The sequence below is a fragment of the Somniosus microcephalus genome, chromosome 22, assembly GCF_052327205.1.
Source record: "Somniosus microcephalus isolate GS21.2 chromosome 22, FLI_Smic_1.0, whole genome shotgun sequence".
Classification (NCBI taxonomy): domain Eukaryota; kingdom Metazoa; phylum Chordata; class Chondrichthyes; order Squaliformes; family Somniosidae; genus Somniosus; species Somniosus microcephalus.
In genome coordinates this window covers 1670337-1742089 of record NC_141008.1, presented here as the reverse complement: position 1 = coordinate 1742089, position 71753 = coordinate 1670337, and the positions used below count along the sequence as shown (strand labels likewise).

The 71753-nt window shown below is 50.1% G+C and overlaps 1 protein-coding gene across 1 annotated transcript; it reads right to left on the bottom strand.

Moving 5' to 3' along the window:
• Positions 1 to 42669: 42669 nt before the first annotated feature.
• Positions 42670 to 55241, bottom strand: LOC147101976 (protein Aster-B-like). Its single transcript, XM_085965086.1, has 4 exons — positions 54876 to 55241; positions 53351 to 53371; positions 51085 to 51169; positions 42670 to 42975 (listed from the first exon to the last, which is right to left on the bottom strand). Exons 1-4 carry the CDS (start codon positions 55239 to 55241, stop codon positions 42968 to 42970), a joined length of 480 nt encoding a protein of 159 aa, XP_085821212.1. The 3' UTR covers positions 42670 to 42967.
• Between the last annotated feature and the right edge of the window lie 16512 nt (positions 55242 to 71753).

The following is a 71753-nucleotide window of genomic DNA, read 5'->3' as shown; positions in this document are numbered from 1 at the left end:
GCGTAAAATGGCCGACTGCCCTTTTCCTGGGTAATTCCCATAATGCAATGCACATTACATTACCGTACGACAATATGGCACCATTCCCAATCTCAAGATGTCCCAGTACTTTTTGAAGTGTAGTCACTGTTGTAATGTAGGAACCACGGCAGCCAATCTGCGCACAGCAAGCTCCCACAAACAGCTAATGACCAGATCATCTTTTTTTTATTCATTCCTGGGATGTGGGCGTCGCTGGCAAGGCCGGCTTTTATTGAGAAGGTGGTGAGCCACCATTTCAGAGGGCAGTTAAGAGTCAACCACATTGCTGTAGGTCTGGAGTCACATACAGGCCAAGACCGGATAAGAGAGTTGCGAGGGGGCCTCGGTTTAAACGTCTCATCTGAAACATGGCACCTCCAACAGTGCGGCACTCCCTCAGCACTGCACTGCGAGTGTCAACCTGGATTTTTGTGCTCAAGTCTCTGGAGTGGGACTTGAACCCACAACCTGCTGGCTCAAAGGCGAGAGAGAGTGCTGCCCACTGAGAAACAACTGAGTCATCTTAGTGATTAAATATTTACTAAAGGAAAATGCAAAACGTATGAGTAAAGAGCAGGGAAATGGGACTAAGCTCTTCCATAGAGCTGGTACACATGGAGATGGCACGATGGGCCAAATGGCTTCCTTCTACGCTGTAAATTTCCATGTGTCGAGGCGCTGCACCACATTGATCTAACCCTGCTCCAATTTTGTTTTAAATTGTATTTGGACTTTTTCTTAATTCTTTCCAGGGATGTGGGCGTCGCTGGCAAGGCCAGCATTTATTGCCCATCCCTAATTGCGCTTGAGAAGGTGGTGGTGAGCCGCCTTCTTGAACCGCTGCAGTCCTGTGTGGTGAATGTGCTCCCACAGTGCTGTTAGGGAGGGAGTTCCAGGATTTTGACCCAGCGACGATGAAGGAACGGCCGATATATTTCCAAGTCAGGATGGTGTGTGACTTGGAGGGGAGCTTGGAGGTGGTGGTGTTCCCATGCGCCTGCTGCCCTTGTCCTTTTAGGTGGTAGAGGTTGCGTGTTTGGGAGATGCTGTCGAAGAAACCTTGGCGAGTTGCTGCAGTGCATCTTGTAGATGGTACACACTTATCATCCACTTTGGTAGCAGAAATATAAAAGCAAATTATTATTTAAATGGGGAGAGATTACAAAATGCTGAGGTACAGAGGGATCTGGGGGTCCTCGTACATGAATCACAAAAAGTTAGCATGCAGGTACAGCAAGTAATTAGGAAGGCAAATGGAGTGTTGGCCTTTATTGCAAAAGGAATGGAATGTAAAAGTAGGGAAGTCCTGTTACAACTGTACAGGGTATTGGTGAGACCACACCTGGAGTACTGCGTACAGTTTTGGTCTCATTATTTAAGGAGGGATATACTTGCATTGGAGGCAGTTCAGAGAAGGTTCACGAGGTTGATTCCGGAGATGAAGGGCTTGTCTTATGAGGAAAGGTTGAGCAGGTTGGGCCGATACTCATTGGAGTTTAGAAGAATGAGACGGGATCTTATTGAAACATATAAGATTCTGAGGGGGCTCGACAGGGTAGATGCAGAGAAGATGTTTCCCCTCGTGGGGGAATCTAGAACTCTGGGCATAATTTCAGAATAAGGGAGCACCCTTTTAAATCGGAAATGAGGAGGAATTTCTTCTCAGAGGGTCGTGAATCTTTGGAATTCTCTTCCCCAGAGAGCTGTGGAGGTTGGGTCATTGAATATATTTAAGGTGGAGATAGACAGATGTTTGAACGCTAAGGGAGTCGAGCGTTATGGGGAGCGGGCAGGGAAGTGGAGTTGAGGCCAAGATCAGATCAGTTATGATCTTATTGAACAGCGGAGCAGGCGCGAGGGGCCAAATGGCCGACTCCAGCTCCTACATCTTATGTTCCTATGTTCTGATGAGCCCACCTATCCACTGTATTCTCTTGGTGCATTTCTAATAACCCTGAATCCCATTTGTTGATAAGAACCTGTCTAGTTCCTTCTTGAAACCCATTCAGGTTTCTTGTTCCATTATCCCGTGCTTTTAAAATCATCTAGCTGTTTGATTTAGGTGCCTGCGTGGCCCAGTGGTAGCACGTACTCTAAGCTGACACTTCAGTGCCATACTGAGGGAGTGCGGCACTGTCGGAGGTGCCGTCTTTCGGATGGGACGTTAAACCGAGGCTCCATCTGTCCTCTCAGGTGGACTTAAAAGATCCCATGGCCAGTATTTTGAAGAAGGGTAGGGGAGTTCCCCTGGGCCAACATTTATCCCCCAACCAACATCACTAAAAAAAACAGATTATCTGGTCATTATTTCATCGCTATTTGTGGGAGCTTGCTGTGCGCAAATTGGCTGCTGCATTTCCTGCATTGCAACAGCGATTACACTTTAAGGAAGTGCTTCATTGGTTGTAAAGTGCTTTTGGGTGTCCTGATGTTGTGAAAGGTCTATCAATGCAAGTTCTTGATGCACTACTGAGAAATTGGAGGGCGTAAATCAAAATTGCCTTGTGCTATTGTTTACCTGGTATCAACATTGGAAAGTTGGTCTTTGCTAAATTCAGCAGCAACCTTTCAGTCGGTCCTTTATCCTTCAACATTGTCCTTGTAATGACCAGACCCTAAACTATTCACCCATTTTTGACGGCAGCACATGGATTGGATCTCAAGGTGCAATATCCTCACTGTTCAACAAAAAATCAATTTGTTTGTGTTTCTAGGCGACACGTGTGAGCATGTTTGTCTATCAAGCTCCAATAGCTCACGTTTGCAAATAGAAGACAATGGGGTAATAAAACCAAGTAATTTAATGTCGGGAGCCGGGTAAGAAACAAAAAGGAGAATAAATCTCAGGATTATCATCCAGGTTCATTTCTCACCTTGAAGAACGAGCTGGCTTGACATCTGTTGTGAGGGCGGATTGAAGGTTGTCGTCAGCAGCTGTCCAGTGAAGGTGCAGTGTTACTTGTGTCCATTGCTTCTTTCTTAGTATTACTAATTGGCATCTCATTCTACTCTCTAAAGTGCCTCGGGGCATTAACCATGTGAATAGTGCGTTATAAACCCAGTTTATCTGGGGAGAATCCTGGCGCTAAACCGGGGAGGCAGTTCCCAAAATACTAATTCTCAATGTCAATTGAAAATGAAAGTTCTTTTAACTTCTGGGGAGCGAAGGGTTAACACTGTGCTGATTGGTTGTGAATTCTAACACCTGTGATTGAAAGGCGATCCAGTTGTTTCTTGGCAAGCCGTGTGGTAATGAGAGTTTGGGAGTTAAGTACTTCCAAAATAAAGCCCATTATAACCCAAGTTAATTACTGTGCCATTAATGTGCAGCCATTCTGTTTGTTAAAGTGTTATTTAGACCCACTTGTGCCTCAGTAGTCAGTGATTATTCAACAGGCTTCACATTCTGCACGTGTGTGTCTTGGTGCCACCCACAATTATCAACGCCTACTATTATTTTATTTTGTCTTGGTATATAAATGGCGTGAGTCACACAACACGAGTCGCCATCTCTGATTGGACGTATTCCTGGCGCTTTCATCACGTGACCTGCTGGATCCAACCGCCTTTTTCCCCCGTCTCCAATATTTTTATAAATGAATGAAAGTGGTCAAAGAAAATGGAAATAAAAAATCATTTTCTTTAATGCCCTGGTGACTTTTATCCCAGGTTTGCTCAAAGCTGCAATTGGGAATGATAGCATAGTGGTTATGTTACCAGACTAGCAATCCAGAGACAGACTTAGATTAAACAATCTGAGAGACATGCGTTTAAATCCCACCACATGGCAGCTGGGGAATTTAAATTCAGTCACGTAAAAAAATCTGGAATAAAAAGCTACCATCAGTAATGATGACCATGAAACTATTGGATTGCACTAAAATCCCACCTTGTTCACTAATGTCCTTTAGGGAAGGAAATCTGCTGGCCTATATGTGACTCCAGACCCTGCTGGCCTATATGTGCTCCCTGTGGGAGCACCTTCACCTCACGGACTGCAGCAGTTCAAGAAGGCGGCTCACCACCACCTTCGCAAGGGCAATTAGGGATGGGAAATAAATGCTGGCCTTGCCAGCGAAGCCCACATCCCATGAACGAATAAAAAAAAATCCAGGAGATTAAATTCCTGGAGACTCCGGGACATCCTGCAGAGTTGGAAACCCAACACACGACTCTGCCTCTCAGTACATGCCAAGTGTTGTCTTGTTTCCCCCACTCAATTCTTCACCCCCAGCCCCTCCCCACTAGTATTTGTTTTTGTACCAATTCATTACTTTGTTGGTTAATTGTGTTTGGAGGAGTTCCTTGACGTGGCCTGGGACTTTGAAAGTGCCACTGGTGTTTTAGTGACTGAATAAGCCCAATCCAGGTTTTACTGACTGGGGGATTTGGCAATTTAGTTACTGGAACTTTGGGGATCACATGACAGAATTCCACCAACTTATAATTCCATCCACTGCAACTTTCAGAAGGGAATTAGGTAAATGCTTGAAAAGGAAAAAATTGCTGGGCTACGGGGAAAGAGCGGGAGAGTGGGACTAATTGGATAGTGCATTCAAAGAGCTGGCAGAGGCACGATGGGCTGAATGGCCTCCTTCTGTGCTGTATGATCTTGACCAGTCCCTGAGAGGACATTACCAGCTACAGCGAGAGTTAGTGGTTAGTTTAGATTGTCATGTGTTGGGAGTTGGAGAGCAATTGGCCAGAGGTTTTTCCTGAATTGGCCATGTTTCTTTGTCTGTTTCCAGAGATAGCGTAACTGGTAGGTGGGACAGCAGCATGTGAGGCCCTACTGTCTACTGGATGGGGGGAGCTTAATGGGCCTGATAGTCTTCATCTACTTTTGTATGTCTTTTTGTATGTTTGTATGTGCAGACTGGGGAATCAATCTGGGTCCAGCCTAGTGTGTGGCTCAAAGAGTTCACCCAGTCAGTAACTGAGCCCAGGGACAATCAGAACTCATCTTTTCCCCTTTCTGTTCCCTTCAATGATCCGTGCACAAATCAGGAGACACACAGTAAGTTTGTTCATTTTCAATCCATGTTTATTTTCAGATGTTAAACTTCTCACATTTCAGTTATTGAAAGATGACTTGTACACGAAAAGACTCTCTGGTCCATCCAGCCTTGTCCATCGCAATAAATACACCCCCCACCATGTGATCTCCTGGGAGAGGCGAAAAACCAGACATAAAAACCCAGGCCAATTTGGGAAAAAAATCTGGGAAATTCCTCTCCGACCCCCTTAGGCGATCGAAACTAGTCCAGGAGATCATTATGGCCCAAATATTCTAAGACAATTACTTTCTCACTTCAACTCTGCTAACATCAATTGAACACAATCCCCGAGAGCCTGGTCTTCAACAATCTCCTGTCTAGTTCTGTAGCAGCAGTCACAAACCCAATATTCAGCGATGACGAGAAACTGGTTGGCAGGTTGTCTAGTGTTTCCATTTCTGTCGTTCCAGGTTGAACGAAAACTGTCCCCAATCTTTTCTTTAAAGTGTTAACTGTGACACCATTTAATTTGCTGGGAACATCCGTTCCTAAACATTGACAGGCCGAATTGGGGGTGGAACATGGATCTAATTACTGGGATGCATCGGCACAATTTGCCTGGGGAAAATCTCTTAAGGCGTGACCTTCCCTGTTAAGACATTTTGTTAAGACATCCTAACTTTGAAGGACAAACCCACTTGTTTTTCCCCTCCCTCCCCGACTCCCGTGCAGTGTTAACTTTTAGCACACCCCAGAACCCAGTTTGTTGACACCCAAAGAAAACCCAGAACGAGGAAAAGACATACCAACACTCCCCACTAGACCCAAGAGACAACCAGGTGGGTGGCAAATGCCGCGTCACTTGAAGAATGAAGAGGAGCTTACAAGGGAGCAGCTGACATGGGAACAGCTGACAAGGGAGCTGTGATCTTCATTCAGGCATTCTGCACACACAGCTGGCGACTAACCAAGTAGTACAGAGGACGAAGAGGGTGGAGGTACTTGTATGGGAACAGAGGCTTAAATGACCAGGACAGACACAATAAAGTGAGCATTACCCATGAGTGCCGCACTGCTGGTATACCCTAATCTGACGGGCATTCCATCTCAACTGCCAGGCCATCAATCAGAAGCTGGCAGGATCCAAATCCAGATCCTGACGGTTCAGCTTACTGTTTGGATCTGGCGCTGGCACCCATGAATAACACCCACTTTGATCTATTTGTCCTGGGAGCCGGAGAATCTGTTCGCTTGCAGGTACGGTCCGCCCTCCTCACCCTGAGTACCAGTTGGACAGTGTCCAGCAGTGTGTGGAGGATGTCAGAATGAAAAATTCCCTAAAAAAGGTAGGGTCCTCTATACTCTAAAAATGACATGGATTTCTCCCGTGGGCTCCTGAAATCAAAGTGTGTATTCAACACCCGGGTGTCCCTGAAGCACGGTTTGTGAGGTAACCAAAGGGTTAACCAGAACCACCACCTGCTGCAATTTCCTGGAGCATCCTGGAGATCAGGCAACCCTGAGCAACAGAATCCAGAAACAAAAGCACGAAAGAATGCCGGGCCTCCGCCCCGACAGCCTGAGGTCCTCCAGAAGATTGGTGATTATCCGGTGATGCGAGTAAGTCAATCGACCTGGTAAACGCCCCAAGTCCTGAAGATGTTCTGGACTACCTCAGTGTGGATCATCCACTAGTTAGGGTGGACTACAGAGCAGCTGAGTGTGCCGACTGTTGTGTTGTCCTCCCCGGGCCAAATGTGGCACCAGGAGTGTCACCCCGTCGTTCAAGCACCAATGGGAAGCAATGCGTCAACTTGACAGAGGGACCCAGGAAGGAGGGTCCCACCCTGTTTGTTGACTTGCCGGACCCTTGTCATATTGTCTGTCTGCAGACACACTGACTTACCCTGCACCGAGTCTGAAAGTGGAGATGTCCTATTATACCATTCACACCCCGAGCCTGTTGAAATGCCAAGTTAAATCACTGGCCGAGAAGACCATTCATCCTGAATGTGGCTCCCACCCATATGTCAAAGCATTCAGCTGATGGCTGTAGCACCAATGTATGGAGAACACTGTGCTCCCAGGACCAACAGCTCTAGTTCAGATGCTGCGACAAAGGAGACCTGTGGATACATTACTGGCAGAGTGATGGTCATCCAGAAGGCTCAACTGGAGAAATACCCCCAACAGTTGAGCCTTCTGGATGACGATCACTCGCTCTCAGTGTGGATGGTAGAAGACCTGCCAGTATGCCCACTAGTAGATGGTTCCTCTGATGGACAAACCAAACATCCAGAGTGATCCACTTCCACAGGGAAGTACTGGAAATAGCCCACCCACACAACTCTGAGGTGGGCTATCCAGGCATGATCACTGCTGGGGGAGGTGGAGCTGGACAGGGTCTCGAGTGTTACTTGTGAGCTACCTGCATTCCAGGTCCTAATCTGGAATGGCGGGCTAGCAAGATACAAAGGACATTGTGCTCCGGATAAGGCCTTGAATAGGCTGGTGGGGGTGAATGGATTGGTGGTGGTGAGTGGATGGTGGTGGTGAATGGATTGGTGATGGTGAGTGGACTGGTGTTGGCGAGTGGAAGGGGCCTATAGATGGGGTGGGCTAAGCTACAAAGTGAGCAGTGCCCTCCCACCCTTGTGTGTCAATTCGGGAATGCCTGAAGGTTCTGCTACAGCAGATCCTCCACTTGCTCGCCAAAGAAGACCTCAGCACCAATGGGCATCTGCAGAACCTGAAGGATCCCCAAGGTGTGAGGACAAAGTAAGTGGCGATGCAAGATCCACTGGATGATAGATCCTGCTCCTACATTGAGAGCACCCACACAGCCTGCTGCTGCAGCAGATACTCTCTGAAGGTGGTCCTCTCTGGCAGGGATTGCTCCCTCAACTCACCTACTGGTCAGTGAAGCCAGCCCCAGTGGATTTGATGGCAGGGAATTCGGGATATGCGCCAAACACTGCAGGAAGGTCCGCCAGACCCACATGTCCCACCATTTGGATTCTGGTGAGTGGAACAGGACTAGTTTCCTGGGCAGTTCCCTTCCTTCTGAGGCTTTCACGACTGAAGTTCACCAGCTCTACCAGCGAAACTTAAGTTGTGAGGCAGAGTGGCGGGGCTGTCAACCTTGGCCATAACTGGGGCGCGCCTATCAAGTCTGCCCAAACCGCCTTGGAAATTGGGAGGGGGAATCCAACAAAGGTCGATGCCTGAGGCCTTTGCAAGACCCCAGGTAAAGACTCAACCCCCACAAGTGATGGGACTTCCAGAACTCACAGTTTCAGACTCGAAGTCACCCTTGCTTTGAATACATGGACAAACCTCAACGCACGGAAGCCGTGGTCAACTCAGGCTCCCAGTTTGGTTTCTGGAGCGCACGCACCCTCCCTGGGAGTGCCTCTCGAGTGTCGTAGGGAGCGGCTGAAGGTGGGTCCACAGTGGTGGGTGGGAGCTATAGATCTATAAATAGAGATCTGCAGCTGCACTCACCAAAGTGGACGTCACCCACAGCATAGGTGACCCTGTGTAGGGTCGAGTCCACCGAGGGTGGTGCCCCCAAATGAGCTGGCGCCAACTGGAGACAATGTCCCGGGGCTGCGTTGGTGTCACCAGAGGGGACGGATGCCTCTGGGGAAGGACACACCAACAGTAGCTGGTGGCGCTTGGGGGAACCAGCCTGATTCTGGCACCAGTAGGCACGGACACCTCCGAACCAGCTGGTGCCAGAGGAGGACTCTCCCTCTATCCTGGGAGGCCTCAGTACAAATGGTACCGGGGTTTCACCCGATGTAGTTGACTGGGATGGATTGGCTTTAACCAGCTCATCCCATTCCACACCATCGAGGCAACAACCGGAGCGTCCACCCTTGAGACTTTCCTGTTCAGTCCCAACACTTGGACCACCGGTCGACATCGGTCGGAGATGACTGTATGGACTGGGCCCTATCCAGTGCCAGTGCAGTTAACCCCGAGCAATGCCAAACTGAGCCTGGAGTTGGAGCAGGGTTGGTGCTCGATGCCGATGCGGGGACCTGAGTGCTGGACGTGAAGGTCCAGCCCAGGGGAGAACTAGGGAGGAGGGAGAGGGGCGTGGGAAATTTTTAAAAATGGGAAAGAAACGTGCCAGAAGGGAAAGAGTTGGTTTAACACCATCTCCAATCATTGGCTGCGAGTTTAAATGGATCTGTTATTGGCCGTCAAATAAAGAAATTAAAAGATGTACAGTTGACACTAAAGAAATGGATGGGTTGAGGGGTATTTCAGTGTTGCTGTTTCCTCCTTTGTGGTATCTCTGCTGGCATTGATGTGATGTCAGGATGTGTGATCCAGGTGTCTTTGTGGTTTTGTTACTGACAACTTTAGTCTGTTGGTAGTTTGATGAAACCGTCCATTTCCTCTCACTCGTCCTGACACCAACCTGTACCTGTGGCAGAAGAAGAAATGACAAAAATCACTGGATTGCAACAAGGACAACGACAGGCATTTTATCGCTCCCCTCGTATAGTAAACCATATAACCTGTAAAAGGATTTATCAAATTCCCTTTAAAAAGTCAACACCTGGGCCAGCGTCGAGCTGTGTGGGCAGGTACCAAGCTCGGACAAGGCAGCTCCAGTGGCATTACTGCCCAGGAGTACATTCTTCGAGTCTTAACCCTGAGCTCTCAGTACTGGTGAACACTTTGAGAAACTGATTATTCAGTTGTTCACTCTCCCTGTCAGCCTCTCCTCTTATTTAGAGCCGTTCATTCAACACCAATCAGCGGTTTCAAGAGGGACGCTCTTGACTTTTTAAATGGTCGGGCTGAGCTGTCCCACAGACTATCCCCGTGTCCAGGACAAGTTGATCAGAACAACCAGCATGAACTGACCTGCTTTCAGTTTCCAGGATTTGAGCCTTTATATCTGCACGGATTTTGCTGTAACTGACTCTGACTTTCACGGGGAATGATACAAGCTGGAAGTACAGCTCCAAACACAGTTAGTCACAGTCAGTAAATAGTTGTCTACATTTACAGATCAGGGAGTGAGCATTAAACTCCAGGACTGGGAGGAGACGGTCAGTGAGGAGTGGGGCTCAGTAACCATCAGTAACCAGGCTCCGGGATTCAGACTACCTATGAGCAACGCTATGGAAGAACTACCAATAACAAACTGAACTATTGCACCTGACTGTGCATCAATATTACTGTATCTGATAAACTGTTCATATTGCTCATTATGACTTTCACTAATAATACAAGATAAACAGGTTAAGACATAGGAACATAGAAACATAGAAGATAGGAGCAGGAGTAGGCCATTCGGCCCCTCGAGCCTGCTCCGCCATTCAATGAGATCATGGCTGATCATCCAAATTCAGTACCCTGTCCCTGCTTTCTCCCCATATCCCTTGATCCCTTTAGCCTCAAGACATATATCCAACTCCTTGAATATATTTAATGAATTGGCCTCAACTGCCTTCTGTGGTAGAGAATTCCACAGGTTCACCACTCTCTGGGTGAAGAAATTCCTTCTCATCTCTGTCCTAAATGGCTTACCCCTTATCCTTAGATGGTGACCCCTGGTTCTGGACTCCCCAACCATCGGGAACATCCTTCCTGCATCTAGTCTGTCTAGTCCTGTTAGAATTTTATAAGTTTCAATGAGATCCCCTCATTCTTCTAAACTCCAGCGAATATAAGCCCAATCAACCCAATCTCTCCCCATACGTCCATTCCTGAGATCCCAGAAAGACAAACCTTTCAAAGTTCACGAATTCTGTCCAAGCCGCTGGTTGATGATGTTTCAATTGTTCGTGTTGTCTTCACAGAGCAAAGCTGTTCAGATGTTCGAGCCGACCGCATTCAGTCCTAGACAGATCAGACTCAGTGCAGTTCCCTTGCCTTTACAAACTGTTGTTATCTCAGCCTGGCTAATATTTATCTACTTTACAAAGCTATTGTGATGTCTCATCTCAGTGTGATGTGCAGTGTGAGGGTGGGGCTTACTCGGTTATGTCACGGTTTGACCTCACCTTGAAACCATATATGGGAAAAACCTTTGGGCTTTACTTAAGTTAAACTGACTTGTTTCGCTAGAAAGCAATAACAGGTTTCCATGTGGTTATGACCCATAGCACAGGGTGCGTGGGCGATGGGCAGTGATGGGATTGTTTGCCTTCTACCAATTATGTTAAGTAATTGCATACATTTAAAGCAACAGGAGCCGGCCATTCAGCCCCTCGAGCCTGCTCCAGTATTCAATTAGACCATGGCTGCTCTGCACCTCAAATCCATTTACCTGTCTTTGTTTGATATCTCTTGATCAACTTAGGAACAGGAGGAGGCCTTTCAGCCCCTCGAGTCTGTTCTGCCAAAGCATGGCTGACCTGTATGTTAACTCCATTTCCCCGCCTTGGTTCCACATCCCTTAAAACTCTTGCCTAACAAAAATCTATCAATCTCATTTTTGAAGTTTTCAATTGACCCCCAGCCTCAATAGATATGGGGGGAGAGAGTTCCACAATTCCGCTAGCCTTTGGGAGAAGAAGTGCTTCCTGACATCACATCCCTGACCAGGCTAACTCTAATTTTAATCTCATGCCCCTTTGTTCTGGATTTCCCCGCCAGAGGAAATCGTTTTTATCGATCTACCCTACCAACTCTTTGAACATCTTAAACACCTCAATTATATCACCGTTTAATATTCTATACTAGAGGGAATACAAGCCCAGTCTGTGCAACCTGTCCTCATAATTTAACCCTCTGGAAGTCCACACATACAAGATCCAGAGACACTCCCTTGTCCATGTTACTGACCTCCTCCGAAAGGTTATTAGATCAGTCAGACATGACCGGCCCTTCACAAATCCATGCTGACACTCATTGACTACCTATGAGCAATGGCATGGGAGGTCTACCAATGATAAGTGGTTGTCTACATTTACAGATCAGGGAGTGAGCACCAAAATCAAGGGCTGGGAGGAGCTTGTCAACAGTGAGGAGCTGAGAGTGGGGCTCAGTAACCAAGCTCTCGGCCCCAGACTGCCTGTGAGCAACGCCATGGAAGATCTACCAATCACAATGAACTATTCCACCCGACTGTGCACCAATATTACTGTATCTGTTAAACTGCTCATATTGCTCACTGCGACTTTCACTAATAATACATGATCAACAGGTTAAGACAAACCTTTCCAAGTTCACCAGCTTCTGTCCAATCAGCTGGTTGATGATGTTTTCATTGTTCATGTTCCCTTCACAAAGCAAAGAACATAAGAACATAAGACGTAGGAGCAGGGGTAGGCCATTCAGCCCCTCGAGCCTGCTCCGCCATTCAATAAGATCAAGGCTGATCTAATCTTGGCCTTAACTCCACTTCCCTGCCCACACCCCATAACCCTTGACTCCCTTACAATTCAAAAATCTGTCTATCTCCACCTTAAATATATTCAATGACCCAGCCTCCACAGCTCTCTGGGGAAGGGAATTCCAAAGATTCACGACCCTCTGCGAGAAGATATTCCTCCTCATTTCTGATTTAAAAGGTGATATACCTATCAATTCAGTTCATGAAAAGCGACGAGTTAAGTTAGTAACTATAGGTTTTTATTGGCTAAATAACAGAGCCCACCCTCGTGGGTGATCGGATCCAACAAGGAGGAATACCAGCCAGTCGACCACCTTTATACCTGGGCAAGCAGGCGGAGCCATGGGCGGAGTCAGCTGTGGTCAGCCCAGGTATAACAGCGTGGCAAGAGGTGACCTTGTGTAGTGATACAACAGTGTAAACAGTGATAACCATAGTGTAACGATATAAAAAGTGATAACCATTGTGTAACGATAGTGAACGATAAAAGTGGTTTACCACAAACGGGTGCCCCCTTATTCTGAAATTATGCCCCCTAGTTCTAGATTCCTCCATGAGGGGAAACATCCGCTCTGCATCTACCCTGTCAAGCCCCCTCAGAATCTTATATGTTTCAATAAGATCCCGTCTCATTCTTCTAAACTCCAATGAGTATAGGTACAACCTGCTCAACCTTTCTTCATAAGACACACCCTCCTTCATAGAAACATAGAAACATAGAAGATAGGAGCAGAAGTAGGCCATTCGGCCCCTTGAGCCTGCTCCGCCATTCAATGAAATCATGGCAGATCATCCAAATTCAGTACCCTGTCCCTGCCTTCTCCCCGTATCCCTTGATCCCTTTAGCCTTAAGAAATATATCCAACTCCTTCTTGAATATATTTAATGAATTGACCTCTACTGCCATCTGTGGTAGAGAATTCCACAGGTTTACCACTCTCTGGGTGAAGAAATTCCTCCTCATTTCTGTCCTAAATGGCTTACCCCTTATCCTTAGACTGTGACCCCTGGTTCTGGACTCCCCGACCATCGGGAAAATCCTCCCTGCATCTAGTCTGTCCAGTCCTGTCAGAATTTTATAAGTTTCAATGAGATCCCCTCTCATTCTTCTAAACGCCAGCGAGTATAAGCCCAATCGGCCCAATCTCTCCTCATACGTCATTCCTGCCATCCCAGGTATCAGCCTGGTGAATCTTCGCTGAATTCCTTCCATGGCAAGAACATCCTTCCTCAGATAAGGCGACCAAAACTGCACACAATACTCAAGGTGTGGTCTCACCAAGGCCCTGTACAACTGCAGCAAGACATCCTTGTTCCTGTACTCAAACCCTCTCGCTACGAATGCCAACATACCATTCGCCTTCTTAACCGCCTGCTGCACCTGCATGCTTACCTTCAGCGACAGGTGCACAAGGACACCCAGGTCTCGTTGCACTTCCCCTTCTCCCAATCTATTGCCATTCAGATAATAATCTGCCTTCCTGTTTTTGACACCAAAGTGGATAACCTCGCATTTATCCACGTTATATTGCATCTGCCATGCTTCTGCCCAATCACCCAACCTGTCCAAATCATCTTGGAGTTTCTTGGCATCCTCCTCACAGCACGCACGCCCACCCAGCTTTGTGTCATCTGCAAACTTGGAGATATTACATCTAGTTCCCTTGTCCAGATCATTAATATATATTGTGAATAGCTGGGGTCCTAGGACCGATCCCTGCGGTACCCCACTAGTCACTTCCTGCCACTCGGAAAAAGAATCGTGTAAAGTTAAGGCACATGGGATTGGGGGCAAGGTACTGACTTCGATAGAGAACTGGTTGGCATACAGGAAGCAAAGAGTTGGAATAAACGGGTCTTTTTCTGAGTGGCAGGCAGTGACTAGTGGGGTACCGCAGGGATCAGTCCTAAGACCCCAGCTATTCACAATATATAGTAATGATCTAGACGAGGGAACTAGATATAATATCTCCAAGTTTGCAGACAAAGCTGGGTGGGCGTGTGTACTGTGAGGAGGATGCCGAGAAACTACAGGATGATTTGGACAGATTGGGTGATTGGGCAGAAGCATGGCAGATGCAGTATAATATCGATAAATGCGAGGTTATCCACATTGGTGGCAAAAACAGGAAGGCAGATTATTATCTGAACAGCAATAGATTGGGAGAAGGGGAAGTGCAACGAGACCTTGGTGTCCTTGTGCAGCAGTCGCTGAAGATATGCATGCAGGTGTAGCAGGCTGTTAAGAAGGCAAATAGTATGCGAGAGGGTTCGAGTACAGGAACAGGGATGTCTTGCTGCAGTTGTACAGGGCCTTGGTGAGACCACACCTTGAGTATTGTGTGCAGTTTTGGTCGCCTTATCTGAGGAAGGATGTTCTTGCCATGGAGGGAGTGCAGCGCAGATTCACCACTGATACCTGGGATGGCAGGAATGACGTATGAGGAGAGATTGGGTTGATTGGGCTTATACTCGCTGGAGTTTAGAAGAATGAGAGGGGATCTCATTGAAACTTATAAAATTCTAACAGGACTAGACAGACTAGATGCAGGAAGGATGTTCCCGATGGCGGGGGAGTCTAGAACCAGGGGTCACAGTCTAAGGGGTAAGCCATTTAGGACAGAGATGAGGAGGAATTTCTTCACCCAGAGAGTGGTGAACCTCTGGAATTCTCTACCACAGAAGGCAGTTGAAGCCAATTCATTAAATATATTCAAGAAGGAGTTAAATATATTTCTTAAGGCTAAAGGGATCAAGGGATATGGGGAGAAAGCAGGGACCGGGTACTGAGTTTGGTTGATCAGCCATGATCTCATTGAATGGTGGAGCAGGCTCGAGGGGCCGAATGGCCTACTCCTGCTCCTATCTTCTATGTTTCCATGTTTCATTCAGCCCATCGAGCCTGCTCCGCCATTCACTGAGATCATGGCTGATCTGCGACCTAACACCATCTACCCACTTTGCCCCATATCCCTTTATACCTTTGGTTAACAGAAAGATAATCTCCGATTTAAAATTAACAATTGATCGAGCATCAATTGCCGTTTGCGGAAGAGAGTTCCAAACTTTTACCACCGTTTGTGTGTAGAGGTGTTTCCTAACTTCACTCTTGAAATTGTGAGATTAAGACAAGAGTACACTAGTAATTGGGAAACTTAGGACTGGTAGTACGAAGATCTTCACATAAGAGTGAACAACACATGAGATGAAGACCCAGATCGGGTTGTGGAGGCAAAATCAGTGAAATTATTTAAGTGACAATGGAATGCTGCGAGCGGGAGACATTAAAGTTTCTGCATGGATCCATAACTCATCCATAACTATCTTGTGATCTTGTAACCCCCAGTGAAAGAGAATCACTCTTTCAAAATCCCGTTTCAGGAACTTTCCCTCATCCAAATCCCCTCATCTGGTCTGCGTGGTGAGCCCTCACGTACAGCACAGCCCAGTTTAAAACAAAGTCACCGCTCACGATATTCACCCGCAATGGACCAGGTACATAAAGATTTAATGATTATTAGTTAATGTTAACTCACCAAAAAAAAAACAAATATACTCTAGTATATATTAGGGAACTCATGACAGCCACCTGTCTTGCGGTTGCTGAAGCCGACATAATAGACAAACTATGCTGCAGTTGTACAGGGCCTTGGTGAGACCACACCTTGAGTATTGTGTGCAGCTTTGGTCGCCTTATCTGAGGTGAAGGTGCTCCCACAGTGCCGTTAGGGAGGAAGTTCCAGGATTTTGACCCAGCGACGGTGAAGGAACGGCCGATGTATTTCTAAGACAGGATGGTGTGTGACCTGGAGGGGAACTTGGAGGTGATGGTGTTCCCATGCACCTTCTGCCCTTGTCCTTCTAGGTGGTAGAAGCCGCGGGTTAGGGACAATTACCATTCTCCTCCAATCACTGCAGCACACTTTACTCCAATTCCTTCTGCTCCAACTGCAACACTCTACATCTGCTACGCTCCTCACTCTTACTTCCTTCACCTGCTCACACCTCTGCCACCTTTCACACTCTATTCTACCCTGACATTCATGTCCTCAAAGCAAAACCTGAAGGAGAGCATGGATAGATGCTTCAAGAGCCTCCCAGCACACCTGCACTCTCTTCTTGCGCAGAGCAGTGATAGTGCTGAGGCTCAACAGCTTAAGAATAGCATTGGCTCCATGGGAGAGGCACCTGCTGTCCTCTCTCAGGAGGACAACACGCCTGCTCCCCACAAGCCTTTCAACCAGTGCCCTTGTTGGTGCCAGACAGCCACCTGGGACAGCTGAAGCCGAGTCCCAGCAGTCACCACCGGTCACAGCTCCTTGAGGTGGTCCACTATGGCCATCTCAAGGACTCTCACTGGAGGTTCAGCAACCTTCCACCTCCCAAGCTGTAGCCACTGGGGAGCCACCTCTAGTAGCACTAGAACAGGTAACTGATGCCTGTGTTTGTTGCTGGTGACCACCAAGGATACCTTTTGAGCACCCAAACCAATATGATGTCAGGCACGCTTCCAGCAAGGAACGTCGAGCTGCAGAATTGAACTTTGTGGCACCCACTTTGGATCCAGCGAAGTAATTTCTATCCCCATTTGTCCTCTCTTTGCCTGCAGCAGTTTTGATGAATGTTTCTTTTTCAGACGGGTTCTTAACTACTTTGTAGATGGTTGCCTAGGCCCTAAGCTCTGGAATTCCCTGCCTAAACCTCTCCGCCTCTCTACCTCTCTTTCCTCCTTTAAGACGCTCCTTAAAACCGACCTCTTTGACCAAGCTTTTGGTCACCTGCCCTAATTTCTCCTTATGTGGCTCGGTGTCAAATTCTTTGTCTTACAATACTCCTGTGCAGCGCCTTGGGACGTCTTACTACGTTAAAGGCACTATATAAATACACGTTGTTGTTGCTGAATCATTAAACAGACATTGTGAAGGAAAATTGGCCATAGATTGATAGTAAAATCATAGACACATTCTTCTTAAAGCTATTCTCCATTTCACTGTCAACAGCGGACAGAGGTAGTCATTTCCCATTATAGGGGAATAAGTAAAGCGGAAAGATAGAACACACATTTATATAGCACCTCAGAACGTCCCAAGCGATTTACAGCCAATAAAGTACAATTTGAAGTGTGGTCAATGTTGTAATGTCGGGAATTCGTGGCAGCCAACTTGTGCACAGCAAGATTCCAGAGACAGCAATGAGATAAATGGCCAGTGCTGTTGGTCCAGAGATAAATATTGGCCAGGACACTGGGGAAAACTCCCCTGCTCTTCTTCAAGCAGTGCCATGGGGATCTTTTACATCCACCTGAGGGGTCAGACGGAGCCTTGTTTTAATGTCTCAGCCAAAAAACAGCACCTCCGACAGTGCAGCGCTCCCTCAGCACTGCACTGGAGTGTCAGCTTAGATTGTTGTGCTCAAGTTTCTAGAGTGGGATTTAGAACCCACAACCTTCTGGCTCAGAGGCGAGAATGCTGCCCACTGAGCCATGGCTGACACTTAACTTAAAGCAGTGGAATAATACTGTATAGGCCTTGGATCCTTGCTTCCTGGGGAAATGGTTGAGATAGTATCGAGGTTATGATAAAAAAAATGAAGCATTTTTACCTAGTTTTTAGTATAGGCTTCTTTAATTCTGTCCAGTACATAAGAGGTTTAAAACCAGCTTCACTCTCAAAAATCAGGCCCTAGCTGATACCACTGTTACAGGTGTCAGCTGATTATGCTGTGTGAACTGTGAGTATTTAATGGAACATTGCAGAGGGACCTTACTCTGAATGACCAAACATTTTGAATTCAAATGCAGACATCTTTTGGGATTTGTTCAAATGTGTTTAATTTAACTGGAACTTACTTGGACCAGCCTCATAAATAAAGTGGCAACCAGCAAAGGTCAGAGGCTGGGTATTCTGCGGTGAGTGTCTCACCTCCTGACTCCCCAAAGCCTTTCCACCATCTACAAGGCACGAGTCAGGAGTGTGATGGAATACTCTCCACTTGCCTGGATGAGTGCAGCCCCAACAACACTCAAGAAGCTCGACACCATCCAGGACAAAGCAGCCCGCTTGATTGGCACCCCATCCACCACCATAAACATTCACTCCCTCCACCACTGGCGCACCGTGGCTGCAGTGTGTACCATCTACAAGATGCACTGCAGCAACTCGCCTGAACTTCTTCGGCAGCACCTCCCAAACCCGTGACCTCTACCACCTAGAAGGACAAGGGCAGCAGGTGCATGGGAACAAGTTCCCCTCCAAGTCACACAACATCCTGACTTGGAAGTATATTGGCTGTTCCTTCATTGTCGCTGGGTCCAAATCCTGGAACTCCCTCCCTAACAGCACTGTGGGAGCACCTTCACCACACGGACTGCAGCGGTTCAAGAAGGCGGCTCACCACCACCTTCTCAAGGGCAACTAGGGATGGGCAACAAATGCCGGCCTTGCCAGCGACGCCCACATCCTGGGAACAAATAAAAAAAATTGACAGCTCTTTGTGTATTTCACCAAGTTATTTAAATCAGTTTGCTACCGATCACTTCTTCTGAAGGCATTTACCAACCTGCCTTGTTCAAATTGCTGAGCCTGTTCGTAGTTTTTGATGACACAATGCAAGGCCAGACCGTCACTCATTCCAGAACACAACCTCCTCCGGCCCTAAAACCCTCCGAGATCTCTGCGCTCCTCCAATTCTGGTCACTTGCGCATTCCCCATTTTAATCGCTCCACCATTGGCGGCCGTGTCTTCAGCTGCCCGGGCCCTAAGCTCTGGAATTCCCTCCCTAAACCTCTCCTCCTTTAAGACGCGCCTTAAAACTGACCTCTTTGACCAAGCTTTTGGTCACCTGCCCTAATATCTACTTATGTGGCTTGCTGTCAAATTTTATTTGATAATCGTCTCTGGCTTACTAGAAGGCAGAAATTTGTCAGCTTTGAAAGGGCTTCTAGAAGACTGCTGTTAATGACCACTGATAGGTCAGTAGGTTGGAATCAGAGATTAAAGGCATATATGGTAGCCAACAGAAGGTGTATTGCTCTGGTCGCGATGTGCAATGACGTTGTAAATGCCGTGATAAAGATTTCCTCTGGCGGGCATTTCAGCAAAGTTTCAAATGCAAAAGAACTTGTTTGTGATTTCACTAATAGCATCAATCGGCGTATTTCTTCTTCTCGCATGCGCAAAGCGCGTGTGCCGAGATTTAGGCGTTCCATCGCGAGTGATGCTTTCTTTCTGACACAAGAACATAAGAAATAGGAGCAGGAGCAGGTGGATCGGTGGCCACGCTGTCACCTCGCCAGCAGGGGGAGTCCAGAACCAGGGGTCACAGTCTAAGGATAAGGGGTAAGCCATTTACGACAGAAATGAGGAGGAATTTCTTCACCCAGAGAGTGGTGAACCTGTGGAATTCTCTACCACAGAAGGCAGTGGAGGCCAATTCATTAAATATATTCAAGAAGGAGTTGGATATAATTCTTAAGGCTAAAGGGATCAAGAGATATGGGGAGAAGGCAGGGACCGGGTACTGAATTTGGATGATCAGCCATGATCGCGTTGAATGGCGGAGCAGGCTCGAGGGGCCGAATGGCCTACTCCTGCTTCTATCTTCTATGTTTCACTCCGAAACCGCGTCTCTCACGATGGATTCGCGAGAGTTGGCAATACTGACACCTGCTGTGGAAAACCTAGTTCCACATAACTCGATGAATCAATAAGAAAAATGGCGCAAGGCCTGAAGTCACATGGCTTTGCCTAATCACCCGCTTGGTTGCCAAGAAGGGGTGTTGTTTTGTTCCTCAGCTGATTACACTGAAAACCTCGCTCATTATTAAATCCCACATCACCATCTTGTGGCCTGGCATGGTCATAACACACAACTTTGCACTGAGCTGCGTAGACTGGCAATATCCTTCCTGACAGAAGTTTGAAAGCTGAGCTGTATTGTTTTTGTCATCCCATCAAGAAAGGATATTTTGAATCTGAATGATTCAAACTTTCCTCTCTTGCCTCCTTAATATGTTAAGAGGTGCCCACCGTCTTGTTTATCTCACAAGGTAATTTATCTGTGCTGTCAGCTCAGTATTCTTCAAACCAGATGGAGCAGTGGAAACCTGGCAGAAACACCAGTACAAGGGGAAAAGTGAAGGATAATGAAATGTTGTGTGGAATATGATGGGATTGTGGAATTTTCACGTCAGCATTAAGAATGGAGGATGTGAGGTTGCATTGAATATTCTAGAGCTTTGATTCATTAACATTTTGGACAGAGAGACTTGCAGTTCTTCCCCTCAGGAGATTAAACGGGTGGGTCGAGTCCATGGGCTGAGTTTTGCCGGCGCTCAGAGGGTGTGTTTGGAGGCGGGTCTGCTGTCAAAATCGAAATGATTGACAGCGGGTTGGGAACCCGCCTCCATGTAAGTTTCCAAAGTGTCAGGTCTGTGATTTCAGGGCAGCACAGTGGCATAGTGGTTAGCACTGTTGCCTCACAGCGCCAGGGACCCGGGTTCAAATCCGACCTCGGGTGACTGTGGAGTTTGCACATTCTCCCCGTGTTTGCGTGGGTTTCCTCCGGGTGCTCCGGTTTCCTCCCACAGTCCAAAGATGTGCGGGTTTGGTTGATTGGCCATGATAAAAATTGGCCCTTAGTGTTAGGGGGGATTAAATACGCGGGGTTAAGGGTTACAGGGATAGGGCTTGGGTGGGATGGCTGTCGGTGTAGGGACCGGGTGCTAGGGTTTGGATGATCAGCCATGATCTCGTTGAATGGTGGAGCAGGCTCGAAGGGCCGAATGGCCTACTCCTGCTCCTATCTTCTATGTCTATGTGTATGACCAGGCGGCAGGGGAGGCATTTAAGATATTTAACTGCTTGTTAACTACTATTTTGCCAGCCTATTTCTATTTAACCACATTTTTTACGGGGTTCACGTCGTTCGGAGATCACGTCAGGTAAGTGTTGTGTATGTAATATGTGTGCTACTTTGAACCTATGGACAGGACTGCACTACTTGTTGGGCGTAGTGATACGCAGTACCACTCCTGGCCATAGGGGTATAAATAGTACTGTGGGTACTGATCTCCCCTCAGTTCCCGCCTGTGGGCATGAAGTAAAGACCTACGTATAGTCCCTACCTCCAACCAGTAAAGACCTGTTTTATTGTTACTGATTAAGTCTGAGTATTAATTACTTGAACAACTCACAGATTTAACACTGGCGACGAGTCTGATTCGGACCCTGCGGCAGTCACTCCACGGCAGCTTCGTCCACAGCCAGGACGTTGCAGAGAGGTTTCCACCCTCTCCACCCCACTGGAAGACATCCTGACCTCGGAGCCTCCATCGGCGACCGTCAGCTTCTTCTCCAGCTTGGTGGTGGGTAAGCCGTTGTCTGAGCCGGGCAGCGACGCGACAGGCAGTCGACCGCGTTGGCCGCAAGAACGGGGCTGGGGGAGCTGGAGGAATAGGGCGCGAGAGCCGACAGCCGCTTCGCGATCCAGCGATCGCATCCGCTGATAAGGGCCGCACTCGGGCGATCGCGGCGAAGATAAGGGCCGCACTCGGGGGCTGAAGGGAGACGGCGTTGGGGGACGGGTGAAGACCGCCAAGCGCGGGAAAACCGCCATTTTGTGGGCGGAGGACGACGGCAAGAGCGGGAAGCCGCCATCTTGGATAGCAGTAAAAAAAAATAATCTGAGAAATTGCAAATCTACAATGCCTAAACACGGGAATATTAGCACCTTTGATAGTGACCTCGAAGATTGGGCCATATATGTTGAAAGAGTAAAAAATTATTGTAAGGCCAATAAAATTCGTGACCAAGATAAAGCTCTAACATTATTAAATTTAATGGGTGCGAAGACATACGGGCAATTGAAACACCTGTTATCACCAGATGAACCGGCGGATATGACGTTCGATGAGATTGTTACTGTCCTGAAAGATCATTTAAACCCCACGCCGCTGATGCTAGCGGAACTTTTAAATTAAATTTTACGACAGAAGGCAGCTACAGCATGAAAGCAATGCTGAATATTTGCTGGAATTGCGTAAATTAGCGAAATATTGCCAGTTTGGAACGGGACTGACAGAGGCACTTCGAGACAAATTTGTGTGTGGTTTATTTAAACAGGATACACAAAAGCGACTGCTCGAGGAGAATGAGCTGACGCTTGAGAAGGCGGTCACTATGGCAGCAGCACACGAAGCCGCAGCGAGAGGCACGACAGTAATGCAGTTACGGTCACCGGAGCTCAGTGCTCACAAATTGGGTGTGAGTTCTGGCAAATGTTATCGTTGTGGAAAGACAACGCATGATCAGAACCAGTGTTGGTTTAAAAACCAAGAATGTAGAACTTGTGGTAGGCTTGGACACATAGCTAGAGTATGCAGGTCAGGGAAGAAGACCAGCAACAAGAAGTCACCGCAAGGAAAATACGCAAAGGTACACAAGGTGACCGAACAGGAGTCCGATTCAGACGCTAGCTGTAATGAACTGGCTAGCTTAAGCTGTAATGAACCGGCTAGCTTAAGAGTACTCAACGCTGGTAAGGGTGCAGACCTCCAGACAATTTGGGTCACTCTTCAGATAGAAGGAGTCCAAGTAAAACTGGAATTGGACACTGGATCGGCATTGACGGTCATAAATAAGAAAGATTACGGAAAGTTATTCCAACATATTCCCCTACAGGATACGGGGATTATATTGAAAACATACACGGGGCAAAGAGTGTACCCCATCGGGAAAATAGAGGTTGCAGTGGTCCACAAGGGTGAAGACAGTCAAATAATGGACTTATATGTGATATCTGAAGGAGGTTCTCCACTACTAGGACGGGAGTGGATTAGGAAAATGAATATGGACTGGCATTTCCTACAAACAATAACGAGTGAGAACTCGGTGAAGATAGTCGGCCCAGACTCTGGAACGGATGATGGTAAGCCCAACTCAGGTGCAAAAGACAAAGTTTCAGCACAGAATTCCACTGAGCAACAACAACATAGTTTAACTGTGGATTCTGAGTCTGGCAAGTCTACTGATGTGCACATTTCTGAGGGACACCGGGCTCGAACTCAACTCCATTTCAAACTACAACAGCAATTAGAACAAATGCTTCACCGTTGTGAGCAAGAGTTGAATGCAACGAAAGAGTTCTTTGATATAGAGTTGGAGAATCTGGAAAGACAACAGAAGCAGCTGATGGAGAAAATGGAGCAGGAGCACACAAAACGTCTGATGTCAGAGGAGTTAACGGCCAGCCAACTCCTGCATATGCTGAAGGACAGGACTCTGAAATGGGAAAAACTTGAACACGAACTTCAATATTCAAACGAAAGGGGTTCGGAGCTCTCAAAGGTTATTGGAAGAGCTGAGGTGGCAACACAGACTGAGATGACTGCAACAGAGCAGCCCTTGGATGCCAAAAGTACGCTGACTCACGTCAACGTAGAACAACAGACCGCTGAAACAGCTGCTCCGGTTGAGGGATTGAATAGTCCGATCAATCAATCTCCAAAAGAAGTTGAAGTAGTAAAGTCTCAAATGAGGTCATTAGTAAACGACTTGCTGAAAGCCCAGAAAAAGCTGGATGAAGAGGTACGCATGAAGAAGTCTCTTCAGGAAAGATGTCTGGACTTGGAACAAAAGCTGGCTAACGCCCAGCTGCGTATGGAGGAAATAGAAGACCCTCTCGCTGGCCTAGATCAGGACGACACCGAATATTACTATGTCCTGTCCTGCCCAACTTGTAACTTCGACTCCCACCATACAGAAATCATGGAGGAGCACCGAAAGTTTACGGAACATCGGGAGAAGGTGGCTCTACTACGGAAAAAGGAGGGAGAGAAGGAGGAACTGCGCATGCAGCTGGCAGCTGACAGTGGAGCCCAGAGAGTCTCCAAGAAGCAGAAAAGGAAAAGTCGAAACAGAAGATGACCCATCTGAACCATTATTACCTCTACCAGATCACACACGTGGTCCCTCCGAATGGAGCCAATTCAGTTCGGAAGTTCAAACTGTTAAATCCATGGAAGGACTATTGAATGAGTCACTCCAGCAACGTGAACCGACTACACCACAGAGATTGAATCTGTGAACTGTTTTCCGCAGAGACTGAATCTGTGATCTGTTGTGACATGAAGTTATCTATGTCTCTATGTTATTCTGTTATGTAAACCTGAAGTTATATATGTATATATGTTATTACGTTATGTTAAATGGGGAGATGACTGTAAAGCTAGGAAGGGAGGAATGTTGTGTATGTAATATGTGTGCTACTTTGAACCTATGGACAGGACTGCACTACTTGTTGGGCGTAGTGATACGCAGTACCACTCCTGGCCATAGGGGTATAAATAGTACTGTGGGTACTGATCTCCCCTCAGTTCCCGCCTGTGGGCATGAAGTAAAGACCTACGTATAGTCCCTACCTCCAACCAGTAAAGACCTGTTTTATTGTTACTGATTAAGTCTGAGTATTAATTACTTGAACAACTCACAGATTTAACAGTAAGTAGGTCGGGTTCTCTGTGTCTCCCCTTTGCTGTGAATAGGTGAGGGCTGCAAAAGTGGCCTGAAAGCTATCATTTCACAGCTGGTCACTTTCCAGTGTCAGAAGCTTGAGGCGTCAGGGCTTGGAGGACACTTTTGAGCTGTATGCAGTTTGGAAGTGTTTGGAGTAAACTCTCTATCCACTGTCACCTCCTTGGATCAAGCTCTCTTACCATTGACAGATCACTTCTGTCATCTCAACTTCAGCTGCCATCTATTCCAGCAACATCGGTGCCCTTGACAAAATCTCACCTTGGTCCTCTGAATCCCTCCACGATCAGCCCCAGCACCAACTTCACCAGGCACACCAACATCACCAACAACAATACCAACCTTCTCCGCAATCATCTGATGCTGCACAGGACACAGGGCATCAGCACCCGACCACATTGCTGCCCGGGAGGCCAGCAATGGCCTTACCATGGCCAGATTTACTTCACTTGACGCTGTACACCCTGGCTGCCACATGATGCACCAGATTAACACCACCCCACACCATCACCATAAAGCATTCCTACAATGACCAAGCCGTTCCTTTCATACTCATCACCATTGCGGGGGATACCGTTATGTCTCACCATTCACTGCAACTCACTAAGACACTTCCAAAGGCGAGCACAGATCTGTCCAATAAGGCAAAGTGTTGAAAATAAAGATTTCAATGTTTGACAACACATTAACCGAAATTTACATGAACATTGCATAAAACACCCAAGTGCCTACCCTTCTGTGTTGTTAGTTGGTATGATTGGACTAGGATGAGGGTGAGTGTGAGGGATGGCTAGTGAGATGGGGGGGTGATAATGTAGGTAGAGAGGCATGGGTGGAGGTACAAGGTAAGTTGGTGTGAGTAAGGATGTGCAGGAGTAGGGTAGGGAAGGCAGAGTGATGGGGATGTGATGAGTGGCAAAGCAGGGTGAGGTTGAATGTGGCTTTGTACTAACGTATCGTGATCTACTGAGATCATTGAAAGGTTTGCACCACTGCAGCCTGGTCCTCCTGACCACATCCCTGCTTGTGTACTCCTATGCAATGTGCAACCAGGCTGCGTTGGTCTCCTGGGGCGGTCTATTCCGCCCATTGGGAGGGAAGAGAACCTCCCTGCGTGCTGTGACTCCCTCCATAAGCATATGGAGGGAGTCATGAGAGAGCCTAGGTGCAGCCGCGCACCTCTGTACAGTGATTGTCAGTGTTTGCAGCACCTGAATGCTGCAGAACACTGACAGCACAACTGTCAAAATCAAAGTGGCCGTGGTCCCTTTAAGGAAACCGGCTGATGATGAGTCATCAAATGACATCATCAGACACGCTTCCTTTTAATTGGCCGGGAACCCCCAAGGGCGGGTTTAACAAGTTCTGTTAACGGAAAATCCTTTTTACAGAACGGATGCAGCCAGGAGTGGGATCGGAACCCGCCAATCAGCACTCCCACCGCGACTCCACCTCCACTGGCAAAATCACGGCCAAAGATAGAGGAGAGTGTCAATGGGCTGTGGGAGGAGATTAAATGGGTGGGTAGAGTCCGTGATAGGGGAGAGTGTGCATGGGCTGTGGGAGGAGATTAAATGGGTGGGTAGAGTCTGTGATAGGGGAGAGTGTACATGGGCTGTGGGAGGAGATTAAATGGGTGGGTAGAGTCCGTGATAGGGGAGAGTGTGCATGGGCTGTGGGAGGAGATTAAATGGGTGGGTAGTGTAGTGTATGTGCTTTAAGTCAGAACTACTTTTTACAGCTCCTGTATACTGTAGTACCGGCAGTAACCACACCGGTATATAAGCTGTGTGCATGCCTCTGTACTCCAGTCTAGAGATGACCCTCCTCCAGTAAAGACCTGTTATTTGTTTATGTACAGCATCCGTGTAATTATTTATCCACTGAACCACGGATCTAACAGTGGCGACGAGTGTTGATGCGAATCTACCTGCAACATTAAACAAACAAAAAAAAAAAATAGTCGAGTCCAGGAACACGGGCGTCGACCACGAGCAACCGCCCAGCAGTCAGGCAGAGATCCAACTTCACTGGGGAGGCTGTGGAGAGCCGGGCTTGGTTCCCCAGCCACAACGAGCAGTAAGAGACCGACGACAGGTCCAGAGCAGACCCTTCCTGAGCAGCGGCGGCTGGAGCCGACCGACGGCAGAGAGAGAGAGCTGGGCAGCGTCGACGGGGTAAGAAAAAGGGTGAAGAGAGCAGGGCGCAGCTGGGGGTTGATCACCGAGCGGCGTCGAAGAAAAATACTGCAAAACCGGAGAGAGAGAGGGTAAGAAATAGCCGGGTTCTAGACTGAGCGGCGTCGACAAATATCAAGAGAAGAACGCGCAGAGCACAGCCAGGGATCACGGGCTGATCAGGGTCCGTGGGGCGAAGCAAGGGGAGACGCCATTGAGCCGCAGAGAAGCAGGGAGAGCGCGGGAGATGCCATTGAGCCGCGGAGAAGCAGGGAGAGCGCGGGAGGCACCATTGAGCCGTGGAGAAGAAGAGCGCGGGAGACGCCATTTTGCGAAGCCGCAGCGGAGAAGACGGGCGAGCGCGGGAAGGAAGGAAAGCGCGGGAGACGCCATTTTGTGCCAGCGGAGAAGAAGGGGAAGCGCGGGAGGCGCCATTGGTGATAGTTAACGCACAACCAAGGATGCCGAAGAGTGGCAGTATCTCTACGTTCGACAATGAAGTCGAAGATTGGGCGACATATGTGGAACGTATTGAGGTGTACTGCAGGGCGAATGAAGTGCCAGATGCTAATATAGCACTGGTTCTGTTAAATTCCATGGGTGCAAAAACTTATGGGTTACTGCGAAATCTAATAACCCCAGAGAAGCCGGTAAACAAGAATTTTGAAAGCATAGTAGAAATCCTGCAGGACCACTTAAACCCCACACCGCTGCTGATAGCAGAACGATTTAAGTTCCATAAAAGGAACCAACACAAAGACGAAAGCAATGCTGAGTAACTAACGGAACTGCGCAAGCCATCGAAATACTGCCAGTTTGGAGCGGGACTAGCAGACACGTTAAGGGACAAGTTTGTATGTGGGCTACAAAGTGAAGGAACCCAGAAATGGCTTCTATCAGAAAAGGACCTAACGCTGGACAAAGCTTTCAGTATGGCAGTATCACACGAAGCAGCCGCAAGGGGCGCTGCAGAGATACAACGGAGACCGCAAGAATATGGCACCAACGAAATGACCTATGGAACAGGTAATTGCTATTGCTGCGGCAGAACAACACATGACCAGAAAGATTGTTGGTTCAAGGACCAAGTGTGCAGACAGTGTGGGAAAGCAGGACACATAGCAAGAGTCTGCAGGTCTGGGAAGAAAACCAACAGTAAGAAATCTCCACAGGAGAAGTACAAAAAAGGTACACCAGGTGATGGACAGTGGTTCAGACGAACAGAAAAGTGACACAGACTCCGGAAGCAAGGAGCTGGGTTGTCTGAAACTACATAATGTAACCAAAATGGAGGATCACCAGACTATCTGGGTTACACTCAAGATAGATGGAGTCCAAGTGGAAATGGAATTGGACACAGGGTCAGCTCTAACAGTCATAAATCAAAGAGACTACAAGCGGCTATTTTCACACATACCCTTGAAAGCTACAGAGAATGTCTTGAAGACGTATACGGGGCAAAAAGTCTACCCCAAAGGAAAAATAAGGGTGAAAGTGACATATAAAGGTCAGGAAATACCTAAAATGGATATATATGTATTGCCAAATGGAGGACCACCACTGCTAGGACGTGAATGGATCTGGAAGATACATTTAGATTGGCATTCCATACAGGCACTGAAGGTGGAGGCCAAAAAGGATGACGACGTCACACCTGGACGACTGTCAAAAATGCTAACTGACGCAAAAGAAGTGTTCCAGGAGGGACTAGGAACACTAAAAGGAATAACAGCAACAATTAAAATAGAGGATAATGCAAGCCCAAAGTTTCTGAAGGCCAGACCAGTGCCTTATGTGATCAGACCAGCGGTTGAAGCAGAGCTGGAAGGGTTGGAATGTTCAGGAGTACTGTCCAAAGTGGACTGGAGCGAGTGGGCTACACCCATCATTCCTGTAATGAAGAGGTCGTTGAGTAATACGCCTGGGGAACCAAAGAAGGTCCGCATCTGTGGGGATTTTAAGGTGACAGTGAACCCAGTCCTTCACACGGTGCAATATCTGCTTCCACGAATTGAGGATATTTTCACCTCGTTATCTGGTGGTAAACGCTTCACAAAAATTGATCTAGCCCAGGCATACTTGCAAATGGAGGTAGAAGAAGCTTCGAAACATTACCTTACGATCAACACCCATAAAGGTCTCTATCAATACAACCGGCTGGTGTTTGGAGTAACCTCGGCTCCGGCTATCTGGCAAAGGGTGATGGATCAGGTCCTGCAAGGGATTCCAGGGACCCAGTGTTATTTGGACGACATCTTGGTCACGGGCGAAAATAACGGTGATCACCTCGCTAACTTGGAGAAGGTGCTCGCCAGATTAAAGGAATATGGGCTACGAGCTAATCGCCACAAGTGCGAGTTTTTCCAGAAACAGATCTCGTTTTGCGGCCACGTCATCGATGAAGAGGGGTTACATAAGTCCCCTGACAAGGTTGAGGCAGTAGTCAAGGCTCCAGCACCGGAAAATGTGTCACAACTGAGGTCGTTCCTCGGGCTGGTAAACTATTACCACAAGTTCTTACCAAATTTGTCTATGGTACTACACCCGCTGAACACCCTGCTGCAAACAGGGGTACCATGGAAGTGGGATGACGAACGTAGACCAGCTTTCCAGAAGTCTAAAGAATTGATCACATCAAAAGAGGTGTTGGCCCATTTCAACCCAACACTACCAATTCGTTTGGCATGTGATGCATCACCCTACGGCATTGGAGCAGTGCTGTCGCACAAATTCCCGGACGGTTTGGAGAGGCCAGTAGCCTTTGCGTCTCGGTCACTAACCTCAGCCGAGCGCAACTACGCCCAGATTGACAGGGAGGCCCTCAGCCTAGTATGGGGAGTAAAAAAATTCAACCACTATCTGCATGGACAGAAGTTCACTTTGCTGACTGACCACCAACCACTTGTCTCCATCTTTAATCCTAAGAAGGGCGTGCCAGTAATGACTGCACAGCGGTTACAAAGATGGTCCTTGTTTCTAGGGACGAATCAATATGAAATAGAATATAAAGGCACGAAACAGCATGGGAACGCTGATGGGCTATCTGCCACTGCCTACGGTGGAGGAAGCACCAGCAGTGGACCCTATCGAGATATTTTATTCATCGATAATTGAACGATTGCCAGTAACAAACGCGGATATAGAGAAGGAGACCCGCAATGATCCGACGCTGTCACGGGTATATGAATTGACGGTGAGGGGATGGCCAGCACATGGCGACTCACTGTTGCCAGCATTCTCATCCAGAAGAGAACAGCTGTCAGTATGCCAGGGGACAGTGATGTGTGGATCCAGAGTGGTGATTCCACCCAAGTTAAGGGAGAGAGTGCTAAAGGAGCTACATGAAGGTCATCTGGGGGGGAATGAAAATGAAAAGCCTTGCTAGGGCTTATATGTGGTGGCCGGGAATCGATCAACAAATCGAAGACCTAACTAAAAGCTGCTTAGGATGCCAGAAGGTCCAAAATGCACCACCACATGCCCCTCTACACCCATGGGAGTGGCCCTCCTCTCCATGGCAACGGGTGCACATTGATTTCGCTGGTCCATTCATGGACTCAATGTTCTTAATAGCAGTGGATGCTCATTCAAAGTGGCCTAAGGTGATAAAGATGTCTTCAACCACTACAGAGAAAACGATTGCAGTCCTACGGACCATATTTGCCAAAAACGGTTTGCCAGAGCAGATCTGCTCTGATAATGGACCACAGTTTGTGTCCGATGAATTCCAAAAATTCATGAAAAGGAATGGGGTAAGGCATTACACATCCGCCCCGTATCATCCAGCCACCAATGGATTGGCTGAGAGGTTCGTACAAACCTTTAAGAAGGCGATAAAGGCCATGTGCGACGATGAAATTCCACTACAGCATAAGGTGGACAATTTCTTATTAGCCTACCGAAACGCGACACATGCAGTTACCAACCAGACCCCGGCCATGATGTTCTTTAACCGAAGGTTGAGATCTCATCTGAACTTGCTCAGACCAAATGTGCGAAGAAATGTTGAGGACAAACAATTCCAGCACATCAACGAGAAGCCGACAAGGAGCTTCAATGTAGGGCAACCAGTCTTGGCCCGGGACTATCGAACAGAGACGTGGCAACCCGGAACGATATGTACAAGGCAGGGGCCATTAATGTACACAGTGGATGTCGGGGAGAACATTGTGAGACGCCACGTCAATGAGATCTTAGCATCACAGGAATGCGTCAACCCCATGTCTCGAGTACCTGGGGATGAACCCGACATACCGGTAGTATCTACTTCAGACCCAGTAGCAGTGGAACCCGATGAACTACCCCATGAAAGGGGGTCAGAATCGCCTCTGCACCAAGAACAAGAACCTCCGGAAAGGCGCTATCCGGAAAGGGTCAGGAAGCCGCCCCAAAGACTGAATCTATAAATGGACTTTTGTTATTGAATGTACAAGTAAAAATGTAATTGTTATTTGAATATTAAGGGGGTATTATTAATCTAAAAAGGGAGGAATTGTAGTGTATGTGCTTTAAGTCAGAACTACTTTTTACAGCTCCTGTATACTGTAGTACCGGCAGTAACCACACCGGTATATAAGCTGTGCGCATGCCTCTGTACTCCAGTCTAGAGATGACCCTCCTCCAATAAAGACCTGTTATTTGTTTATGTACAGCATCCGTGTAATTATTTATCCACTGAACCACGGATCTAACAGGTAGAGTCTGTGATAGAGGAGAGTGTACATGGGCTGTGGGGGGAGATTAAATGGGTGGGTAGAGTCCGTGACAGGGGAGAGTGTACATGGGGTGTGGGAGGAGATTAAATGGGTGGGTAGAGTCCATAATAGGGGAGAGTGTACATGGGCTGTGTGAGGAGATTCAATGGGTGGGTAGAGTCCATGATAGGGGAGAGTATACATGGGCTGTGGGAGGAGTTTAAATGGGTGGATGGAGTCCATGATAGGGGAGAGTGTACATGGACTGTGGGAGGTGATTAAATGGGTGGGTAGAGTCCACGATAGGGTAGAGTGTACATGGGCTGTGTGAGGAGATTAAATGAGTGGGTAGAGTCCATGATAGGGGAGGGGCATCGGCAGCGGGTGGAGGCGGAACAGAGCGGCAGAGCGACTACAAAAGGCCCCAGAGGCTCAGGTAGGCCTCAGTGCGGCATCGGCAGCAGGTGGAGGCGGAGCAGAGCGACTACAAGAGGCCCCAGAGGCTCAGGTAGGTCTCAGTGCGGCATCGGCAGCGGGTGGAGGTGGAGCAGAGTGGCAGAGCGACTACAAAAGGCCCCAGAGGCTCAGGTAGGCCTCAGTGCGGCATCGGCAGCGGGTGGAGGTGGAGCAGAGCGGCAGAGCGACTACAAAAGGCCCCAGAGGCTCAGGTAGGCCTCAGTGCGGCATCGGCAGCGGGTGGAGGCGGAGCAGAGCGGCAGAGCGACTACAAAAGGCCCCAGAGGCTCAGGCAGGCGTACCAATCTCCAATCTCAGGCAAGGAGAGGTGTAAAAAGTATTCGAGGTGTGACGTCACCACAAAACAGGTAGGTGATTGGTTGGAGTATTTCTCTCGTTTTAAAACTTTAAGTCTGTGGTTTATAGTTTTTAAGGTTGCTGTGGTGTAGCGGGGACAGTTTGTAAACCAGGGCCCTTAAATATATCATTTAACTGTGGTGAAATTGGTGGGATTCATTTCATTTTAATTAATTAGTCAAAGGGTAAGTCATGGCAGGACAGCCCAGCCCCGTAGTGTGCTCCTCCTGCTCTATGTGGGAAATCAGGGACGCTTCCTGCATCCCTGACGACCATGTGTGCAGGAAGTGTGTCCAACTGCAGCTACTGACAGACCGCATTGCGGCACTGGAGCTGCGGATGGATTCATTTTGGAGCATTTGCGATGCTGAGGACGTCGTGAATATCACATATAGCGAGTTGGTCACACCGCAGGTAAAGGGTGTACAGGCAGGAAGGGAATGGGTGACCAGCAGGCAGAGTAAGAGGCGCAGGCAGGTAGTGCAGGAATCCCCTGCGGCCATCCCCCTCTCCAACAGATATACCATTTTGAATACTGTTGGGGGGATGACTCATCAGGGGAAGGCAGCAGCAGCCAACTTCCTGGCACCATGGGTGGCTCTGCTGCACAGGCTGGGAGGAAAAAGAGTGGAAGAGCTATAGTGATAGGGGACTCAATTGTAAGGGGAATAGATAGGCGTTTTTGCGGCCGCAATCGAGACTCCAGGATGGGGTGTTGCCTCCCTGGTGCAAGGGTCAAGGACGTCTCGGAGCGGCTGCAGAACATTTTGGAGGGGGAGGGTGAACAGCCAGTTGTCGTGGTGCACATAGGCACCAACGATATCGGTAAAAAACGGGATGAGGTCCTAAAAGCAGAATATAGGGAGTTAGGAGGTAAATTAAAAAATAGGACCTCAAAGGTAGTAATCTCAGGATTGCTACCAGTGCCACGTGCTAGTCAGAGTAGAAATAGGACGATATTTCAAATGAATACGTGGCTAGAGGAATGGTGCAAGGAGGAGGGATTCAAATTCCTTGGACATTGGAACCGGTTCTGGGAGAGGTGGGACCAGAACAAACGGGACGGTTTGCACCTGGGCAGGGCCGAGACCGATGTCCTAGGGGGAGTGTTTGCTAGTGCTGTTCGGGGGGGTTTAAACTAAAATGGCAGGGGGTTGGAAACCTGAGCATGGAGACAGAGGAAAGGAAAACAGGGATAAAAGCAAAAGATAGGAAGGAGAAAAACAAAAGTGGCAGTCAGAGAAATCAACGGTTTAAATCAAACGTGGCCACAGTAAATAATAATTCTAATAGGTCTAAGAGCATTAAAAAAACAAGCCTGAAGGCTTTGTGTCTTAATGCGAGGAGCATTTGTAATAAGGTGGATGAATTGGCTGCGCAAATAGAAGTAAACAGATATGATTTGGTTGGGATTACGGAAACGTGGCTCAAGGATGGCCAAGACTGGGAACTCAACATCCAGGGGTATTCAATATTCAGGAAAGATAGGCAAAAAGGAAAGGGAGGTGGGGTAGCATTACTGGTTAAAGAAGGGATTAATACAATTGTAATGAAGGATATTAGCTCTGATGACGTGGAATCTGTATGGGTAGAATTGTGAAATACTAAGGGGAAAAAAACATTAGTGGGAGTGGTATATAGACCTCCAAACAGTAAGGCGGAGGTTGGGGATGGCAGTAAAAGGGAAATTAAAGAAGCGTGCAATAAGGGCACAGCAGTCATCATGGGTGACTTTAATCTACATATAGATTGGGCCAACCAAATTAGTAACAATACTGTGGAGGAGGAATTCCTGGAGTGTTTACGGGATGGTTTCCTGGACCAATATGTCGAGGAACCAACCAGAGATCAGGCCATCTTAGACTGGGTATTAGATAACGAGAAAGGATTAATTAGCAATCTTGTTGTACGAGGCCCCTTGGGTCGGAGCGATCATAATATGATCGAATTCTTCATTAAGATGGAGAATGAAGTAGTTGACTCAGAGACAAGGGTCCTCAATTTAAATAAAGGAAACTACGATGGTCTGAGGAGCGAGTTGGGTAGGATTGATTGGGGAATGGCACTCAAAGGGTTGATGGTGGATAGGCAATGGCAAACATTCAAAGACCGAATGGATGAGCTACAGAATTTGTTCATCCCAGTTTGGCATAAAAATAAAACAAAAAAGGTGACTCAACCTTGGCTAACAAGGGAAATTAGGGATAGCATAAGATCCAAGGAGAGGACATATAAATTGGCTGGAAAAAGCAATAATCCTGAGGATTGGGAGCAGTTTAGTCGTCAACAAAGGAGGACAAAGGGATTAATTAAGAAAGGGAAAATAGAATATGAGAGTAAGCTTGCAGGGAACATAAAAACTGACTGTAAAAGCTTTTATAGATATGTGAAGAGAAAAAGATTGGTGAAGTCAAGCGTAGGTCCCTTACAGTCAGAATCAGGGGAATTTATAATGGGAAACAAGGAAATGGCAGACCAACTAAATACATACTTTGGTTCTGTCTTCACAAAGGAGGACACAAATAACCTCCCAGAGATGTCGGGGAACATAGGGTCTGATGAAAGGGAGGAACTGAAAGAAATCAGTATTTGTAGGGAAATGGTGTTAGGAAAATTGATGGGACTGAAGGCTGATAAATCCCCAGGGCCTGATGGTCTACATCCCAGGGTACTTAAGGAAGTGGCCCTAGAGATAGTAGATGCATTGCTGGTCATCTTCCAGAACTCGATAGACTCTGGAACGGTACCCATGGATTGGAGGATAGCTAAAGTTATCCCACTATTCAAAAAAGGTGGTAGAGAAAAAGCGGGGAATTATAGACCGGTAAGCCTGACATCGGTAGTGGGGAAAATGCTGGAGTCTATTATAAAAGATGTAATAGCAGAGCACTTGGAAAGCAGTGACAGGATCGGACAAAGTCAACATGGATTTACAAAAGGTAAATCATGCTTGACTAATCTGCTGGAATTTTTTGAGGATGTAACTGGTAAAATAGATAAGGGAGAACCAGTGGATGTGGTGTATTTGGACTTTCAGAAGGCTTTCGATAAGGTCCCACATAAGAGATTAGTGTGCAAAATTAAGGCACATGGGATTGGGGGCAAGGTATTGACTTGGATAGAGAACTGGTTGGCGGACAGAAAGCAAAGAGTTGGAATAAACGGGTCGTTTTCCGAGTGGCAGGCAGTGACTAGTGGGGTACCACAAGGATCGGTCCTAGGACCCCAGCTGTTCACAATATATATTAATGATCTGGACGAGGTAATTGAATGTAATATCTCCAAATTTGCAGACGACACAAAGCTGGGTGGGAGGGTAAGCTGCGAGGAGGATGTCGTGAAACTCCAGTACGATTTGGACAGGTTGGGTGATTGGGCAGAAACATGGCAAATGCACTATAATGTGGATAAATGTGAGGTTATCCACTTTGGTGGCAAAAACAGGAAGGCAGATTATTATTTCAATGGCAATAGATTGGGAGAAGGGGAAGTGCAAAGAGGCATGGGCGTTATTGTGCAACAGTCGCTGAAGGTAAGCATGCAGGTGCAGCAGGCGGTTAAGAAGGCAAATGGTATGCTGGCCTTCGTAGCAAGAGGGTTCGAGTACAGGAACAAGGATGTCTTGCTACAGTTGTACAGGGCCTTGGTGAGACCGCACCTTGAGTATTGTGTGCAGTTTTGGTCACCTTACCTGAGGAAGGACGTTCATGCCATGGAGGGAGTGCAGCGAAGATTCACCAGGCTGATACCTGGGATGGCAGGAATGACGTATGAGGAGAGATTGTGTTGATTGGGCTTATACTCACTGGAGTTTAGAAGATTGAGAGGGGATCTCATCGAAACGCATAAAATTCTGTCAGGTCTGGACAGACTAGATGCAGGAAGGATGTTTCGGATGGCCGGGGAGTCCAGAACCAGGGATCATAATCTAAGGATAAGGGGTAAGCCATTTAGGACTGAAATGAGGAGGAACTTCTTCACCCAGAGAGTGGTGAACCTGTGGAATTCTCTGCCACAGAGGGCAGTGGAGGCCAGTTTATTAAATATATTCAAGAAAGAGTTGGATATATTACTTGAGGCTAAAGGGATCAAGGGATATGGGGAGAAGGCAGGGACATTGTACTGAATTTGGATGATCAGCCATGATCTCATTGAATGGCGGAGCAGGCTCGAAGGGCCGAATGGCCTACTCCTGCTCCTATCTTCTATGTTTCTATCTATCTATATATATAAAATCGGTACTTCTGTCTGTCTGTCTGTCATCGCATGTGCGTCTGTCGGGTATGCGCTCGAAAGTTACAGGGCGTACCTACGCGCGCGTTACCTCCAAAGAAAGCTTACACTTCCGAGACGGTTTTAAGCGTATTTACGTTTCGGCCGGGCTAAAAACCGTCCGCGGTATCCCAAAAACCTTAACATTCCGCTCATTAGCATCTCACTATCCGCTCATTAGCGACAGAGTGACCTCGAGCTCGACCAATCGTACGCCAGGTTGCTGTCGTGTGCCGCCGGGCCAATCGGTGCGTGTGTGGCCGGGCCTTATCCTTCTGAACCGAGGTGAGTAGCCGCCATCTTGATTCCAAACTTTTCCTTTCTTTTTCCCGCTTTCTGCGTCTTAAAAAAAAACGTTGCTTTTAAAACACATATCGTTTTAAAAAAAAATGATTTGGAAAGTAATTAACTTATCTAATCTCATTAATTTTCCTACCTTTCCCTGTTTTTCCAGGCGGGCCTAGAAGCCTCAGCGTCTCCTCTGCATCCACGCCCGAGCTAGGCACCTCCCGGCCCCACTCGAAGGCTGGAGGGCGAGCCTCAGCCCAGCGCCGCTAGGGTGCGCGCGCAGCAGGAGCTGAGACGCGGCGTCTCTCTCTGGCTCGGCCGGGGGGCGGGGCTTGCTGAGCGTCCAGCGTTACCCTGGCAACCGGGCCCGCCGGCCATCTCGCACAGCCGCAATCGGCGGTCTTCACCTCGGGGGGGGGGGGCCGCGACCCTCGGGGGGGGGGGCCGCGACCCTCGGGGGGGAGCGCGACCCTCGGGGGGGGGGAGCGCTGCCCTCGGGGGGGGGAGCGCGACCCTCGGGGGGGGAGCGCGACCCTCGGGGGGGGGGAGCGCGACCCTCGGGGGGGGAGCGCGACCCTCGGGGGGGGAGCGCGACCCTCGGGGGGGGAGCGCGACCCTCGGGGGGGGAGCGCGACCCTCGGGGGGGGGAGCGCGACCCTCGGGGGGGGAGCGCGACCCTCGGGGGGGGGGAGCGCGACCCTCGGGGGGGGAGCGCGCCCCTGGGGGGGGTGCGACCCTCGGGGGGGCGCGACCCTCGGGGGGCGCGACCCTCGGGGGGGGGGGGGCGCGACCCTCGGGGGGGGGGCGCGACCCTCGGGGGGGGCGCGACACTCGGGGAGGGGGGGCGCGACCCTCGGGGGGGCGCGACCCTCGGGGAGGTGGCGCGACACTCGGGGGGGGTGGCGCGACCCTCCGGGGGGGGCGCGACCCTCCGGGGGGGCCCCCCCCGCGACCCTCCGGTGGGGGGGCCCCCACGCGACCCTCCGGGGGGGCCCCCCACGCCCCCCTCCCTACCCCCCCTTCCCCCCCCCCGCCCTCCCCCTCCTCCCTTCCCCGCCCTCCCTTCCCCCCCCTTTCCGCCCCCTTTTCCCCCCCGCCCTCCTCCTCCTCCCTTCCCCGCCCTCCCTTCCCCCCCTTTCCCCCCCCACCCTCCCTTCCCCCCGCCCCCCCTCCCTTCCCCCCGCCCTCCCCTCCCGCCCCCCCTCCCTCCCCTCCCCTCCCCCCTCCCCCGCCCCCCCTCCCCTCCCTCCCTCCCTCCCCCCTCCCCTCCCCTCCCTCCCTCCCCCCTCCCCTCCGCTCCCCCTCCCGCCCCTCCCCTCCGCTCCCCCCCGCCCCTCCCCTCCCCCTTCCCCCTCCCGCCCCCCTCCCCCCGCCCCCCCTCCCCCCAGTCGCTCTCTCTCTTCCCCCCAGTCGCTCTCTCTCTTCCCCCCAGTCGCTCTCTCTCTTCCCCCCAGTCGCTCTCTCTCTTCCCCCCAGTCGCTCTCTCTCTTCCCCCCAGTCGCTCTCTCTCTTCCCCCCAGTCGCACTCTCTCTTCCCCCCAGTCGCTCTCTCTCTTCCCCCCAGTCGCTCTCTCTCTTCCCCCCAGTCGCTCTCTCTCTTCTCCCCAGTCACTCTCTCTCTTCCCCCCAGTCGTTCTCTCTCTTCCCCCCAGTCGCTCTCTCTCTTCCCCCCAGTCGCTCTCTCTCTCTCTTCCAACAACAACATGTCCTCGAAAAAGCCTCGGCACTGCTGGGCACTTCAGCTAGTATATATATATATAAATCGGTCGATCTGTCTGTCTGTCATTCTGTCTGTCATCGCGTGTGCGTCTGTCGGGTATGCGCTCGAAAGTTACAGGGCGTACCTACGCACGCGTTACCTCCAAAGAAAGCTTACGCTTCTGAGACGGTTTTAAGCGTATTTACGTTTCGGCCGGGCTAAAATCGCGCCCGCGGTATCCCAACAACCTTCAACATTCTGCTCATTAGCATCTCATTATCCGCTCATTAGCGACAGAGTGACCTCGAGCTCGACCAATCGTACGCCGGGCCAATCGGTGCGTGTGTGGCCGGGCCTTATCGTTCTGAACCGAGGTGAGTCGCCGCCATCTTTATTCCAAACTTTTCCTTTCTTTTTCCCGCTTTCTGCGTCTTAAAAAAAAAACGTTGCTTTTAAAACATATATTGTTTTTAAGAAAAATGATTTAGAAAGTAATTAACTTATATAATCTCATTAATTTTCCTACCTTTCCCCGTTTTTCCAGGTAGGCCTAGAAGCCTCGGCGTCTCCTCCGCACCCACGCCCGAGCAAGGCACCTCCCGGACCCACTCGAAGGATGGAGGGCCGGGCCTCAGCCCAGCGCCGCTAGGGTGCACGCGCAGCAGGAGCTGAGAGGCGGCGTCTCTCTCTGGCTCGGCCGGGGGCGGGGCTTGCTGAGCGTCAAGCATTACCCTGGCAACCGGACCCGCCGGCCGTCTCGCACAGCCGCAATCGGCGGTCTTCACCTCGGGGGGGGGGGGCGCGACCCTCGGGGAGGGGCGACCCTCGGGAGGGGTGGCCGCGACCCTCGGGGTGGGGCCGCGACCCTTGGGGGGGGAGGCCGCGCGCGCAGCAGGAGCAGCTGAGACGCGGCGTCTCTCTCTCTGGCTCGGCCGGGGGGCGGGGCTTGGTCAGCGTCACGGTTACCCTGGCAACCGGGCCCTCCGGCCGTCTCGCACAACCGCAATGTTGAAGCCAGCTCGGGAGGCCGGTGCTCGGAAGATCGCGCCTCCGGAGTTCGGTGCTTGGTTGGCGGGGGGGGGGGCGAGCCTCGGGGGTGGGTGGGTGGTGGGCGAGCCTCGGGGGTGGGGGTGGGTGGTGGGCGAGCCTCGGGGGTGGGGGTGGGTGGTGGGCGAGCCTCGGGGGTGGGGGTGCGAGTCTCGGGGGGGCCAACCTCTGGGGTTCGGGGGGTGGGGATCAGGGGGCTCGGGAGTTTGGGGGGACGGGGATCAGGGGGCTCGTGGACTCTCCCCCTTCTCCTCCTCCCCCCTCCTCCCCTCTCTCCCCCGCCCCTTCTTCCCCCCCTCCTCCTCCCCTCCCTCCCTCCCCCCCCGCCCTGCCCCCCTCCCCTCCCCTCCCTCTCTTCCCCCCAGTCGCTCTCTCTCTTCCCCCAGTCGCTCTCTCTCTTCCCCCCAGTCGCTCTCTCTCTTCCCCCCAGTCGCTCTCTCTCTCTCTTCCAACAACAACATGCCCTCGAAAAAGCCTCGGCACCGCCAGGCACTTCAGCTAGTGTTTCTATAAATGGGTGGGTAGAGCCCATGATAGGGGAGCGTGTACATGGGCTGTGGGAGGAGATTAAATGGGTGGGTAGAGTCCATGATAGGGGAGACTGTGGTCTGTGGGAGGATATTAAATGTGTGGGTAGAGTCCGTGATAGGGGAGAGTGTCCATGGGGTGTGGGAGCAGATTAAATGGGTGGGTAGAGTCCATGATAGGGGAGAGTGTACCTGGGCTGTGGGAGGAGATTAAATGGGTGGGTAGAGTCTGTAATAGGGGAGAGTGTACCTGGGCTGTGGGAGGCGATTAAATGGATGGGTAGAGTCCATGATAGGGAGAGTGTACATGGGCTGTGGGAGGAGATTAAATGGATGGGTAGAGTCCATGATAGGGAGAGTGTACATGGGCTATGGGAGGAGATTAAATGGGTGGGTGGAGTCCATGATAGGGGAGAGTGTACCTGGGCTGTGGGAGGAGATTAAATGGGTGGGTGGAGTCCATGATAGGGGAGAGTGTACATGGGCTGTGGGAGGAGATTATATGGGTGGGTAGAGCCCATGATAGGGAGAGTGTACCTGGGCTGTGGGAGGAGATTAAATGGGTGGGTAGAGTCCATGATAGGGAGAGTGTACATGGGCTATGGGAGGAGATTAAGTGGGTGGGTAGAGCCCATGATAGGGAGAGTGTACCTGTGCTGTGGGAGGAGATTAAATGGGTGGGTAGAGTCCATGATAGGGAGAGTGTACATGGGCTATGGGAGGAGATTAAGTGGGTGGGTAGAATCTGTGATAGGGGAGAGTGTACCTGGGCTGTGGGAGGAGATTATATGGGTGGATAGAGCCCATGATAGTGTAGAGTGTACATGGACTCTGGGAGGAGATTAAATGGGTGGGTAGAGTCCATGATAGGGGAGAGTGTCCACGGGCTGTGGGAGGAGATTAAATGGGTGGGTGGAGTCCATGATAGGGGAGAGTGTACCTGGGCTGTGGGAGGAGATTAAATGGGTGGATAGAGCCCATGATAGTGTAGAGTGTACATGGACTCTGGGAGGAGATTAAATGGGTGGGTAGAGTCCATGATAGGGGAGAGTGTACATGGGCTGTGGGAGGAGATTAAATGGGTGGGTAGATGCCAGAAGCAAGTCTCTAAAACCAACCCAAAATGTTGCCAGGAAAATCAGATACAGAGAGCTTCTTACACTCGAGATCCAACTAGTTTCTCGACACATGTTGGCAGTGTACAAAGCTCTGCTGATGGAACGCAGCCTCTGAAAATGAGGCTGTGTGCCTAAATGCAGGAATGTTTTTCTCCTCCAAGGAGTGGTACAGTCTTTCCAGGGGATCCCTCCTCTAAGTTAATCCTTTTTCTGCTCTTCTTGTTTTTGTGTTCCCTCTCAGATAAACATGAATTAATAACACAATCGATACCATCAATGAGAGACTCAACCGCTCCAACCATATATTTCAGAATAAACAAAGAATGCAAAACTTCAAATGCAGACTTTCACTTGTCATCACGGGACACGGGCATGATGCTGAAAGTGCCAAGACCATGCTGGGCACAGAGTCGGAAGCTAGATACAAAGAGAGTGGAGAGAGGATGGGCAAAGAGGAGAAAGGGAAATTTGTCAGAGGACCTGGCACAGGGAGAAAAGGAAATCCAAATTCTGTTCTTTCAGGCACTGGTCAATAAACAACCCAAATATCACACAAGTATCAAACGTAAAAAATTGGAAAAGAAGGTTGAAGAGGTGTTTCCTTTCACAGTTAATTTTAATGAAGACATTTCACTGGATAAATTCAAACAGAAATGTTCATAAGCTGGAAGAGTAGATTCTGAAGACAGTGTAAAATCTGCGGGGCGGGGGGGGGGAGGTGGTGAAGAGCACCACAGCACAATTAATATGCGCTGCACGTTTTTTGTGATTTGATGGATTCTCCTATTTTGTCCCCTGTTGTCACTGGGTCACGGACGGGGCTATGGACGCAGGCATTCTCCTGGGACCAAGGTAATTACGCTCTGCCCTATTTTATTGTGTCCTTAGGTAGAGATGTCCGGCCTCCACCCGTGGCCTGATTCTTTCCTAGAGCCTTACTGCATAGTGGGAAACAAAGGGAGGGGAAAATCAAGCCTGTTCCCCTCCACTCCATGGCACCCATGTATTGATGCATTGTATTGGCTCCACCCTGCAAATAAATACTGCTTAAGGGAACAGTTCAGAATGGCAGCTAAAAACACACCAGAAATATTTATCGATACTACTTCATAATCTAGCATAGAAGGAAAATCAACATAGATGCACAAGACTGATTGATGACCAGTGCATCAGCGAAGTACATCATCTCGCCAGTATCCATCCACCTCCTTGAGATATAGTGCAGTGTCATGAGCAGTTTGTCCTGACAGAGGTGGGAGATTCAGGCTAGCTGAGCTGCTTAGGTCTAACGTCATTCCCCATTGATGGTCTCCTTCTCCGTCAAGTCCCAGCTATCACTCAAATGGTTCACAATCTCCCAACTTCCCGAAGAATCCATTTGATGCCTTCGAGAAACCCGACAAGAGACTCTGCATCAGTATCATGTGCCTAATCAAATAAATAACCGGAAATGGAGGGAGCTGTTAGTTCACACACACTGACGACAAAGGTACACTCATCTAACCTGTTGACAATCTGCATTATTTGGAGCTTGCCGGTGATAACTAGCTTTCTCCCCAGGTAACAGGTGCAGCAGGCGGTTAAGAAGGCAAATGGTATGTTGGCCTTCATAGCAAGAAGGTTCGAGTACAGGAACAAGGATATCTTGCTGCAGTTGTACAGGGCCTTGGTGAGACCACATCTTGAGGATTGTGTGCAGTTTTGGTCGCCTTATCTGAGGAAGGATGTTCTTGCCATGGAGGGAGTTCAGCGAAGATTCACCAGGCTGATACCTGGGATGGCAGGAATGACGCATGAGGAGAGATTAGGTCGATTGGGCTTATACTCGCTGGAGTTTAGAAGAATGAGAGGGGATCTCATTGAAACTTATAAAATTCTGACAGGACTGGACAGACTAGATGCAGGAAGGATGTTCCCGAAGGCTGGGGAGTCCAAAAGGGAGGAATCACTGTAATACAGAGAAATGATATTGGGTCAAAAGATCAGGATAATGAAACAGTTTGGGTGGAGGTAAGGAATAATAAGGGGAAAAAAACACTAGTGCGCGTAGTCTATAGGCCTCCGAAGAGTGGCAACTCTGTTGGACGGAGTATCAATCAGGAAATAGTTGAGGCTTGTAATAAGGGAACATCTATAATTATGGGGGATTTTAACTATCATATTAATTGGACAAATCAAATTGGGCAGGGCTGCCTTGAGGATGAGTTAATTGAGTGTATTAGGGATGGATTTCTTGAGCAGTATGTAACTGAACCGACCAGGGGGCAAGCAACCTTAGATCTGGTCCTGTGTAACGAGACAGGATTAATTAAAAATGTCCTAGTAAAGGATCCCCTTGGACATAACATGGTTGAATTCCATATTCAATTCGAGGGTGAGAAGGTTGGATCTCAAACAAGCGTGCTAAGCTTGAATAAAGGAGACTATGAAGGTATGAGAGCGGAATTGAGTAGAGTGGATTGGGAAAATAGATTAAAGGGTAAGACGATACATGATCAGTGGTGTACATTTAAGGAGTTATTTTACAACTTTCAAAAAAAATATATTCCACTGAGAAGAAAAGGGTGTAAAAGAAAAGACAGCCATCTGTGGCTAAGTAAAGAAATTAAGGATAGTATTCGACTAAAAACAAGGGCATATAAGGTAGCCAAATCTAGTGGGAGGATAGAGGATTGGGAAAACTTTAAAAGAGAGCAAAAAATGACAAAAAGATTAAGAAAGGGAAGATAGATTATGAAAGTAAATTAGCAAAAAATATAAAAACAGATAGTAAGAGTTTTTATAGTTATATAAAAAGAAAAAGGGTGGCTAAAGTAAATGTTGGTCCCTTAGAGGATGAGACCGGGAAATTAATGGTGGGAAATATGGAGATGGCAAAAACACTGAATGAATATTTTATATCACTCTTTACAGTAGAAGACACTAAGAATATCCCAACACTGGACAAACAGGGGGCTAAAGGGGGGGAGGAGCTAAACACGATCAAAATCACTAAGGAAGTGGTACTCGGTAAAATAATGGGACTCAAGCCGGATAAATCACCTGGACCTGATTGCTTACATCCTAGGGTCTTGAGGGAAGTGGCGGTAGGGATTGTGGATGCATTGGTAATAATTTTCCAAAACTCCCTGGACTCGGCAAAGCTCCCGGCAGACTGGAAAACTGCTAATGTAACACCCTTATTTAAAAAAGGCAGTAGACAGAAGGCTGGAAACTATAGACCGGTTAGCCTAACATCTGTGGTAGGTAAAATTTTGGAGTCCATTATTAAGGAGACAGTAACAGGACATTTGGATAATCATAATTTAATAAGACAAAGTCAGCATGGTTTTATGAAGGGGAAGTCATGTTTGACAAATTTGCTGGAGTTCTTTGAGGAAGTAACATATAGGGTGGATAAAGGGGAACCAGTGGACGTAGTGTATTTAGACTTCCAAAAGGCATTTGATAAGGTGCCACACAAAAGATTATTGCTTAAGATAAAAAATCACGGGATTGGGGGTAATATTCTGGCATGGATAGAGGATTGGCTATCTAACAGAAGGCAGAGAGTTGGGATAAATGGTTCATTCTCAGACTGGCAATCAGTAACTAGTGGTGTTCCGCAGGGGTCAGTGCTGGGTCCCCAACTCTTTACAATCTATATTAACGATTTGGAGGAGGGGACCGAGTGTAACATATCAAAGTTTGCAGATGATACTAAGATGGGAGGGAAAGTAGTGAGTGAGGAGGACATAAAAAACCTGCAAGGGGACATAGACAGGCTAAGTAAGTGGGCAGAGATTTGGCAGATGGAATACAATACTGGAAAGTGTGAGGTTATGCACTTTGGCAGGAAAAATCATAGAGCAAGTTATTATCTTAATGGCAAGAAACTGGAAAGTACTGCAGTACAAAGGGATCTGGGGGTCCTGGTGCACGAAACTCAAAAAGTTAGTATGCAGGTGCAGCAGGTGATCAAGAAGGCCAATGGAATGTTGGCTTTTATTGCTAGGGGGATAGAATATAAAAACAGCGAGGTATTGCTGCAGTTGTACAAGGTATTGGTGAGACCGCACCTGGAATACTGCATACAGTTTTGGTGTCCATACTTAAGAAAAGACATACTTGCTCTCGAGGCAGGACAAAGAAGGTTCACTCGGTTAATCCCGGGGATGAGGGGGTGGACATATGAGGAGAGGTTGAGTAGATTGGGACTCTACTCATTGGAGTTCAGAAGAATGAGAGGCGATCTTATTGAAACATATAAGATTGTGAAGGGGCTTGATCGGGTGGATGCGGTGAGGATGTTTCCAATGATGGGTGAAACTAGAACTGGGGGCATAATCTTAGAATAAGGGGCTGCTCTTTCATAACTGAGATGAGGAGAAACATCTTCACTCACAGGGTAGTAGGTCTGTGGAATTTGCTGCCCCAGAAAGCTGTGGAAGCTACATCATTAAATAAATTTAAAACAGAAATAGACAGTTTCGTAGAAGTAAAGGGAATTAGGGGTTACAGGGAGCGGGCAGGAATTTGGACATGAGTCTAGGTTCGGAATGGTCATGGCCCTGTGGGTGGCGGGGCGGGCCAGGGGCCGTGTAGCCTGGTTCTGCTCCTACTTCTTGTGTTCTAATTCTGTGTTAGTCCTTCAAGAGTAAATTGGGCCTGTTCCTGACTTGGGTGGAGATCACCTTTTACAGAAGGTAAGTACTGCAGGAAATACAGGGACAGAGTGATCTCCTGGACGAGTTTCAATCGCCTAGATGGGTCGGAGAGGAATTTCCCAGATTTTTTCTCCCAAATTGGCCACTGGTTTTTTTTAATCTGGTTTTTCGCCTCTCCCGGGAGATCACATGGGTTCGGGTGGGATGGAGAGTGGAAGTAGATTTGAGGTTAGGATCAGATCAGCCATGATCTTATTGAATGGCGGAGCAGGCTCGAGGGGCCGACTGGCCTACTCCTGCTCCTATTTCTTATGTTCTGTTACTGGGGACATGGTTATACAGGTCGGGAGTCCTGTTACTGGGGACATGGTTATAGGGGACGGGAGTCCTGTTACTGGGGACATGGTTATAGAGGACGGGAGTCCTGTTACTGGGGACATGGTTATAGAGGACGGGAGTCCTGTTACTGGGGACATGGTTATAGAGGACGGGAGTTCTGTTACTAGGGACATGGTTATAGAGGACGGATGTCCTGTTACTGGGGACATGTTTATAGAGGACGGGAGTCCTGTTTCTAGGGACATGGTTATAGAGGACAGGAGTCCTGTTATTTGGGACATGGTTATAGAGGAGGAGTGAACAGCCATTTAAAGTCAAGATTTAAAATCCCATCACGCCAGGGTGAATTCAGTGTCTGATAAATTGTGGGCAGGTAGCAGCAAATGCAACGAAGACCTTTGTTCAATTTGGGTTGCACCAGAATCATTCGGCTCCTTTTCTCACCAGATCCTTGATTTACACCTGACACAAGTCACAGGAGAGGTGAAAGTAGCTTCCGTCCACAGGCAGCTGTCGGACGAGTGAGCAACAAGGATCCCGAGCAGCGCTGAGAGGCCCGAGCAGCGCTGGGCTCAACAGAGGTCAAAAGGAGCAACAAAAAACGGAATTTGATGCGGACGCATCCATCAGTACACTAAATACCGCGCACAGGAAAATATCAACCAATTGTAACATCACTCCCCACTCATGAAAGACAATTAATACATGTTATATCACACTGCAAACATCACCTAGCCCGAGTCTGTACCCCTGGGTCAGTATCTACAGTCAGCCTGAGTCTGTACCCCTGGGTCAGTATCTACAGTCAGCCCCAGCCTGTATCCCTGGGTCAGTATCTACAGTCAGCCCCAGTCTGTACCCCTGGGTCAATATCTACAGTCAGCCCCAGCCTGTACCCCTGGGTCAGTATCTACAATCAGCCCCAGCCTGTACCTCTGGGTCAGTATCTACAGTCAGCCCCAGTCTGTACCCCTGGGTCAGTATCTACAGTCAGCTCCAGCCTGTACCCCTGGGTCAGTATCTACAGTCAGCCCCAGCCTGTACCCCTGGGTCAGTATCTACAATCAGCCCCAGCCTGTACCCCTGGGTCAGTATCTACAGTCAGCCCCAGTCTGTACCCCTGGGTCAGTATCTACAGTCAGCTCCAGCCTGTACACCTGGGTCAGTATCTACAGTCAGCTCCAGCCTGTACCCCTGGGTCAGTATCTACAGTCAGCCCCAGCCTGTACCCCTGGGTCAGTATCTACAATCAGCCCCAGCCTGTACCCCTGGGTCAGTATCTACAGTCAGCTCCAGTCTGTACCCCTGGGTCAATATCTACAGTCAGCTCCAGCCTGTATCCCTGGGTCAGTATCTACAGTCAGCCCCAGCCTGTACCCCTGGGTCAGTATCTACAATCAGCCCCAGCCTGTACCCCTGGGTCAGTATCTACAGTCAGCCCCAGTCTGTACCCCTGGGTCAGTATCTACAGTCAGCTCCAGCCTGTACACCTGGGTCAGTATCTACAGTCAGCTCCAGTCTGTACCCCTGGGTCAGTATCTACAGTCAGCCCCAGCCTGTACCCCTGGGTCAGTATCTACAGTCAGCCCCAGTCCGTACCCCTGGGTCAGTATCTACAGTCAGCCCCAGCCTGTACCCCTGGGTCAGTATCTACAGTCAGCCCCAGTCTGTAACCCTGGGTCCGTATCTACAGTCAGCCCCAGTCTGTACCCCTGGGTCAGTATCTACAGTCAGCTCCAGCCTGTACCCCTGGGTCAGTATCTACAGTCAGCCCCAGTCTGTACCACTGGGTCAGTATCTACAGTCAGCTCCAGCCTGTACCCCTGGGTCAGTATCTACAGTCAGCCCCAGTCTGTACCCCTGGGTCAGTATCTACAGTCAGCCCCAGTCTGTACCCCTGGGTCAATATCTACAGTCAGCCCCAGTCTGTACCCCTGGGTCAGTATCTACAGTCAGCCCGAGTCTGTACCCCTGGGTCAGTAGCTACAGTCAGCCCCAGTCTGTACCCCTGGGTCAGTATCTACAGTCAGCTCCAGCCTGTACCCCTGGGTCAGTATCTACAGTCAGCACCAGTCTGTACCCCTGGGTCAGTATCTACAGTCAGCCCCAGCCTGTACCCCTGGGTCAGTATCTACAGTCAGCACCAGTCTGTACCCCTGGGTCAGTATCTACAGTCAGCCCCAGTCTGTACCCCTGGGTCAATATCTACAGTCAGCCCCAGCCTGTACCCCTGGGTCAGTATCTACAGTCAGCCCCAGTCTGTACCCCTGGGTCAGTATCGACAGTCAGCCCCAGTCTGTACCCCTGGGTCAGTATCTACAGTCAGCACCAGCCTGTACCCCTGGGTCAGTATCTACAGTCAGCCCCAGCCTGCACCCCTGGGTCAGTATCTACAGTCATCCCCAGTCTGTACCCCTGGGTCAGTATCTACAGTCAGCACCAGCCTGTACCCCTGGGTCAGTATCTACAGTCAGCCCCAGTCTGTACCCCTGGGTCAATATCTACAGTCAGCCCCAGTCTGTACCCCTGGGTCAATATCTACAGTCAGCCCCAGTCTGTACCCCTGGGTCAGTATCTACAGTCAGCTCCAGTCTGTACCCCTGGGTCAGTATCTACAGTCAGCCCCAGTCTGTACCCCTGGGTCAGTATCTACAGTCAGCCCCAGTCTGTACCCCTGGGTCAGTATCTACAGTCAGCCCCAGCCTGTACCCCTGGGTCAGTATCTACAGTCAGCCCCAGCCTGTACCCCTGGGTCAGAATCTACAGTCAGCCCCAGCCTGTACCCTTGGGTCAGTATCTACAGTCAGCTCCAGCCTGTACCCCTGGGTCAGTATCTACAGTCAGCCCCAGCCTGTACCCCTGGGTCAGTATCTACAGTCAGCCCCAGTCTGTACCCCTGGGTCAGTATCTACAGTCAGCACCAGCCTGTACCCCTGGGTCAGTATCTACAGTCAGCCCCAGCCTGTACCCCTGGGTCAGTATCTACAGTCAGCCCCAGCCTGTACCCCTGGGTCAGTATCTAAAGTCAGCCCCAGTCTGTACCCCTGGGTCAGTATCTACAGTCAGCACCAGTCTGTACCCCTGGGTCAGTATCTACAGTCAGCCCCAGCCTGTACCCCTGGGTCAGTATCTACAGTCAGCCCCAGTCTGTACCCCTGGGTCAATATCTACAGTCAGCCCCAGTCTGTACCCCTGGGTCAATATCTACAGTCAGCCCCAGCCTGTACCCCTGGGTCAGTATCTACAGTCAGCCCGAGTCTGTACCCCTGGGTCAGTATCTACAGTCAGCCCCAGTCGGTACTCCTGGGTCAGTATCTACAGTCAGCACCAGTCTGTACCCCTGGGTCAGTATCTACAGTCAGCCCCAGTCTGTACCCCTGGGTCAATATCTACAGTCTGCCCCAGTCTGTACCCCTGGGTCAGTATCTACAGTCAGCCCCAGCCTGTACCCCTGGGTCAGTATCTACAGTCAGCCCCAGTCTGTACCCCTGGGTCAGTAACTACAGTCAGCCCCAGTCTGTACCCCTGGGTCAGTATCTACAGTCAGCCCCAGTCTGTACCCCTGGGTCAGTATCTACAGTTAGCCCCAGTCTGTACCCCTGGGTCAGTATCTACAGTCAGCCCCAGTCTGTACCCCTGGGTCAGTATCTACAGTCAGCCCCAGCCTGTACCCCTGGGTCAGTATCTACAGTCAGCCCCAGTCTGTACCCCTGCGTCAGTATCTACAGTCAGCTCCAGCCTGTACCCCTGGGTCAGTATCGACAGTCAGCTCCAGCCTGTACCCCTGGGTCAGTATCTACAGTCAGCCCCAGCCTGTACCCTTCGGTCAGTATCTACAGTCAGCCCCAGCCTGTACCCCTGGGTCAATATCTACAGTCAGCCCCAGTCTGTAACCCTGGGTCTGTATCTACAGTCAGCCCTTGCCTGTACCCCGGGTCAGTATCTACAATCAGCCCCAGTCTGTAGCCCTGGGTCAGTATCTACAGTCAGCCCCAGTCTGTACCCCTGTGTCAGTATCTACAGTCAGCTCCAGTCTGTACCCCTGGGTCAGTATCTACAGTCAGCACCAGCCTGTACCCCTGCGTCAGTATCTACAGTCAGCTCCAGCCTGTACCCCTGGGTCAGTATCTACAGTCAGCCCCAGTCTGTACCCTTGGGTCAGTATCTACAGTCAGCCCCAGTCTGTACCCCTGGGTCAATATCTACAGTCAGCCCGAGTCCGTACCCCTGCGTCAGTATCTACAGTGAGCCCCAGTCTGTACCCCTGGGTCAGTATCTACAGTCAGCTCCAGCCTGTACCCCTGGGTCAGTATCTACAGTCAGCCCCAGCCTGTACCCCTGTGTCAGTATCTACAGTCAGCCCCAGCCTGTACCCCTGGGTCAAAATCTACAGTCAGAACAAGTATTTCTGATTTCAACATTGAGGCTCACTGTTTCCCCCTCAAACAAAACGTGACTCTCATCAATACCCTACTGTCACTCGAACCTACACTCTGCCTCGCCCACCGCCGTCCCCGCCCAACACCCGCCTCACACCCACAATCGGCCTCACCCTCAATCAGTCGCTCTGAATCGGGCAGCTTCTTGAACAGTTTGTGAAAGTCTTCGTTCCGCTGTTTGTATGTGGGGCTCAACACCTGGAAGAAAGATACAATTTCTCCAGAGGAATATCTGGATCAAACACCGCTCTTCCTATCCAATCAACCTTATTACAAATACGTACACAGCTGTCAAGTCACTGAAAATGCAGGCTCTAAAATGGTTTCCATGCATCTTGCAATATGAAGGAGACACACAGTTCAATCCTTCTCCTTTTTGGAAAACTAATGGAATATGTAACAGAAATCAAAGCAAACCTCAGACTTAGCATGACTGAGCGACGTTAATTTAAGCAGGATGGCAATTAAAAGAAATGAACATCCAACTGGAGTCACGAGAAGCGCGATCACAGCACATTAACTGCAGTGACCATCTCTCAGCCCATCGGCCAGTTAACGCACAAGATCCCACAAACAATATTCTGTTTTAGCGATGTTGATTGAGGGATAAATATTGGCCCCAGGACAACTGGACAACATCCTGCGCTTCTTCGAAATAGTGGCTGCGGGAACTTTTGCATCCACCTGAAATGGCAGGCGGGGCCCTCGTGTTAACGTCTCATCCGAAAGACTGCAACTCCGACAGTGCAGCACTCCCTCAGTGCAGCCCCTCCGACAGTGCGGCGCTCCCTCAGTACTGCGCTCCCTCAGTACTGCCCCTCCAACAGTGCGGCGCTCCCTCAGTACTGCCCCTCCGACAGTGCGTCGCTCCCTCAGTACTGCGCTCCCTCAGTACTGCCCCTCCGACAGTGCGGCACTCCCTCAGTACTGCCCCCCCTCAGTACTGCCCCTCCGACAGTGCGGCACTCCCTCAGTACTGCCCCTCCGACTGTGCGGCGCTCCCCCAGTACTGCCCCTCCAACAGTGCGGCTCTCCCTCAGTACTGCCCCTCCGACAGTGTGGCACTCCCTCAGTACTGAGCCTCCAACAGTGCGGCGCTCCCTCAGTACTGACCCTCCAACAGTGTGGCACTCCCTCAGTACCGCCCCTCCGACAGTGCGGCACTCCCTCAGTGCTGCCCCTCCGACAGTGCAGCGCTCCCTCAGTACTGCCCCTCCGACAGTGCAGTGCTCCCTCAGTACTGCCCCTCCGACAGTGCGCTGCTCCCTCAGTACTGCCCCTCCGACATTGCAGCGCTCCCTCAGTACTGCCCCTCCGACAGTGCGGTGCTCCCTCAGTATTACCCCTCCGACAGTGCGGCACTCCCTCAGTACTGACCCTCCGACAGTGTGGCACTCCCTCAGTACCGCCACTCCGACAGTGCGGCACTCCCTCAGTGCTGCCCCTCCATCAGTGCGGCGCTCCCTCAGTACTGCCCCTCCGACAGTGCGGTGCTCCCTCAATACTGCCCCTCCGACAGTGCAGCGCTCCCTCAGTGCTGCCCCTCCGACAGTGCGGTGCTCCCTCAGTGCTGCCCCTCCGACAGTGCGGTGCTCCCTCAGTACTGCCCCTCCGACAGTGCAGCGCTCCCTCAGTACTACCCCTCCGACAGTGCGGCGCTCCCTCAGTACTGCCCCTCCGACAGTGCGGTCCTCCCTCAGTACTGCCCCTCCGACAGTGCGGCGCTCCCTCAGTACTACCCCTCCGACAGTGCGGTCCTCCCTCAGTACTGCACTTATTTACTCATCAATAAGTGATTAGCTGGGATCTACTCTTCTCTAATCAGATCTATATAAGGAAAGTGGAATGGTGCCTGGGCGTAGAGCCCAGCACACACCTATCGGGCCTGGGATTGTATCCAGTCTAGACCAAGAAAATTGCCCCTATTTATTTGGTATCCAGGAATCCCAAGGGAAATGAGATCCAGAGATTTCAGTTTGGCTCTTTTTAGGCAAAAGTTCGAAGGCTCTGCCATTTCCTTTGGCAAGGCCCTCCTTGACTTGGGCTCTGCTGCTCTTCCTTCTGGCCAGTGCCAGCTTTAGATTTCACCCTCTGACCCATCGGACAATCTCAGCTCAGGGGCTCCCCGGTTCTCTAGATTCCATGCAGATGACGTGATGGATTCTCTCAAATGTGAGACACATTGATGAGAACATATGTTCAGAAAGGACAAGAAAGAGATACTGGCGTGTCTTGCAGCAGCATTAGTTAATCCCACCGTGACACACAATTCCACAGCAATGGTTCTCGAACTGTAATTTAACAATAGCACAAACCAACGCAAGGCAACACAGACATAAAACACAGAATTAAAAATCAAGAATTGCACTTTATACTCACGTTGTACCAGCTCTGCATTTTCTGGAAGATAAAAGAAAAGAAAATATAAATCTGTGATTGATAAGTGTTTAAGGAAGAGGGGAAAGGTTTGGATTACAGAGCAAATAGCAGGAGCGGGGAAAAGATGGGATTATAGATCAAATAGCAGGAGAGGGGAAAGGATTGGAGTCAAAAGCACGTAAATGGTAAAAAAAGTGAACAACTTCCTCACAAACATTATTGAACACAATGTGAGAAATGGCGCAGATGTGTCACACACCATCCTGTCTATATATCGCCATTCCTTTATCGTCGCTGGGTCGAAATCCTGGAACTCCCTCCCTAACAGCACTGTGGGAGCACCTTCACCACACGGACTGCAGCGGTTCAAGGCGGCGGCTCACCGCCACCTTCTCAAGGGGCAATTAGGGATGGGCAATAAATGCCGGCCTTGCCAGCGACACCTGCAACCCGGGTGTTAGATCAAGGTAATTTCAGTGGACCACACTGATCTGAGGTCAACACACCAAAATTAAAGTTTGCAAGTCCGGTGGTAATAAAGGGGGCGGGTACATCTGCTGCGGTATAAAGCCAGCCATTTTGAACATCCTTGTTAGTTGGATAAAGGAAGTCAAACAGTGTAAATCAAGTGATGCAATAAATCGACTATTTAAAACTTACCACCGGACTCGCAAACTTTAATTTTAGTGTGTTGACCTCAGATCAGTGTGGTCCACTGAAATTACCTTGATCTAACACCGGGAATTAATAAAAAATATCTGATTTACATAAGAAATATGAGCACAAGTCAGACATACAGCCCCTCGAGCCTGCTCCGCCATTCAATGAGATCACGGCTGATCATCGACCTCAACTCCACTTGGCCGCCCAATCCCCATATCCCTCGATTCCCCGAGAGTCCAACAATCTCTCGATCTCAGCCTTGAATATACTCAACGACTCAGCCTCCACAGCCCTCTGGGGCAGAGAATTCCAAAGATTCACCAAAGTCAAGAAATTTCTCAGCTCAGTCCTAAATAGCCGACCTCTTATCCCGAGACGATGACCCCTACTTCTAGACTGTCCAGCCAGGGGAAACAGCCTCTCATCATCTACCCTGTCAAGCCGTATAATAATTTTATATGTTTCAATGAGATCACCTTTCATTCTTCTAAACTCCAGAGAGTATCGGTCCAATCTACTCAATCTCTCCTCATAGGACAGTCCTCTCATCCCAGGAATCAGTCTAGTAGCCTCTTACTGTGTGTCCTGGATATACTTAGTACTTGTTAAGGTGCCTTCTACCTCTGCTAGGTAAAGATTACAACGAGAGAGGACAAAGAGAATCTTCTTCTGACTAATCAACAAGAATTTAAGAGATGCTGAGAGAATCTGCCGAGAGATGTGCCAAGCACCTTCTATAGCTGGTATTCCTTTTGGACTTCTGAGGGAGCTATTATTTGCTGCAAAGGACAATGTATTCAGAGTCTGAGACAGCTTTCCTGCCCAGTGCCGAGAGTAGGTGGTAAATACGCTGGCTTCTTACCCGCGAGTTCTTGCTGTTGCACCCGGGAGTGGAGTGGCTGTACTGGTTGCCACAGGACAACCTTTCTGAGGAGCTATCTGAACCCTTCTCCAGCACACTTTCCCCGTCCGTGGCCTTCGGGCAGAGCGGCAGCCGCTTGCGTAGCGCCGGCGAGCTGGTAGGAGTGCTCCTTGCGGAGTTACTGGCAGTGCAGCTGTGGAGAGAATGGGAACAGTTAACGGAGCTGGATTGCAGGAGGCAGAGCAACACACCAATATCCAAGAACCTCAGTCTCTCTGCACTCTCTGCACTCCTGTCCCAAACGGCAGATTCTTCCCTCTCCACCAGACCCCCGCCATCAACCTCTCCCTCTCTCCCCACCCCCATCAACCTCTCCCTCTCTCCCCACCCCCATCAACCTCTCCCTCTCTCCCCCCCACCCCATCAACCTCTCCCTCTCTCCCCCCACATCAACCTCTCCCTCTCTCCCCCCCCATCAACCTCTCCCTCTCTCCCCCCCATCAACCGCTCCCTCTCTCCCCCCCACCCCCATCAACCTCTCCCTCTCTCCCCCCCACCCCCCATCAACCTCTCCCTCTCTCCCCCCCATCAACCTCTCCCTCTCCCCCCCCCACCCCCCATCAACCTCTCCCTCTCTCCCCCCCACCCCCATCAACCTCTCCCTCTCTCCCCCCCATCAACCTCTCCCTCTCTCCCCCCCACCCCCATCAACCTCTCCCTCTCTCCCCCCATCAACCTCTCCCTCTCTCCCCCCCACCCCCATCAACCTCTCCCTCTCTCCCCCCCACCCCCATCAACCTCTCCCTCCTCCCTCTCTCCCCCCCATCAACCTCTCCCTCCTCCCTCTCTCCCCCATCAACCTGTCCCTCTCTCCCCTCCCCGCCCAACAACATCTCCCTCTCCCCCCCCGCCCCCATCAACCTCTCCCTCTCTCCCCCCCATCAACCTCTCCCTCTCTCCCCCCCACCCCCATCAACCTCTCCCTCTCTCCCCCCCACCCCCATCAGCCTCTCCCTCCTCCCTCTCTCCCCCCCATCAAACTCTCCCTCCTCCCTCTCTCCCCCCCCATCAACCTCTCCCTCTCTCCCCCCATCAACCTCTCCCTCTCTCCCCTCCCCGCCCATCAACCTCTCCCTCTCCCCCCCCACCCCCATCAACCTCTCCCTCTCCCCCCCCATCAACCTCTCCCTCTCTCCCCCCCACCCCCATCAGCCTCTCCCTCTCTCCCCCCCACCCTCACCAACCTCTCCCTCTCTCCCCCCACCCCCATCAACCTCTCCCTCCTCCCTCTCTCCCCCATCAACCTCTCCCTCCTCCCTCTCTCCCCACCCCCATCAACCTCTCCCTCTCTCCCCACCCCCATCAACCTCTCCCTCTCTCCCCACCCCCATCAACCTCTCCCTCTCTCCCCACCCCCATCAACCTCTCCCTCTCTCCCCCCCGCCCCCATCAACCTCTCCCTCCTCCCTCTCTCACCCCCATCAACCTCTCCCTCTCTCCCCACCCCCATCAACCTCTCCCTCTCTCCCCACCCCCATCAACCTCTCCCTCTCTCCCCCCCGCCCCCATCAACCTCTCCCTCCTCCCTCTCTCACCCCCCCATCAACCTCTCCCTCTCTCCCCACCCCCATCAACCTATCCCTCTCTCCCCTCCCCCATCAACCTCTCCCTCTCTCCCCACCCCATCAACCTCTCCCTCTCCCCCCACCCCCATCAACCTCTCCCTCTCTCCCCCCCACAATCAACCTCTCCCTCTCTCCCCACCCCATCAACCTCTCCCTCTCTCCCCTCCCCGCCCATCAACCTCTCCCTCTCCCTCCCTCCCCCCATCAACCTCTCCCTCTCTCCCCACCGCCCATCAACCTCTCCCTCTCTCCCCACCCCATCAATCTCTCCCTCTCTCCCCCCCCGCCCATCAACCTCTCCCTCTCTCCCCACCCCATCAACCTCTCCCTCTCTACCCCCCCCCGCCCATCTACCTCTCCCTCTCCCCCCCACCCCCATCAACCTCTCCCTCTCTCCCGCCCCCATCAACCTCTCCCTCTCTCCCCCCCTGCCCATCAACCTCTCCCTCTCCCCACCCCCATCAACCTCTCCCTCTCTCCCCCCCCATCAACCTCTCCCTCTCACCCCATCAACCTCTCCCTCTCTCCCCCCATCAACCTCTCCCTCTCTCCCCCCAATCAACCTCTCCCTCTCTCCCCTCCAATCAACCTCTCCCTCTCTCCCCCCCATCAATCTCTCCCTCTCTCCCCCCACATCAACCTCTCCCTCTCCCCCCCATCAACCTCTCCCTCTCTCCCCACCCATCAACCTCTCCCTCTCTCCCCCCAACAACCTCTACCTCTCTCCCCCCCCATCAACCCCTCCCTCTCTCCCCACCCATCAACCTCTCCCTCTCTCCCCCCAACAACCTCTCCCTCTCTCCCCACCCATCAACCTCTCCCTCTCTCCCCCCCATCAACCTCTCACTCTCTCCCCCCAACAACCTCTCCCTCTCTCCCCCCCATCAACCTCTCCCTCTCCCCCCACCCATCAACCTCTCCCTCTCCCCCCACCCCATCAACCTCTCCCTCTCTCCCCCCAACAACCTCTCCCTCTCTCCCCCCAACAACCTCTCCCTCTCCCCCCGACCATCAACCTCTCCCTCTCTCCCCCCATCAACCTCTCCCTCTGTCCCCACCCAACAACCTCTCCCTCTCCCCCCCAATCAACCTCTCCCTCTCCCCCACCCCCATCAACCTCTCCCTCTACCCCCCCATCAACCTCTCCCTCCTGCCTCTCTCCCCCCCATCATCCTCTCCCTCTCCCCCCCCGATCAACCTCTCCCTCCTGCCTCTCTCCCCCCCATCAACCTCTCCCTCTCTCCCCCCCATCAACCTCTCTCTCTCCCTCTCTCCCCCCAATCAACCTCTCCCTCTCTCCCCACCCCCATCAACCTCTCCCTCTCTCCCCCCCTCATCAACCTCTCTCTCTCTCCCCCCCACCCCCATCAACCTCTCCCTCTCTCCCCCCCACCCCCATCAACCTCTCCCTCTCTCCCCCCCACACCCATCAACCTCTCCCTCTCTCCCCCCCCATTAACCTCTCCCTCTCTCCCCCCCATCAACCTCTCCCTCTCTCCCACCCACCCCCCATCAACCTCTCCCCCCCCATCAGCCTCTCCCTCTCTCCCCCCCACCCCCCATCAACCTCTCCCTCTCTCCCCCCCACCCCCATCAACCTCTCCCTCTCTCCCCCCACCCCATCAACCTCTCCCTCCTCCCTCTCTCCCCCCCCATCAACCTCTCCCTCCTCCCTCTCTTCCCCCCCATCAACCTCTCCCTCTCACCCCTCCCCGCCCATCAACCTCTCCCTCTCCCCCCCGCCCCCATCAACCTCTCCCTCTCTCCCCCCATCAACCTCTCCCTCTCTCCCCCCCACCCCCATCAACCTCTCCCTCTCTCCCCCCCACCCCCACCAACCTCTCCCGCTCTCCCCCCCACCCCCATCAACCTCTCCCTCCTCCCTCTCTCCCCCCCATCAACCTCTCCCTCTCTCCCCCCCACCCCCCATCAATCTCTCCCTCTCTCCCCACCCCCATCAACCTCTCCCTCTCTCCCCACCCCCATCAACCTCTCCCTCTCTCCCCACCCCCATCAACCTCTCCCTCTCTCCCCCCCGCCCCATCAACCTCTCCCTCCTCCCTCTCTCACCCCCCCATCAACCTCTCCCTCTCTCCCCACCCTATCAACCTCTCCCTCTCTCCCCTCCCCCATCAACCTCTCCCTCTCTCCCCACCCCCATCAACCTCTCCCTCTCTCCCCCCCACAATCAACCTCTCCCTCTCTCCCCACCCCATCAACCTCTCCCTCTCTCCCCTCCCCGCCCATCAACCTCTCCCTCTCCCTCCCTCCCCCCCATCAACCTCTCCCTCTCTTCCCCCCCCCATCAACCTCTCCCACTCTCCCCACCCACATCAACCTCTCCCTCTCTCCCCCCCCGCCCATCAACCTCTCCCTCTCCCCCCCATCAGCATCCCCCTCTCTCCCCCCCCATCAATCTCTCCCTCTCTCCCCCCACATCAACCTTTCCCTCTCTCCCCCCCGCCCATCAACCTCTCCCTCTCTCCCCACCCCATCAACCTCTCCCTCTCTCCCCCCTGCCCATCAACCTCTCCCTCTCTCCCCACCCCATCAACCTCTCCCTCTCTACACCCCCCGCCCATCTACCTCTCCCTCTCCCCCCACCCCCATCAACCTCTCCCTCTCTCCCGCCCCCATCAACCTCTCCCTCTCTCCCCCCCTGCCCATCAACATCTCCCTCTCCCCACCCCCATCAACCTCTCCCAATTCACAATTCAAATCGCTTTATTGTCATGATAAGTTACATCTTATGTTGCCAAAGCATCAAAATACATTTATGGTTTAGCACATAAACGCAGTTCTATTCATACAGTGTATAAACAGGTATATCCCTGAGTGTATAAATATACATTCGCATTGTTTATATATATTCTTTTCTTAGTTTACTGGTTGTCCCTCTGTTCATGGCAAGCTGTAACATCGTGTGCCGCCAGTGTTATACAGCTTCTCTCCTCTCCCAGTAGGAATGGGAGTTTTTGGTTGTCATTCAGATTTCTGAAATCAGGGCATATTTGTGAGAATTTTTGGTAGAAATTCTCCCTGATGCCCTGATATTTTCCGCAGGCTGTGAGGAAGTGCATCTCTGTCTCCACTACTCCCTGACTGCAGTGAGAGCATATCCTGTCTTCTCTTGGTAGCCTGGTCTGCCTGTGTCTGCCTTTTTCGATCGCTAGGCTATGTTCGCTAAGTCTGTACCTTGTCAAGGTTCTTCTCAGTTTGTTATCCTTTACCATGGTCAGGTAATCAGCTATGTTGTATTGTCTGTTTAGGGCGAAGTAGCAATTGAGTTTGCTTTGGGTTTTTGTTGTTTCTGCCCAATATGTCAGATATTTTTCCTTTTGCTTAGCGACGATTGTGTTGGGTCGAATTCTTTGTGTTACCCTGTCACTGTCCTGGGGCTGGTTATTGTTAGTATTGTTACTAGTTACTTCACTGAGTCCCAGGACTAGTTGACTGAGGGTATTCTTCTTTATGGTCAGCTCTTGGCATTTCAGGGCGTCGTAGTGATAGCATTGGGGATTGCTCATTTGTAGGTGATTCCAAAATTTGGTGGCTCTTTTTTGGATAGTGATTATTAATGGATATTGGCCTAGTTCCGCCCTGCATGCATTGAATACTGTTTTCCTTTGAGTCCGGAGGATACTTTTACAGAATTCTCTCCCCCCCATCAACCTCTCCCTCTCCCCCCCATCAACCTCTCCCGCTCTCCCCCCCATCAACCTCTCCCTCTCTCCCCCCCAATCAACCTCTCCCTCTCTCCCCTCCAAACAACCTCTCCCTCTCTCCCCCCCATCAATCTCTCCCTCTCTCCCCCCACATCAACCTCTCCATCTCCCCCTGCCCCCATCAACCTCTCCCTCTCTCCCCCCCCATCAACCTCTCCCTCTCCCCCCCCATCAACCTCTCCCTCTCTCCCCACCCATCAACCTCTCCCTCTCTCCCCCCAACAACCTCTCCCTCTCTCCCCCATCAACCTCTCCCTCTCTCCCCACCCATCAACCTCTCCCTCTCTCCCCCCAACAACCTCTCCCTCTCTCCCCACCCATCAACCTCTCCCTCTCTCCCCCCCCATCAAACTCTCCCTCTCTCCCCCCAACAACCTCTCCCTCTCCCCCCCATCAACCTCTCCCTCTCTCCCCCCAACAACCTCTCCCTCTCTCCCCCCAACAACCTCTCCCTCTCTCCCCCACCATCAACCTCTCCCTCTCCCCCCATCAACCTCTCCCTCTCCCCCCCACCAACCTCTCCCTCTCCCCCCCACCATCAACCTCTCCCTCTCTCCCCCCATCAACCTCTCCCTCTCTCCCCACCCAACAACCTCTCCCTCTCCCCCCCAATCAACCTCTCCCTCTCCCCCACCCCCATCAACCTCTCCCTCTCCCCCCCATCAACCTCTCCCTCCTGCCTCTCTCCCCCCCCATCAACCTCTCCCTCTCTCCCCCCATCAACCTCTCTCTCGCCCCCTCTCCCCCCCAATCAACCTCTCCCTCTCTCCCCCTCAACCTCTCCCTCTCTCCCCCCATCAACCTCTCCCTCTCCCCCCGCCCCCATCAACCTCTCCCTCTCCCCCCCATCAACCTCTCCCTCTCTCCCCCCATCAACCTCTCCCTCTCCCCCCATCAACCTCTCCCTCTCCCCCCCATCAACCTCTCCCTCTCTGCCCCCCATCAACCTCTCCCTCTCTCCCCCCAACAACCTCTCCCTCTCTCCCCCCCATCAACCTCTCCCTCTCCCCACCCCCATCAACCTCTCCCAATTCACAATTCAAATCGCTTTATTGTCATGATAAGTTACATCTTATGTTGCCAAAGCATCAAAATACATTTATGGTTTAGCACATAAACGCAGTTCTATTCATACAGTGTATAAACAGGTATATCCCTGAGTGTATAAATATACATTCGCATTGTTTATATATATTCTTTTCTTAGTTTACTGGTTGTCCCTCTGTTCATGGCAAGCTGTAACATCGTGTGCCGCCAGTGTTATACAGCTTCTCTCCTCTCCCAGTAGGAATGGGAGTTTTTGGTTGTCATTCAGATTTCTGAAATCAGGGCATATTTGTGAGAATTTTTGGTAGAAATTCTCCCTGATGCCCTGATATTTTCCGCAGGCTGTGAGGAAGTGCATCTCTGTCTCCACTACTCCCTGACTGCAGTGAGAGCATATCCTGTCTTCTCTTGGTAGCCTGGTCTGCCTGTGTCTGCCTTTTTCGATCGCTAGGCTATGTTCGCTAAGTCTGTACCTTGTCAAGGTTCTTCTCAGTTTGTTATCCTTTACCATGGTCAGGTAATCAGCTATGTTGTATTGTCTGTTTAGGGCGAAGTAGCAATTGAGTTTGCTTTGGGTTTTTGTTGTTTCTGCCCAATATGTCAGATATTTTTCCTTTTGCTTAGCGACGATTGTGTTGGGTCGAATTCTTTGTGTTACCCTGTCACTGTCCTGGGGCTGGTTATTGTTAGTATTGTTACTAGTTACTTCACTGAGTCCCAGGACTAGTTGACTGAGGGTATTCTTCTTTATGGTCAGCTCTTGGCATTTCAGGGCGTCGTAGTGATAGCATTGGGGATTGCTCATTTGTAGGTGATTCCAAAATTTGGTGGCTCTTTTTTGGATAGTGATTATTAATGGATATTGGCCTAGTTCCGCCCTGCATGCATTGAATACTGTTTTCCTTTGAGTCCGGAGGATACTTTTACAGAATTCTCTCCCCCCCCATCAACCTCTCCCTCTCCCCCCCATCAACCTCTCCCGCTCTCCCCCCCATCAACCTCTCCCTCTCTCCCCCCCAATCAACCTCTCCCTCTCTCCCCTCCAAACAACCTCTCCCTCTCTCCCCCCCATCAATCTCTCCCTCTCTCCCCCCACATCAACCTCTCCCTCTCCCCCTGCCCCCATCAACCTCTCCCTCTCTCCCCCCCATCAACCTCTCCCTCTCCCCCCCATCAACCTCTCCCTCTCTCCCCACCCATCAACCTCTCCCTCTCTCCCCCCAACAACCTCTCCCTCTCTCCCCCCATCAACCTCTCCCTCTCTCCCCACCCATCAACCTCTCCCTCTCTCCCCCCAACAACCTCTCCCTCTCTCCCCACCCATCAACCTCTCCCTCTCTCCCCCCCATCAACCTCTCCCTCTCTCCCCCCAACAACCTCTCCCTCTCCCCCCCATCAACCTCTCCCTCTCTCCCCCAACAACCTCTCCCTCTCTCCCCCCAACAACCTCTCCCTCTCTCCCCCCCATCAACCTCTCCCTCTCCCCCCCATCAACCTCTCCCTCTCCCCCCCACCAACCTCTCCCTCTCCCCCCCACCATCAACCTCTCCCTCTCTCCCCCCATCAACCTCTCCCTCTCTCCCCACCCAACAACCTCTCCCTCTCCCCCCCAATCAACCTCTCCCTCTCCCCCACCCCCATCAACCTCTCCCTCTCCCCCCCATCAACCTCTCCCTCCTGCCTCTCTCCCCCCCATCAACCTCTCCCTCTCTCCCCCCATCAACCTCTCTCTCGCCCCCTCCCCCCCCCAATCAACCTCTCCCTCTCTCCCCCTCAACCTCTCCCTCTCTCCCCCCATCAAACTCTCCCTCTCCCCCCGCCCCCATCAACCTCTCCCTCTCCCCCCCATCAACCTCTCCCTCTCGCCCCCATCAACCTCTCCCTCTCCCCCCATCAACCTCTCCCTCTCCCCCCCATCAACCTCTCCCTCTCTGCCCCCATCAACCTCTCCCTCTCTACCCCAACAACCTCTCCCTCTCTCCCCCCCATCAGCCTCTCCCTCTCCCCCCCACCATCAACCTCTCCCTCTCCCCCCGCCCCCAACAACCTCTCCCTCTCCCCCCATCAACCTCTCCCTCTCCCCCAGCCCATCAACCTCTCCCTCTCTCCCCCCCATCAACCTCTCCCTCTCTCCCCCCCATCAACCTCTCCCTCTCTCCACCCCCCCATCAAGCTCTCCCTCTCTCCCCCACCCCATCAACCTCTCCCCCTTCCCCACCCCCATCAACCTCTCCCTCTCTCCCCCCCATCAGCCTCTCCCTCTCCCCCACCCACATCAACCTCTCCCTCTCCCCCCCCATCAACCTCTCCCCCCCATCAACCTCTCCCTCTCTCCCCCATCAACCTCTCCCTCTCTCCCCCCCATCAACCCCTCCCTCTCTCCCCCCCAACAACCTCTCCCTCTCTCCCCCACCCCATCAACCTCTCCCTCTCCCCCACCCCATCAACCTCTCCCTCTCCCCCACCCCCATTAACCTCTCCCTCTCCCGCCGCCCCGATCAACCTCTCCCTCTCTCCCCCATCAGCCTCTCCCGCTCCCCCACCCCATCAACCTCTCCCTCTCCCTCTCCCCCCCATCAACCTCTCCCCCCCATCAACCTCTCCCTCTCTCCCCCATCAACCTCTCCCTCTCTCCCCCCATCAACCCCTCCCTCTCTGCCCCCCAACAACCTCTCCCTCTCTCCCCCACCCCATCAACCTCTCCCTCTCCCCCACCCCATCAACCTCACCCTCTCCCCCCGCCCCCATCAACCTCTCCCTCTCCCCCCTATCAACCTCTCCCTCTCTCCCCCCAACAACCTCTCCCTCTCTCCCCCCATCAGCCTCTCCCTCCCCCCCACCCCCCATCAACCTCTCCCTCTCCCCCACCCCATCAACCTCACCCTCTCCCCCCGCCCCCATCAACCTCTCCCTCTCCCCCCTATCAACCTCTCCCCCTCTCCCCCCATCAACCTCTCCCCCCCATCAACCTCTCCCTCTCTCCCCCATCAACCTCTCCCTCTCTCCCCCCATCAACCCCTCCCTCTCTCCCCCCCAACAACCTCTCCCTCTCTCCCCCACCCCATCAACCTCTCCCTCTCCCCCACCCCATCAACCTCTCCCTCTCCCCCCGCCCCATCAAACTCTCCCTCTCCCCCCTATCAACCTCTCCCTCTCTCCCCCCAACAACCTCTCCCTCTCTCCCCCCCATCAGCCTCTCCCTCTCCCCCACCAACTCTCCCCCCATCAACCTCTCCCTCTCTCCCCCCCATCAACCTCTCCCTCATCAACCTCTCCCTCTCTCCCCCCATCAACCCCTCCCTCTCTCCCCCCCATCAACCCCTCCCTCTCTCCCCCCCATCAACCCCTCCCTCTCTCCCCCCCATCAACCCCTCCCTCTCTCCCCCCCATCAACCCCTCCCTCTCTCCCCCCCATCAACCCCTCCCTCTCTCCCCCCCATCAACCCCTCCCTCTCTCCCCCCCCATCAACCGCTCCCTCTCTCCCCCCCACATCAACCTCTCCCCCTCTCTATCTCTGTCTGTGTCTCTCTCTCTCAGTCTGTCTCTCTCTGTCTCTCTCTCTCTGTCTCTGTCTCTCTGTCCCTCTGTCCCTCGCTCTCTCTGTCTCACTCTCTGTCTCGCTCTTTCTGTCTCTGTGTCTCTCTCTCTCTCTCTGTCTCTCTCTCTCTCTCTCTCTCTCTGTCCCTCTCTCTCTGTCCCTCTCTCTCTCTCTCTGTCCCTCTCTCTCTCTCTCAGTCTCTCTCTCTCTCAGTCTCTCTCTGTCTCTCTCACACACTCACTCAGTCTCTCTCTCTCTCTCTCTCTCTCTCTCTGTCTCTCTCTCACACACTCACTCAGTCTCTCTCTCTCACACACTCACTCAGTCTTTCTCTCTCTCTCACAGTCACTCAGTCTATCTCTCCAATTCCAATTCCAATTCCAATTAAAATGCTTTATTGGCATGAAAGTTTACAGAGAACCATATTGCCAAAGCTTACATAGCAAAAAGGTACAGTTTTCCAACATTCTGTAGGTGTCAATCGATTTGACATTTGTTGGGTACATACAATATTACTTTTAAACAATATTAATTTTAAACAGTCTTTGTACTTCATTTGGTACGTTCAATATTAATTTTAAACAGTCTTAATTTTAAACAGTCCTCAGGTTGTGACATGTTGTTACATATTTGGCCCCAAGGTATGGTCTGTCTCCTTCTCCTAGGACTAATCTCAATTTTGACAGATCATCCAATTCCTTGAAATCTGGGGTTGTTTGGCTTAGCTTGTTGAATAATATGTTTCTTGATCTGTTGAATTTTTCGCATTTTAGGAGGAAATGCATTTCTGTTTCAACCTCGCCAGCCAGACATTGATCGCATATTCTATTCTCTCTAGGCTGCCAGGATTTCTTGTATCTGCCTTTTTCAATTTCCAGTTGGTGGTCGCTTAGTCTGTACCTGGTGAGGGTCTGTCTCTGTTTTGTGTCTCTGATGGTCGTGAGGTAGTCTGCCAGTTTATATTCTCTTTTTAGGGCCCGGTAACATTCTAATCTGCTTTGGCTTTCGGTTATTTTGTTCCAAAGTTCCAGGTAGGTTTCTTTGCATTTTTTAATGATTTGGTTCACTCGGATTGGTGTTTGGGCGGCTGTGTTGGTCTGGGGCTGGTCAGGGTCCGGCTGAGTACTTAGTTTCCGTAGCAGCTGACTCAGGGGACTCTTTTCTGGGTTTAGCTCTTGGGTCTGAAAGGCTTTGAAATGAAGGGTGTCTGGGGAGCTAGATTTGAGGTGATTTAGGAAGTTTAGTGCTCGTTTTTGGATGTTTATTATCAGTGGGTATCTGCCTAGTTCGGCTCTGCATGCATTTGTTGGCGTTTTCCTTTGGGTGCGAAGGATGCTTCGGCAGAATTCTGCATGTAGGGCTTCTATTGTATGTTTTTCCCATTTAGTGTAGCTTTGGTGATTTAGCGGGCCCCATACTTCACTACCGTACAGTGCAATGGGCAGGATTATGCTGTCAAATATTTTGAGCCAGATTTTGATTGGGATTTGGATGTTGTAGAATTTTCTTTTTATTGCATATAGGGCTCTTCGGGCTTTTTCTTTTAGTGCATTCACTGCTATGCTGAAGCTCCCTGATGCTGTAATAGTTAGACCAAGGTAGGTGTAGCTCATAGTGTGTCCTATAGTGGTATCACTGAGGGTAAACTGGTATTTGTTTTCCTGACATCTGGGCCTTTTTTGAAAAATCATGATGTTGGTTTTCTTTAGATTTACTGTTAGAGCCCAATTTTGGCAGTATTTGTCGAGTAGGTCTAGTTGTTGCTGTAATCCCTGTTCTGTGGGAGACAGCAGAACCAGGTCGTCCGCATAGAACAGGGATTTCACTTCTCCATCTAGGAGACGGAGACCTGGTGACTCGCTTTGCTCCAGCATGTCTGCTAATTCATTTATGTATATGTTGAACAGGGTCGGGCTCAAATTGCAGCCCTGCCGGACGCCTCTTCTCTGGGTGAAGAAATCGGTGCGTTTGTCTCCAATTTTGACCCCGCATTTGTTTTTCAGATACATTGATTTAATAAGGTCATAGACTTTGCCCCCTATTCCACATTGAAGAAGTTTATAATAGAGCCCTTCGTGCCATATAGAGTCAAAGGCTTTCTTGAAGTCGATGAAACAGGCGAATATTTTCCCCTTTTTTGTTTGGTGTATATGTTTTTCAATGAGGGTGTGAAGGGTATAGATATGGTCGGCGGTGCGGTGTTTTGGAAGAAAGCCTATTTGGTTTTTTCTGAGGATATTATGTTTGTTAAGAAAATCAAGTAATCTACTATTTAGAATACTGCAGAATAACTTCCCTAGACAACTGTTGACACAGATGCCGCGGTAGTTATTTGGGTCTGATTTGTTTCCGCTTTTATATATGGGGGAGATTAGTCCTTGGCACCAGATATCGGGAAAACAGCCTGAACGTAATATGATGTTGAATAATTTGAGTACCGCACCCTGCATCTCCATATTGCTGAACTTGAGCATTTCATTTTTGATGTTGTCTGGGCCACAGGCTTTCTTTAGGTGGAGAGATTTTGTTTTTGTGGCCATTTCTTTCCATGTGATTGGGGAGTCTAGAGGGTTTTGGTTGTCTTTGATTGTTGCTTCTAATGTGTGGAGTTTTTCTGTGACCTGATGTTGACTTGGGTTTGTTTCGTTTATTGGGATGTCTTTGTAGAGGTTTTCAAAATGTGTTCTCCAGATGTCGCCATCTTGGATTGGTAATGCTTGCAATTGTGTTGTACTCAGGTTATTCCACATTTCCCAGAATTGTTTTGGGTTGGTGGAGTTTTCAATTTCTTCTAGTATTTTGTGTGTCTCTCCAATTCCAATTCCAATTCAAATGCTTTATTGGCATGAAAGTTTACAGAGAACCATATTGCCAAAGCTTACATAGCAAAAAGGTACAGTTTTCCAACATTCTGTAGGTGTCAATCGATTTGACATTTGTTGGGTACATACAATATTACTTTTAAACAATATTAATTTTAAACAGTCTTTGTCCTTCATTTGTTACGTTCAATATTAATTTTAAACAGTCTTAATTTTAAACAGTCCTCAGGTTGTGACATGTTGTTACATATTTGGCCCCAAGGTATGGTCTGTCTCCTTCTCCTAGGACTAATCTCAATTTTGACAGGTCATCCAATTCCTTGAAATCTGGTGTTGTTTGGCTTAGCTTGTTGAATAATATGTTTCTTGATGTGTTGAATTTTTCGCATTTTAGGAGGAAATGCATCTCTGTTTCAACCTCGCCGGCCAGACATTGATCGCATATTCTATTCTCTCTAGGCTGCCAGGATTTCTTGTATCTGCCTTTTTCAATTTCCAGTTGGTGGTCGCTTAGTCTGTACCTGGTGAGGGTCTGTCTCTGTTTTGTGTCTCTGATGGTCGTGAGGTAGTCTGCCAGTTTATATTCTCTTTTTAGGGCCCGGTAACATTCTAATCTGCTTTGGCTTTCGGTTATTTTGTTCCAATGTTCCAGGTAGGTTTCTTTGCATTTTTTAATGATTTGGTTCACTCGGATTGGTGTTTGGACGGCTGTGTTGGTCTGGGGCTGGTCAGGGTCCGGCTGAGTACTTAGTTTCAGTAGCAGCTGACTCAGGGGACTCTTTTCTGGGTTTAGCTCTTGGGTCTGAAAGGCTTTGAAATGAAGGGTGTCTGGGGAGCTAGATTTGAGGTGATTTAGGAAGTTTAGTGCTCGTTTTTGGATGTTTATTATCAGTGGGTATCTGCCTAGTTCGGCTCTGCATGCATTTGTTGGCGTTTTTCTTTGGGTGCGAAGGATGCTTCGGCAGAATTCTGCATGTAGGGCTTCTATTGTGTGTTTTTCCCATTTAGTGTAGCTTTGGTGATTTAGCGGGCCCCATACTTCACTACCGTACAGTGCAATGGGCAGGATTATGCTGTCAAATATTTTGAGCCAGATTTTGATTGGGATTTGGATGTTGTAGAATTTTCTTTTTATTGCATATAGGGCTCTTCGGGCTTTTTCTTTTAGTGCATTCACTGCTATGCTGAAGCTCCCTGATGCTGTAATAGTTAGACCAAGGTAGGTGTAGCTCATAGTGTGTCCTATAGTGGTATCACTGAGGGTAAACTGGTATTTGTTTTCCTGACATCTGGGCCTTTTTTTAAAAATCATGATGTTGGTTTTCTTTAGATTTACTGTTAGAGCCCAATTTTGGCAGTATTTGTCGAGTAGGTCTAGTTGTTGCTGTAATCCCTGTTCTGTGGGAGACAGCAGAACCAGGTCGTCCGCATAGAACAGGGATTTCACTTCTCCGTCCAGGAGACGGAGACCTGGTGACTCGCTTTGCTCCAGCATGTCTGCTAATTCATTTATGTATATGTTGAACAGGGTCGGGCTCAAATTGCAGCCCTGCCGGACGCCTCTTCTCTGGGTGAAGAAATCGGTGCGTTTGTCTCCAATTTTGACCCCACATTTGTTTTTCAGATACATTGATTTAATAAGGTCATAGACTTTGCCCCCTATTCCACACTGAAGAAGTTTATAATAGAGCCCTTCGTGCCATATAGAGTCAAAGGCTTTCTTGAAGTCGATGAAACAGGCGAATATTTTCCGATTTTTTTGTTTGGTGTATATGTTTTTCAATGAGGGTGTGAAGGGTATAGATATGGTCGGCGGTGCGGTGTTTTGGAAGAAAGCCTATTTGGTTTTTTCTGAGGATATTATGTTTGTTAAGAAAATCAAGTAATCTACTATTTAGAATACTGCAGAATAACTTCCCTAGACAACTGTTGACACAGATGCCGCGGTAGTTATTTGGGTCTGATTTGTTTCCACTTTTATATATGGGGGAGATTAGTCCTTGGCACCAGATATCGGGAAAACAGCCTGAACGTAATATGATGTTGAATAATTTGAGTACCGCACCCTGCATCTCCATATTGCTGAACTTGAGCATTTCATTTTTGATGTTGTCTGGGCCACAGGCTTTCTTTAGGTGGAGAGATTTTGTTTTTGTGGCCAGTTCTTTCCATGTGATTGGGGAGTCTAGAGGGTTTTGGTTGTCTTTAATTGTTGCTTCTAATATGTGGAGTTTTTCTGTGACCTGATGTTGACTTGGGTTTGTTTCGTTTATTGGGATGTCTTTGTAGAGGTTTTCAAAATGTGTTCTCCAGATGTCGCCATCTTGGATTGGTAATGCTTGCAATTGTGTTGTACTCAGGTTAATCCACATTTCCCAGAATTGTTTTGGATTGGTGGAGTTTTCAATTTCTTCGAGTATTTTGTGGGTATAGTTTTGTGTTTTGTTCCTAATGGTGTGTTTATATCTTTTGAGGGTTTCATTGTATCTAGTACGTAGGTCCGGATTGTTTGGTTGGCGATGCTTTTGGTTTGATATTTTTCTCAGGTCTTTTCTGGCATTTTTGCATTCGTGGTCAAACCATTTCTTATTTTTATTTTGTCTTTTGTGACGCTTCCTCTTCTGTTTCACAAGGTCGGCTTTTACAGCTGCCTCATGGAAGATCATATTTATATCCTCTGTGGCCATGTTTACACCATCTCTGGTGATCTCGTATGGGTTTTCTTTAAATTTTGATATTTTACTTGTGAGATCAGGTGACTTTAGTGCTTTGATGAATTTTTCTCCACTGTCTGGGGCCCATCTGTATGTCTGGTTTATTTTATGGAGCTTACTGGGTTCTTTTTTTGTGTCTGTAGTTTGGGCAGAAAGTTTAAGGTACATATTTATTTGGTTATGGTCTGAGAGGGGGGATTGCTGCCTGACAGTGAATGAGTTGATATCGCAGGGGTCCAGGTCAGTGATTGTATAGTCCACCACACTAGACCCAAGAGTTGAGGAGTATGTGAGTCTCCCTAGGGAGTCCCCTCTGAACCTACCATTAACTATGTACAGGCCTAAGGCTCGGCAGAGTTGCACTACCTCCCTACCGCTTTTATTTATTTCACGATCAAGGTTGTTCCGATTTGCGATGACTGGTGTGACATCTAAAGGGGTCTGGCCAAACACATGGTTGTTTCCCTGTGGGTCTATGAAGTCAGGTTCACAACCGGTCCTTGCATTTAGGTCCCCACATATTATCACCTTTCCTTGGGCCTGGAAATGGCTGATTTCCATGTGGAGAGTATCAAATAACTCCTCTTCGAAATATGGCGATTCTATTGGAGGTATGTAGATCGCACATAAGTAAACATCTTTTTTTGCTATTCCTATATTTTTATCTAGTTTTAGCCATACGTGTGATTTTCCCTGTTTTACCGGTGAGATGTGTTTGTCCAGTTCTCCCTTATACCACACCAATATTCCCCCGGAGGTTCTGCCCTTGCGTGTTTTAGTGTTCTTTACTGAGGGCACAATGATTTCATGGTACATTGGAGGACAGTGGGTCGGCACGTCCTTTTGGCACCATGTTTCTGTTAACACAATTATATCAATGTCTTTTATAGCTTTTAGGAATTCAGGGTCTGTACTCTTCGTCCCAAAAGTTGAGGAGCGGAGGCCCTGGATATTCCAGCCGCTTATGTGGAAAGAACGCATTTATATAGTTCAATAAAACGAAATAAAATGGACCTATTTTGTGGGATGAGTGTGGAAACACTATTTTCTATAATGCTAAATGATGATTTAGTATAAATTTCATGAGGCATGCACATATATCTATCTAATAATAGTAATAATACTGATCAATAATGATAATGATAAATAACAATATTAATAATTTCTCCGGCTTTCTATCAGGCTGTTCAGCATCGTCATGATCTTTCTCAGTTCTTGGTCTACAGTCTGTGGTCTAGAGGGGGGTCTTGGGTCAGGTATAAAAGTACGGTTCTGTTGTTGGTTTTGTAATTCAATAAATATTTTCAAGAGAGAATTGGATATATTTCTGAAGGCTAAGGGGATTAAGGGTTATGGAGAAAAGGCGGGGACGGGGTACTGAACTGGTAAGATCAGCTAAGATCTCA

Coding starts and splice junctions, on each gene's coding strand:
- LOC147101976 (XM_085965086.1), bottom strand. CDS start 55,241: ATGGGGGTGGGGAGAGAGGGAGAGGTTGATGGCGGGGGTCTGGTGGAG. Junction 53,372..54,875: donor GCAACAGCAAGAACTCGCGG/GTAAGAAGCCAG, acceptor TTTATCTTCCAG/AAAATGCAGAGCTGGTACAA. Junction 51,170..53,350: donor AAATGCAGAGCTGGTACAAC/GTGAGTATAAAG, acceptor TCTTTCTTCCAG/GTGTTGAGCCCCACATACAA.